Source organism: Periplaneta americana, chromosome 5 (assembly GCF_040183065.1).
Source record: "Periplaneta americana isolate PAMFEO1 chromosome 5, P.americana_PAMFEO1_priV1, whole genome shotgun sequence".
NCBI classification, from domain to species: Eukaryota; Metazoa; Arthropoda; class Insecta; order Blattodea; family Blattidae; genus Periplaneta; species Periplaneta americana.
This window is the reverse complement of record NC_091121.1, coordinates 45,009,078-45,081,166: the sequence shown is the minus strand read 5'-3', so window position 1 is coordinate 45,081,166 and position 72,089 is coordinate 45,009,078.

Sequence of the window (72,089 nt, the reverse complement as noted above, 5' to 3'; positions counted from 1 at the left end):
ACATGATTGCTGCCGTTAAATTACTTAAAGTATTTTACCCTGCCTTGCTCCATATTACTTGTCTTGCCCATGCCATGAATCGCGTAGCTGAGACGATACGGCTTGAATATCCACAAGTGAATAAGCTGGTTTCCACAATTAAAAAGGTTTTTATTAAAGCACCTACGAGGATTCAATTCTTTCGAGGGCAACTTCCCAATGTGCCACTTCCACCAGAACCTATTCATACCCGATGGGGAACATGGTTACAGGCCGTGGAATATTACAGCAAGCATTTGGAGGACATTAAGAACTTTGTTTTGAAACTGGGGGAGGATGCAGTGAGCATTACTTCAGCTAAAAAACTTCTGCAGGACCCAACAATTGCCCGGGATATTGCATTCATCAAATCACATTATGTATTTCTGGTCCCCATTATTAATGCTCTAGAGTCTTTAGGCAAACCGGTCTACACGCAACTGGGATTGATAGAAGAGGTGACAGAAAAATCAATTTGGTTCCTGGTTATGTTGGTGAAAAAGTTTCTAAAAAATTCAAATCAGTGCTTCAAAAAAACCAAGACTGACAGTTCTCCGCACAGTTGCTGACATCTTGGCTGGCAAAACACCTGAACATGAATGTGCTGTTCCCTTGCATCTAATACCAACATTTAAATATGCTCTGGTGTCATCAGTTGATGTGGAACGCTCATTTTCGGCATATAAGATGGTGTTATCTGAGAAGCGATGCAGTTTCTCAATGGAAAACTTAGAAAAGGTGTTAGTTGTTTACTCTGGCTCTAATTATGGACATGTACAATGAAATAATTTGTATGGGAAATGAAATAATGTCATTTTGTTCACCTATTTTTGTAATTTTAGAACCTATTTTGATTTGTGATAAAACCTATTTTAGGTACCTAATTTAAGATTTTTAGGACCTAAAAGTCCGAGGTCTACTCATAACTGAATGTAAGTACAATAACGAAATTCATATATCTTGGTTAAAGTAAGACCCTTTTCAATTTAAAATACAAGAATTTTTTTTTATTTAAAAATGAGAAAAAATACTAGAATTATGTGATTAGGTACAACAGAAAAATATACTTTTTTGACTTATGTGCCTTTTTCCGCCGACCAAAGGTTTGTGCTCTTGATTTTCACAAAAGTCAGCTGAGAAGTAGGGCCTATCGTTTTTTTACTTGGTTATTTAACGACGCTTTATCAACTATCAAATATTTAGCGTCGATGGAATTGGTGATAGCGAGATATTTGACGAGATGAAGCCGAGGATTCGCCATAGATTACCTGACATTTGCCTTACGGTTGGGGAAAACCTCGGAAAAACCCAACCAGGTAATCAGCCCAAGCGGGAATCGAACGCAACTCCGGATCGGCAGGCAAGCGCCTTAGCCGACATAGCTACGCCGGTGGCTCCAGAAGTATGGTTAAGATGTAAAGTTTGTGATGACATTGTATTTTAAGACAGGAGTATATTTTAACTATTTTGGCCTCATTGCTTTGTAGGGCGTTATAATCCACATTATCAAGTTGCGCTTGTATCCTGAACGTGTTATAGTGTTTCGTGAGCTATCTTCAGCATATTAATTAATATTAATATGGTCTTTGTTATTATTAGGCTTATTATTATTAATATAGCCTAGTAATAATAACATATAGCCTACTATTGTGATCGTTACTACTGTACTTCAACCAGGAGAAAGTCTCACGGGAATGAGACGCAGCGGGGTAATGCTGTGAATGAATGTTGATGTCATAAGGTCACACACGTGGGTACACGCATCTCCATTGGCTAACTCTGAAAGCACAAACGATAACACTGATACACACATATTTATACTACCCTAGTTACAAAATTAGATCACGGTTAATCTGCTGGTCTGTTAATCCCTCCATACAGGAAATAACATATGCAGGAGAGCGCATGTTTTTTAAACTGAAGCTATAACGGTAATATTATCTATCTACTTCGCTCCAATAGATGACGCAATAGTAACCACATTCCTTTCACGGTTAATCTCTGGTTTGAGAACAGTATTGTTAAATTATTATAGTTATGCTTGTGCTAAACTATTTTTGGCTAATCACCCTTGGTTAGCACATCAATAAAAATAAAAAAAACACAAATAAATAAATAAAATTAATAAACAAATGATTACATAAACAAGGAAATAAGTAGGTAAATACAGAAATTAAGTAAATAAAATAAATAAACAGATAAGTAGATAAATACACAGATAAATAGATAAATAAATAATTAAATGAATAATAATAAATAGATAAATAAATAATTAAATTTACTGAGCCTGTGGGGTAGAAATCATTGCCCTCGTCTTGTATTCGGAAGGTCCAAGTTTCAGTCCGACGGCCTGCTATCCTGACACGGGTTAGGTTAGATTAGGTCACGGTGGCTACGGGCGGGTTAGGATGACCCTTTGCACGTCGGCCATACTGAGGTGGTCTATTGTGCACCCAGAATGTATGAGATGAATGAGGATGAGGGTGTACCAATCCACCGGCCGCATGTAACTCATCCGCTTAACCAATGGAGGCCTCCTACCCTCCCCCGCTCTAAGTTCACACCGCCAAGGTGACTAAGCCAAAGCAATAGACTAAATATTTATATGTAGATACCTGTTCGGATGCTTTATTATACACGCATATATTTCCTTCTAATTGGCATGAATTTTGTTATGCTGTTTCTCGTTCAGAGGTTGAAGCTCGTAAATAGAACATTGTAAACCATCCATCAAGCCTGTTAGATGTACATTAATATTATGATATGCATTGGACGATGGTACAGGGATATCATTTTATTTTTACTTCAATTTTAATTGTATCTGAGTTTTGAATGTACTTCACTCCCACCCCTTCTACTAATGAAGTTAAACCATCCTACACACAGAACCGAGACCGCATATATGCAGTCGAAGTCGCCTTACGGTCATAGTAAACAGTACGTTCCAGTGAAGAAAGAGCATTCATTATTGAATCATATTTTCGCTCAGATGTTGGTGCGTCCGTTTGCTTACGTCTCATCCTGGTTTCCTCCACATGCTTCTGCTCGCCCCTCTGTAAAGGCTAGTGGGTGGGCTGTCTCTTAGCTCTTTTCTGAAAACATTTTGTTAGGAATTGGAAATCTAAGTAATATTATACAATTGTTTAAAATAACTTAAATAAAAGGGCCTCGTTAAGTAATTAACTGTCACGCGATTTCCTCTCTTTCTACGATCCTACGACATAACCATTTGGACGGACAGTAGATAGCTTGTCTGAGTAATTTTATCTTTTCGGATCGGGCAGAAGTGAAGATTGAATTTACAGTACGTAAGGTAATCTTTTATACAGTAGGTACAGAATTATTTCAACATGAGTTACTAGTACGAAGGACGAAATTGGAAATTGAAATGAGGTACAATAGTCTACAGTGAGATAATATGCACAAAAGTACTGAAGCCTCTATCGAAATGAACGGCCACCATTTTAAAAAATGTGTTTAAATATCCATATTATGATTATTTTTCAGTTTAAATTCACTATATTGTGTACAGTATAATATACACTGCATAATGAATACGTCCGCATGGATAGCTCAGTTCGTGACTAAAAACACTTATTGTTAATACAGTACTGTATTTTGATTAAACAAAAACCTAATGAAAATTATCAAACTCAAAATCGTGATATTTCCTAGTTTACGTAAATGGATTAACTACTTTTCTTCCCTCCTATACCTAGAAAAGTGATTTGCTTGTATTTTACGCCAGTATCGTCCGGTCGTGGGAGGGGATAGCAAACAATGTTTTCAGTTCTCAACCGTTAATCCAAAGGCATAGCTAGGTTATTATTAGAAATGTTAGTAAAAATAAAATGATGTTCCGGTATGTTCTGACTTGTATTTTGGCGATGGTCATTCATATGGGCCCATTGTGATTGCTCCAAAATTTTATATGGGGATAATGACTGACAGATTTTGATTGGAGCCATTTGTCAGGATAGGGTTCCTTCATTTGCCGTAAATCTACGACACGGAACTCCGAAGTTTAAAATTCCTTTCTAAGGAAATCATCCTAAGCACTTTTTGTCTTTAAAATCTATCAGTAAGTTAGTTATTTTATGACGCTGTATCAACATCTCAGGTTATTTAGCGTCTGAATGAGATGAAGGTGATAATGCCGGTGAAATGAGTCCGGAGTCCAGCACCGATAGTTACCCAGCATTTGCTCATATAGGGTTGAGGAAAAAACCCGGAAAAAACCTCAACCAGGCAACTTGTCCCGACCGGGATTCGAACCCGGACCACCTAGTTTCGCGGCCAGACGCGCTAACCGTTATTCCACAGGTGTGGACTTCTATCAGCCTTGCCCGCGTATGAACTCGCGATCCTCGGATTTAATGGTAAGTATGATAACCACTTTAGCGAGTACGAGAACATTGATATTAATTTTATAATAATATGATTGCGGTATTAACATTGGTTATGATTACTGTTATATTGTTTACGTAATGTGAGCTGCTTCTCTCGCTCTCGTATGGCCAGTCTCTTCCTACCATTTCTTCGTCTGTTTTTGAAGTGCACACTATTAAATGTTTGCCACGCACGTAGAGTAACATATTGAATTTGTATGCTAATTTGTCGCACATTACAACAGTCTATTACCCACGTGATTTATTCCACACGCTGGTGCCATTTGTCATGGCAGAAACATAATTCTGTATCAATAAAATTCCTCCTGCGGTTACATCAATGCAACATTTAAGGTCAGTTTACATAAACTTAGCGTGACGTAGCAGCTAGTTGAACATTGCCGTCCGACATGCATTTCAATGGAAGCCATTTACACGAAATTCATGTAACACAGGGTAGAGACTGATTAATTTTGAACTTTTGCCTTGCGGCTCAAATCGCACACTCGCATTGATCAAGTGAGACGTTAAAGTATAATATAGTATACCAGGACTAATAATGTAGTCCCGAGTCTACAAAGCAACAAGGCGGCTTATCTCAGATTGTACTATTTTATTCTGTCGTTTTTTAAATTTTTAATCGATTACTCAACGAAACCGTATCAACTGCGAGCTATTTGACTTCGATAGAACTGGTGATAGTGACACAGTATTTTCGCGATAGACTGCTACATCTAAAATTCGCATTACAGTTGAGAAAAGGGTAAAAAAAACACTGGTTTACAATGAATACGGACACGGGTTCTTAACGGAGTTGACAAAGTCGGGTTCTTAAGGGATTAGGTACAATTTTACAATTGGAAATATTCAACATTTTTTTCCTCCATTACTGTACCTTGTACAATAATGAAAATTGGTATGTGTAAAACACTGCCTTTCTGCTATACGAAAAAAAAATATATTTTTACGATTAAAAAAATTATTTATATATTTTTTTTCAAAATTCAAATTGGTGGTAGTTTACTGTGCAGTAATGAAGCATTTCCCTCATAACTCATAAACTTGTTAACTTTTTCATATTCTCTCGCTTTTATTTTATTGGTGAAACTCATGTTTACAATATCACGCTCTTTCAACTACATTCCTTAATAAATATTTTTTTTTTTTTTTTAGTTTGTGTTAGAAGAAAATATTGATATTTGACCATTTTTTAAAATGAATTTATTTTTTTATCAGACAATCTATCAAAGGTAGAGAAGTGATCTTGCATCATATTGTAGATGTGAATGCATAAATACACACAAAAAATTTCATCACAGACTGTTGGATAGTTTTTGAGTTATGTGGGAAACTCTTCATCACTGGACAGTGAACTGAATTAAAAAAATGTAAATAATTTTTTTAAATCGTAAAAATATTTATTCGTGAAGTATTATTATAGTATGTAGGTAATTCGTGAAGTATCATTATAGTATGTAGATAATTCGTGAAGTATCATTATTATAGTATGTAGGTAATTCGTGAAGTATGATACTATGTAGGTAATTCGTGAAGTATCATTATTATAGTATGTAGGTAATTCGTGAAGTATCATTATTGTAATATGTAGGTAATTCGTGAAGTATTATTATTATAGTATGTAGGTAATTCGTGAAGTATCATAGTATGTAGGTAATTCGTGAAATATCATTATTATAGTATGTAGATAATTCGGGAAGTGTCATTATTATAGTATGTAGGTAATTCGTGAAGTATCATTATAGTATGTAGATAATTCGTGAAGTATCATTATTATAGTATGTAGGTAATTCGTGAAGTATCATTATTATAGTATGTAGGTAATTCGTGAAGTATCATTATAGTATGTAGGTAATTCATGAAATATCATTATTATAGTATGTAGGTGATTCGTGAAGTATCATTATTGTAATATGTAGGTAATTCGTGAAGTATCATTATTATAGTATGTAGATAATTCGTGAAGTATCATTATTATAGTATGTAGGTAATTCGTGAAGTATCATAGTATGTAGATAATTCGTGAAGTATCATTATTATAGTATGTAGGTAATTCGTGAAGTATGATACTATGTAGGTAATTCGTGAAGTATCATTATTATAGTATGTAGGTAATTCGTGAAGTATCATTATTGTAATATGTAGGTAATTCGTGAAGTATTATTATTATAGTATGTAGGTAATTCGTGAAGTATCATAGTATGTAGGTAATTCGTGAAATATCATTATTATAGTATGTAGATAATTCGGGAAGTGTCATTATTATAGTATGTAGGTAATTCGTGAAGTATCATTATAGTATGTAGATAATTCGTGAAGTATCATTATTATAGTATGTAGGTAATTCGTGAAGTATCATTATTATAGTATGTAGGTAATTCGTGAAGTATCATTATAGTATGTAGGTAATTCGTGAAGTATCATAGTATGTAGGTAATTCGTGAAATATCATTATTATAGTATGTAGGTAATTCGTGAAGTATCATTATAGTATGTAGGTAATTCGTGAAGTATCATAGTATGTAGGTAATTCGTGAAATATCATTATTATAGTATGTAGATAATTCGGGAAGTGTCATTATTATAGTATGTAGGTAATTCGTGAAGTATCATTATAGTATGTAGATAATTCGTGAAGTATCATTATTATAGTATGTAGGTAATTCGTGAAGTATCATTATTATAGTATGTAGGTAATTCTTGAAGTATCATTATAGTATGTAGGTAATTCGTGAAGTATCATTATTGTAATATGTAGGTAATACGTGAAGTATCATTATTATAGTATGTAGGTAATTCGGAAAGTATCATTATTGTAATATGTAGGTAATTCGTGAAGTATTATTATAGTATGCAGGTAATTCGTGAAGTATCATAGTATGTAGGTGATTAGTGAAGTATCATTATAGTATGTAGGTAATTCGTGAAGTATCATTATTGTAATATGTAGGTAATACGTGAAGTATCATTATTATAGTAACTTATGTAGGTAATTCGGAAAGTATCATTATTGTAATATGTAGGTAATTCGTGAAGTATTATTATAGTATGCAGGTAATTCGTGAAGTATCATAGTATGTAGGTAATTAGTGAAGTATCATTATTATAGTATGTAGGTAATTCGTGAAGTATCATTAGTATAATATGTAGGTAATTAGTGAAGTATCATTATTATAATATGTAGGTAATTAGTGAAGTATCATTATAATAATAATAATAATAATAATAATAATAATAATAATAATAATCCGTGGCGCTACAGCCCGTGAAGGGCCTAGACCGACCAGCCGGCTGCTGGCCTCACGCCCACATGCCGAAGCAGAGGTGGACGATCATCCAACCAGAATGGAGGTATCGTGTGGTTAGCACGGTGATCCCCCCAGCCGTTATAGCTGGTATTCGCAACCGGATTTCGCTACCTATCGTAGCTCCCCAAGTGCATCACGATGCTGGGTGGGCATCGGCCCCATACACTGGCCGAAATTTCATGAGAAAATTTCTTCTCCCATGAGGATTCGAACCAGCGCGCGTTCCGTAACGCGAGTCCTAGGCAGGATGCCTTAGACCGCGACGCCACGGCGCGGGACATCATTATTATAGTATGTAGATAATTCGTGAAGTATCACAAACTCGAGACGAAAAGTCAGCCTAAAAGTAAGATGAAGGAAATCACGTATAGGCTAGATACTGGGAAAAGAAAGGATTACATTTTATTTAATAACATGGTTTCTAGGGAAACAAAACAAAAACAGTAGCAAATGTTACACTCTCACGTGCAAAAAAGAAAGAAAAAAAAAGATCATCTCTGGATGACCACAGTAGTTAGGATATAAATAACCAATATTGATGAAACTGAAGTTCAGGTCATAGTATTTGAACTAGATAGCGTGTTTGTTACTATGTTGTTACGTTGGTACATAAATTTGTTTTCTTCTCTCAGAATATGTTTGTATTGGAGCACAAGAACACGACGCATGCTGTTATGTTGCCTGTAGCAATCTATTCTACTTCTACTGTATTCCTTATCGTCTACGAGATCTGAACTTTAGTCAAGTTGATATAGTAGTAGTTAGTATTTCACTTCTATTATAGTACCGCACTTCTAATATAGAAAGAAGTTTTGATGTTATTTTCGGAATACAGCAACATTAACGTGAAAACAGCTTGATCCTCCACTGACCAAATGCAAGTAATTTTTTAGCTCTCGAAAGACTGCTGCTCTTCTCATGAAAAAGTCTTGATTCGCCACTGAATAGGTGGAAATAATTTGTAATGTTTGTTCCCGACAAACAGCAGCACTTGGCATAGAATAGTAATATATGTTACAAGAGCGGTATGTTGACGTTTTCATGGTCGAGGAAAAGATTGAAAAAGCGAAACGTAGTTGAGCTTTTTTAATTTCCGAGAACATGAAAACAAACATACCGCTCGTGTATCGTACATTATTTTGTGCGAAGATCGTTTATTACATACCTGAAAGAGGAATTTCTAATTAGTTGCAATGAAATCTCCATGTTGGTTTCTGTTTAATGACGGCAACTTCGGAAAACCTAAATATCTTTCTTCAACATTGTTGCTATAAAATGTTTTCTGTGTTTACTATACTCCAGCAGGCCGTGATATACGTCTGTCTTTTTTTCCCCCCAGTCTATAAATGCGAACTTAAAACAAACGGTAAGGTTATGTAATGATTTATTTTTCATTTTAATATTTTAACAATATTATTTATATAACATATTGCAGTAATAACATCGGTATCTGGAATCTTGTTGATTTTTTCACGGCTTCCTTAATGTTACTTGTATAAGGAATGCAATAAGTTTCGTGGAGTAGTAGAGTTTACTTAATTTTTGCAAATATTTAAAAACAATAATTAACATTGCAATTTAGGTGAAATTGCAGTGGTAAGTTTCCAATTTATAATTATTACTATGTTAAACGTCTCTAAAAATAATATGTTAAAAGCCTAAAGCAGTAAAATGAATGTCGCGCTTAAGCGCTAAGAAGAGGGAAATTGTTATGTGTGTTACGTTGGGAATACTGAATGTGGTATTTCACACTTACCGCGTATTGGTTCTGTACGGAAAACAAGCAAATACGCACGATCTCGCACAAATGTCTTTACACACTGCTGAATGATATGGAAATTAAGAAAATACAAATAGCCTTTGTTATGTAACCACAAAATTAATTAGTCGCGTATTAAACATTAATTTTATTGAAGTTTACGTCAAACGATTTATGTAAAAAAATAGCTGTACGGGTGGCAGATAAACAAGAACTTGAAGAATAATAATTATGATATTAATGGTAATTAAAAATTCTTTTGCGAACAAATGAATGTCGTTTATTAAAATTTCAGATATCATGGTAGCCACCGGAGTAGTTCGGGGGGGGGGGTATCGCGTTTGTCTGCTATTCGCTGGAGTGTGAGTCTGATTTCCACTTGCACTGATTACGTACTTGATTGCTTCCGAGATTTTTTCCAACTGTAAGACGACTGACAGGTAATTCATGTTGAGTCCTCGGCCTCATGTCGCCAAATACCATCTCGCTATCACAAAATCCATCGAACCTAATTAACTTAGTAGCTGATACAGCGTCGTTAAGTAACTAACTAAAAAGAAGATACTGCTTAAACACATTTTATCATGAATACACAAAAAATGTACGAATTTCAATATTAAAATTTACTGTATACAGGGGGTTGCATAAGTAGATATACAATAATCAATGTAGTTTTATTAAGTACAAATGAGAATTACATACCACTTGTAGCTATCGACACTCGACAATCGACATCAATTTAAGTGCTTGATCGATCCGTTATCGATTCTAATCCTCATTTGTACTTAATAAAACAATATGGTATTACTGTGTACCTACTTATGCACTACTTTGTATTATAACTTGATATCCTATGTTTTAAATAAATTTAATCTAAACGATGTTTGAAATAAGCAGTCCCCACTATAAATTTTTGTGCAACTATTCTTCAAAATTTTCAGTCCGTCCTGAACACTCAGTTTCCTTCTCTCGGAGCGAAGTGGCTGGATTTAACACTGACAGTCATCAACAACATTACCAGCACTACCAATAACTTAATCACTAACATTAATATTACTATGAACAACTTAACTTCCAACATTAATATTATTATGAACAACTTAACCTCCAACACTAATAGTACTATGAACAACTTAACTTCCAACACTAATATTACCATGAACAACTTAACCTCCAACACTAATATTACTGTGAACAACTTAACTACCAACACTAATAATACTATGAACAACTTTACCTCCAACACTAGTATTACTATGAACAACTTAACTTCCAACACTAATATTACTATGAACAACTTAACTTCTAACACTAATATTATTATGAACAACTTAACCTCCAACACTAATAGTACTATGAACAACTTAACTTCCAACACTAATATTACCATGAACAACTTAACCACCAACACTAATATTACTATGAACAACTTAATCACTAACACTAATATTATTATGAACAACTTAATCACCAACACTAATATTACTATGAACAACTTAATCACCAACACTAATATTACTATGAACAACTTATCCTCCAACACTAATATTACTATGGACAACTTAATCACCAATACTAATATTACTATGAACAGCTTAACTTCCAACACTAATATTACTTTGAAAAACTTAAAATATTACAGTGAACAACTTAACCTCCAACACTACCAACAATAAAATTAACCATCACTGTCATAAGCAGTAGCATCAATAACATAACCACCACCCTAACACCACTACCATTTTACCACAACCAACACATTAGATAAGGCACCGTGCAAGCTCCTCTGGTGGCGACTGTTGTTACTAACTGCGGGACAGCAGCGATAGAGTTGTGCTTGAAGCGTATGGATATACTTAACATCTCAGATTAAATGATTAGAAATATGGATGATCCTAAAAAGCGGAAAGGTAACGTAAATTGCTGTGTTTTTGGGTGTAGTATTGGTTATAGGAACACACCAACCGATATTGTTTTTACCCATTCCAAAAACAGAAAACTGAAGCTGAACGAAATTAATATTGTGAATCCAAGCAGTACGCAGACGAAAGTAAATAGCGCTACACTGCGCGTAATCATATTATTATTATTATTATTATATACTAATATAAAAATAGAATGTATATTGTATATTATATTATGTTTATAAATAACAATTAAGTTAATAACAACAGGAATTTATAATTTAAATTTCAATGCTGTATGTGCTATTATATTTAAAAATAAAAACACAGTACATAATTACTAAATTCTTTACATATATATTAGGCCTATGTATAATATTAGCAACAATAAAATATAATATATTTATTTTTAAATGTATTCATATCGATATTTAATTCTTGAATTAAAGTGCTGATGATTCACCCTGGGAATCAACACCCGCAACAAGAATTTGCAGTATTCATTTTATTGGGAACGAGATCAAGATACCCCCAAAAACTAGCATACCGTTCTCAGTATTTTTCCAAAAGATTACAAGAAAAAGGCTGCCCCATCTCAACTAGCTTCGGAAAGGTACGAAAGAGACGCAAAAAGAAGAAGAAAAGATGAAAAATTAAGTATTATGGAAGGTGAATGCTCAACAAGTGTTGTTTCGAAAAATGAAGTAGCTATACAGGCAGAAGTGAACCATACTTAGTGATTTTGTTTTTTCTTTCACAATTGATTTGTGTGAATTGTCTACTCAAGTGTCTGTTTCATTATATGTCGAACTGACGTCACATAAGAAATGTTATGACAAGAGTTCGGGAACAGATGATATGTGTAATGAAATGCAAGGTTTCCAAGGTTATTCTTCAGTAAGACATGAGACAGAACTACGAGACTTACCGGGAGTGACATTTGTAGTTTTGAATATATTGTTAAAATTGCTGTCAATTGAAACACAATCATACCATAAGAATAGTAAAGAAAATCGTCTACTCATATTTTCAAATTAAAATGAAACCTGGATTGTCGTATTCTTCTATAAGGGTGATGTTCGGAGTTAATCGTACAACTATGATGTGATTGTGATGTTCTGTATTTTTACCACCACTTTAATGTTGTTGACATCCACAATGGGTTTTGGCCTAGCAGAGAAAGTATTCAGGAAACAGTGCCCGCAATATTGAAAATAAAGTAGACTACCCAAAATACAGAGTAACAATACTGCAGTTAAAGCGGAACAGCCACCCATCGTGGATGAAATGGTGGCCTTCAAATCTAAATGCTACGGTGGCAGATCGAGTGACACATTCATAACAACTGATTGCAGATTATTGACTGTATTAAAAGGTGGTGATGAAGTCAGGCTCTCCCGGAATAAAAACATACCTTTCCGATAAAGGGATCATTGTTATTACTCCACCGCATGATGGCAAATTAACAGCTGAAGAAGTCGAAACTACTTACAGCGTTGCCAATGTTCGAATTCATGTTGAAAGGTGCATCAGCGAATTTAAATATATAACATTTTACACAAACTATCACTTGAACTGTTTCCGTATGTTGATCTTGTTGTTTTTTAGTCAACTGTCCGAAGATAAATCTGAACCCCACAAGTGATACCAACAAGGCACCACTTACGAGGCAACTAGGCCAGAAGATCATGGGATAGGGTGACCAGTTCCTTTTCCCCTCCATTAAACACATTGCCGATTAGCTACATATTACACTAATCAGACTTCATACGCATAGAAAAAATATTGTTCTTTCTCTGACACATCGTCAAGTGAGATGTACTGCCTGATAATTAATAGATGTAGCCTACATATCAGCTAGAACCTTAATCAGAAGTAGTATGTTGATATTGTTCATATGTGTTGTGTTTTAGCGAATTTGCAGTCGCCCATTATTCAGGAAGTGTAATTAAGAGTATTTTTAGAATTAAATCACATACGTAATTTATAGAGACATTATACACATATAAATATTACACACGTCATGACATCAAATATAAGTATATCAATGTTTTCGTAATATGACTTCCCCTTCATTCAATTGTCTGAAATCTGATTTAAATGCCAAACAACTACAATGATATTTTAGGAACTTTGTAGTTACATTTTTACACTCCTCTAGAAGTAACCTACTGGACTTTCCACTGCATCTATTAAATAATTAAAGACTCGAGAATGCTGGATTTGCGGTGAAATACCTGCCTTTGGGCAGAACACAATGAATGAATGAATCCATTCTTACTAATACTACAACTTCTTATGGGCAGAAAGCCGCATCTAATTTCTATCACACATGACTAGTGAATGACTGCGAGCCTATAGTTAATTAGGAATTGAGACACTACGCGGCGCCACCAGTACGATTTTCGAGGAGTGGATCAGGACAGCACGTTTGCACATCTCCTTTTTATGTTAGGTTAGGTTCTTTTCAAACTGAAATGACGAGTGAAGCGTAGGACAGTTAAAATTACTCTAACCTAACCTAACCTAACCTAACCTAACCTAACCTAACCTAACCTAACCTAACCTAACCTAACCTAACCTTTTTATGTTAAGTTAGGTTAGGATAGGTTAGGTTAGGTTAGAGTAATTTTAACTGTACCTTTCACTCGTCATTTCAGTTTGAAAAGAACCTAACCTAACATAAAAAGGAGATGTGCAAAGGTGCTGTCCTGATCCACTCCTGATTTTCGGACCCATGCAAGGTGCCAGAATTACCACAATTTCAACTACCACACGCCAGTAATTAATAAAAACATTAATAAGGTAAGAGTAAAATTTTTTTCACGGTCTTTATGCTATGCTGGGAGACTGACAATATGGCGAATTCAGTGAGATCTACTTATGTTGCAATCGGCAATCGAGTCCAGCACTTTCCGAGAACATTTCAGCAGAAGCTGCAAGGTTAAGGCGGGATACGACAGCTGTGTGTTGTGGGTTTCATTATTTCAAGTGTAGCGAGCATGTGAACTGGATCCTGATTGCAGCAACGTCTCCAACTATGAGTGGCAAACGCTTTTCTGCGGAGGGAATTATCAGATAGTTGAATTTCTCATAAGTGAACAAGTCGGAGATGTCTGCTGCGTTTTAATATAAGTGGCTCTGCGCAATTTTCTTTTGAAGTTGAGAGTTGTTGAGTTGTAACGGGGGAGGAGATTCATCATGTGAAACGAGGAATTTAGATAGCTTCAGGTTCGTTATGAGATTTCGCTCCACACACGGCTTTATTCCCAGTAAGTTCACTACCGTAAATAACAGTTACCTGTGCATAAATTGTTTATGGTTCAGGTTTAACGTGTATACGAAGTTGATTTTAGTTCATATCCCTTGTTGAATGTAGACAAACTGCAAACTACTACTTAGGATCAATTTTCTGTGCATTATTAATTACAATTGAACCTTAGAGTCAGTCTTTATATGACGATAGCACAATGTAGGCCATATATGGTTGCTAGGATACAAAATAATGCTAATACTAAAACTGACATGAATAAATCGTTAGTAATTTCGTTTTAAGTGAGATATTAATTACATTTACCATGGATCTAAACTGGTCTTATATATTATTTTAATGTACCGAAGTACATATGATATTTCCATGCAGATATTCTGCGTCATCATACGATGAAAGAATAATGGAACGGAGAAAAATTCTCTCCGGCGCCGGGATTTGAACCCGGGTTTTCAGCTCTACGTGCTGATGCTTTATCCACTAAGCCACACCGAATACCCACCCCGGCGCCGGACAGAATCGTCTCAGATTAAGTTCCAACTCTTGGGTTCCCTCTAGTGGCCGCCCTCTGCACTACGTCATAGATGTCTATGAACGTAGGACTGAAGTCCACACATGTGCTGAGGTGTACTCGTTATGAACCCGGGTTCAAATCCCGGCGCCGGAGAGAATTTTTCTCCGTTCCATTACTCTTTCATCGTAAACTGGTCTTTATTTCACCTTCCTTAGCAACCTAAACAATGGCTTTAATCATAGAAGTGAATTAAAAGTTTTTAATTCTCAAGTGAACTAGTTTTTTTAAATCGTCCATTGCTGTGGAGTGAATATTGGCACGTCTGATCGTGAAACGAGTAGGTCCGGGTTCAAATCCAGGTTGGGGCAAGTTACCTGGTTGAGATTTCTTCCGAGGTTTTCCCTCAACCAATCGAAACAGAATTTCTGGGTTGAACCTCGGATTCACTTCGCCATCATAAAGATGGATGGATAGATGGATGGATGGATGGATGGTGGACGGACGGACGGACGGACGAACGGACGGACAGACAGAGTAACGGAAGGACAGAGAGACAGACGGAAGACAGACAGATAGAAGAACTTTATTCATCTGAAATGTGAAGAAAATTATATTTCTATATGAAATACTTCGTGGAGTTCGTCATTTGTTTTAATTCTCCAGGTCTCGTTTTGTTCTTTAGATGATCCATATATTTTTCTTAAAATTCTCTTTCAGATATAATTAATATTTTATGTTTTCTTAATCCCGGTTACCTCAAATTTCATATCCAGAGATAAGAACTGGTCTAGGCTAATCGTTGATGTGTAAATTTTCATGATGACGTGTTTAGATGGCCTACAGAGTATTTTATTTTTTAACAATAAGATATTCGTGTAAAGCGCTTTATTTCCTAGGACAGTTCTCTACTTTATAGCTTCCTCTTTTGTGTTATTGTCATTTCGCTTGCTCAATATTACAAAGTTCTATGTCTATGTCAGAAATATTACTACATACACCCTTGTAACATTTAGCCAGCGATTTACTTACTACAGAACCGAAGTACTTAAAAGAGTCGATTTGTTTTATTTACAAGTCATTATTATGTAAGTCTTTTGAGTTGCCTTTGTTTTTAAAGGCTCCATGTATTTGTTTTTTTCCATATTTATCTGTAGACCATATTATGTTGCTTTGTCCCTCAGTTATTGGAAAATGTTTTTCAAAGCTTAGATTTGCAACCAATATAATGTCTGCATGCTCTATGCATAGCTTCAATCTGTTATAAATATTACTATTAATTCTACTTTAGTTGCTTCGACAGGGAATCAATTACAACACTAGGTTAAATAACGTAGATAACAGAGGATACTTCTGTTTTAAAGTCCAAACTTAACATTAAACTAATCGCTAAGGTCATTGTTAATTTTGGTTCTAGATAGAAAGCGCTGAAATAGACTAACATCGGTATAAAACAATGTAAATACCGATATGATGTTGCAAGAAGTCTAAAATATTACTGAAAATTTCAAATATGACACATGCAGTGAGAAAAAATTAGGCAAACTTCTGAATAGTGTGAGGAATCTTAGAAGACGCCTGTAGTTGTGTATGAAATTACAATTTTCGAACTTAACGAGGTTCTTTTAATATTAAAGAATTGAAGTGGAGTTAGCACGCTTGACTGTGAAACGAGCGGGCCCAGGTTTAAATCCTGTTTGGGACAAATTACCTTGTTGGGAAGGGCAGAGCAGGGCAGGGCAGGGCATTGCAGGGCTGGCAGGCAGATAGTAGAACTTTATTCATCCGAAATGTGAAGAAAATTGTATTTCTATATGAATTACTTCAGGAGTTCGTCATTTGTTTTAATTCTCCAGGTCTCGTTTTGTTCTTTAGATGATCCATATATTTTCCTTAAAATTCTTTTTCAGATCGAATTAATTTTTTATGTTTTCTTAATACCGGTACCTCAAATTTCATATCCAGAGGTAACAGCAGGTCTAGACTAATCGTTGATGTGTAAATTTTGATGATGACATGTTTAGATACAGAGTACTTTATTTTTTAACAATAAAAGATTCGTGTAAAGAGCTTTATTCCTAGAACAATTCTCTACTTTATAGCTTCCTTTTTTGTGTTATTTTTATTTACTTACTCTAGAACCGAAGTACTTAAAAGAATCGATTTGTTTTATTTACAAGCCATTAATATATAAGTCTTTTGAGTTGCCTTTGTTCTTAAAGATTCCATGTATTTTTTTTTTCATTTTTATCTTTAGGCCATATTGTGCTGCTTTGTCTCTCAGTTATTGGAAAATGTTTTGTGAAGCTTACTTTTTGCAATCAATATAATGTCTGCATGCTCTGTGCATAGCTTCAAACTGTTAGATATGAGTATATTACTATTAATTCTATTGTAGTTGCTTCAACAAAGAATCAATTACAGCACTAGGTTAAATAATGTAGATGACAGAGGATACTTCTGTTTTAAAGTCCAAACTTAACATTAAACTCATCGCTAAGATCATTGTTAATTTTGGTTCTAGATAGAAAGCGCTGAAATAGACTAACATCGGTATAAAACGATGTAAATACTGATATGATATTACAAGATGTCTAAAATATTACTGAAAATTTCAAATATGACACATGCAATGAGAAAAAATTAGGCAAACTTCTGAATAGTGTGAGGAATCTTAGAAGACGCCTGTAGTTGTGTAGGCCAACTTATGAAATTACAATTTTCGAACTTAACGAGGTTCTTTTAATACTAAAGAATTGAAGTGGATAACGGTTAGCACGCTTGACTCTGAAACGAGCGGGCCCGGGTTCAAATCGTGGTTGGGACAAGTTATCTCTTTGGAGTTTTTCCGGGGGTTTCCCTCAACCCATTAAGAGCAAATGCTAGGTAACTTTCAGCGTTGGACCTCAGACTCATTTCGCTGGTATTACCACCTTCATCTCATTTCTGGCCGCGAAACCAGGTGGTCCGGGTTCGAATCCCGGTCGGGGAAAGGTACCTGGTTGAGGTTTTTTCGGGGTTTTCCCTCAAACCAATACGAGCAAATGCTGGGTAACTTTCGGTGCTGGACACCGGACTCATTTCACTGGCATTATCTCATTCATTTCATTCAGACGCTAAATAACATCGATGTTGACACAGCGTCGTAAAATAACCCAATAATAAATAATTCATCTCATTCAGACGCTAGATAACCATAGCAGTTGATAAAGTGTCGTAAAATAGACATTAAGAAAAGAATTGAAGCGTTTTCTTGAACGCTCTGTATATGGTGCACTGAGAGTGATATAAGAGTGTAGCTGTTAACTTAGTTTTATTGATTAATTGCAAGTATTCAATCAGTATTTTTATGTAATTGCCCTGAAACCAAAGCACCCGGAGCCCCCGTGTTGGCCGGGGAGGGGAGAGGGACACAGACTTCGATCGCTGCAGAAATAGCCGCCTTGCATGCTGCGCTGCGTCTTCATTAGGGCAGGACCGCGGGATGGCTTCTCCCCCAGTGTCCCAGTCTGATCGGCCAGTGGTAATGTTTGAATGTTTTACTGTAATAATAATAATAATAATAATAATAATAATAATAATAATAATAATACTGATAATAACTGTACTCTTTGTAAATCAGATTTATATTTACTGAACTCAGTTTAAACAAAAATCTGGTCATCAGTTATTCATAGATTTCAAAAAGGTATATGACTCGGTTAAGAGAGAAGTTTTATATGATATTCTTATTGCATTTGGTATTCCTAAGAAACTAGTTCGATTAATAAATTAAAATATGTCTCAGTGAAACATACAGCAGAGTCCGTATAGGTCAGTTTCTGTCAGATGCGTTTCCAATTCACTGTGGGCTAAAGCAAGGAGATGCACTATCACCTTTACTTTTTAACTTTGCTCTGGAGTATGCCATTAGGAAAGTCCAGGATAACGGAGAGGGTTTGGAATTGAATGGGTTACATCTGCTTCTTGTCTATGCGAATGACGTGAATATGTTAGGAGAAAATCCGCAAACGATTAGGGAAAATATGGGAATTTTACTTGAAGCAAGTAAAGAAATAAATTTGGAAGTAAATCCCGAAAAGACGAAGTATATGATTATGTCTCGTGACGAGAATATTGTACTAAATGGAAATATAACAATTGGAAATTTATCCTTTGAAGAGGTGGAAAAATTCAAATACCTGGGAGCAACAGTAACAAACATACAGTAAATGATACTCGAGAGGAAATTATACACAGAATAAATATGGGAAATGAGTGTTATTATTCGGTTGAGAAGCTTTTATCATCCAGTCAGTTGTCTGAAAGTTAGAATTTATAAAACAGTTATATTACCGGTTGTTCTTTATGGTTTTGAAACTTGGTTTCTCACTTTGAGAGAGGTACATAGGTCAAGGGTGTTTGAGAATATGGTTCTTAGGAAAATATTTGGGGCTAAGAGGGATGAAGTTACAGGAGAATGGAGAAAGTTACACAACACAGAACTTCACGCATTGTATTCTTTACCTGACATAATTAGGAACATTAAATCCAGACGTTTGAGATGGGCAGGACATGTATGGGCGAATCTAGAAATGCATATAGAGTGTTAGTTGTGAGGCCTGAGGGAAAAAGACCTTTAGGGAGGCCGAGACATAGATGGGAAGATAATATTAAAATGGATTTGAGGAAGGTGGAATATGATGATAGAGACTGGATTAATCTAGCTCAGGATAGGGATCAATGGCGGGCTTATGTGAGGGCGGCAATGAACCTCCGGGTTCCTTAAAAGCCAGAAAGTAAGTAAGTAAGTAAGTAAATAAGTAAGTAAGTATGTAAGTAAGTAAATAAGTAAGTAAGTAAGTAAGTATCAATAGTCCTGTAGCCAGTGTAGGCTTTAAAGAGAATAACAATATTCTCAAATAATTTGTCTCGCTATTCTTTGGTAGCTGATATTTTCAAAACTAATAAACTGTAGATCTTTAAAATAATAAAAAAATGCTTTTATTTTGGTTTTTATCGCAAGAATGAAGTTTTTTTTAGAAGAAACAGACGTTTTCGCGAAAATTCGCGACAAATTTACTGTCACAATTCAGTCACTTTTATGATAACACCTCCATTTATCGCTAATAACAAACAGCCCGGCTCTTGGTTGCCTTTTTGGTATTCTAAGCGATAGGTTTATTTCCAATTGCTATTTTCCCTGACATTAGGCCTATTATTTAATTTCTTCATCATTTCTTTTATTGGAAACGCTGCGTCTATATCCTCTAAATTGGTCAATGCCTTCATGTCGGGCTTCAAATTATATGCCCTCTTCCTCATGTGTTTTTTTTTTCGGAAATTTCTGTCACATTTATTTTCAATTTTATTCCTACCGAAAATCAAGCCCTGACTGCAGTAAATTTATTTGATAATCATGTTTAGTGCGACTAACCAATCGAGACAATTCTATACCGTACCTTTTGCTTCTAAAGAGACGTATGACCTTACATGTTCTGTACATGAATTAAGTTACAGTCCAGCCAGACAACCAGTGTGGTTTGTTTGTTGCAGAGTTCAAAATTTTGCACTTAACTCTATTTGTAACTATAACATTCATATTAATTAAGCTATGTAACAGACGTTAATTGAGGCTGAGATGCCAAGTGCAGTAATACAGAGTGTTTCCGAGGTGGTGTTACAAACTTTCAGGGATTATGGCGAAGGGCACATGTATCCATTTAAGATAAGGAACCCTGATCCGGAAATGACCGAGTCGAAAGTTACAAGCAAAAATAGTTCTGTGGAAATGAAATAATTTTATTCCTCTGTACACCTTATTTATGTGTATTTATCTTTACATCTTACACATACTGTATTCATCTGACGTTGTTTACATTGTCTACTTACAGTATTCCATTCAGTGCGCTGTCTGAGGGGTGGGGGCAGGAAACTACACTAAAGCAATGCAGATAGCGTAATGTGTAACGGACATGGTCGGTCCTGATATGCACGTCTGTAGACAGCAGTGTATGTGTACAAGTTGCAGTGTCCAGTCGATCAGTCCTAGTGAAATGGAGGAGTACACGAGAGCGGAATAAGCAGACCTGATTTTCGAATACGGATGAGCCAATGGGAACAGTAGACAAGGTCACAGATTGTATCGGGGGCAAGTGCCCACGTAGGAGACATCCGGCCCATACATTTTTTCCACGACTGTTCCAAAAGTTAAGGGAAGGAGGGTACGTAGTGCCGAAATTACAATTCCATTTCCACACAACTATTTTCGCTTATAACTTTCCACTCAGTAATTTCCGGACCATGGTTCCTTATCTCAAATTGATACATGTGCCCTTCGCCATCATCCCTGAAAGTTTGAAACACCACCTCCGAAACTCTCTGTAGTTCTTGATGTTGGGGATGTGACTGGTGAAATTCGTTGCAATTAGATGTACAATGTAATTTTCTTAATAAAGGATTTGGATGACTTCGTAGAGATTGTGAAAACTGTTGATGTTATTGATTACCAATACTATACATAGATTAGATATTGAAAGTTAACGTCAAAATGACGGATCGTCAATAATTTGAACATTGGTGTTGTTGAAGCAGTTCGCATTTTGCCGAGAAGTTATAAAATACAGTTATTAATTAATTTGATATTCTCCAAGTAAAAACTGAATTATGTTTGTGGAATCGGCTGATAGTATAATGATGCAGGAACTATCTGCATATATAAACAACAAATATTTGTCTGTCTGTCCCACCCTGTTCTTCGAAAACGGTGTATCATAGAGAAATACTTTTAAAGATAAGATTTTGAGAGACTACCTAGGGAAAATTCTTGGTTTCTTTCTCAGTCAACAGTGGGCCACGGACCATCATAATCGTATAGTGTAAATGAAAAAAAAATTGTAACTCATTTTGTTTCGTTTTCGAAACAGAGCAAGATCTAGTACTGTATGACTTTAACAATAATATACTACGAGTAATACTTTACAATAGCAGGCCGTGGATAGATATACGACTTTTCTTTCAAATGTTTCCCTCATTACGCAGCTGTGTTCATTTGTTTCTTTCTAATTGTCGTGCATTAACTGATAATTTTGTGATGTTACAGTTATGACTAGTTAAGTAATCTTCTGTAATAATCGTTTCAGTGATTTGTTTGTTGAAGAGTTACATGCAGTTACATACAAGTTTCTTTATGTGTTAATATCTTCTCGAATATTCATGTTTTTATCCCTTGGAGAATCCTTTCTATTTACTGAAGTGTAATCCCAACCTTTGAGAAACTCATACTAAAAAGTGTAAGAACATTTCGGTGCTGGGAACGTGCTTAGTATTATTGAGTATTAGGTAGGCCATCTAAAAGAAATTACAGCGGAAGCATAAGTCTAAAAACACGTGACCGTGAATGAAAACGATTGTGACGAGATAACAAGGCTTTTCATCGGGAATAATAGAACAGGAACACTGAGGCTCTCGAAAATCTCGACAGAATGAACTGAGTTTATAAAAGAAATGATATTGACCTTTTGAGCTGTAGTAGGAGAATTCTCTTATATTTTGTTTTTATTTCGTAAAATTGCTTCAATACTGAATGTCATATTGTGTATTATTTTACGAATCTCGTTGATTTTCAACGGGACTGCTAATTTGTTTATAAAATACAAATATGCTAGAAATTCATCATCGGTAATAATGCTGAAATCAGCGATCTTAATAACCGGTAGTGATCGTCAGAATTTGCATGTGTTGGAGAATTTTTATTTTTATTTTATTGGGTTATTTTACGACGCTGTATCGACATCTAGGTTATTTAGCGTCTGAATGACATGAAGGTGATAACGCCAGTGAAATGAGTCCGGGGTCCAGCACCGAAAGTTACACAGCATTTGCTCGTATTGGGTTGAGGGAAAACCCCGGAAAAAACCTCAACCAGGTAACTTGCCTCGACCGGGATTCGAACCCGGGCCACCTGGTTTCGCGGCCAGACGCGCTGACCGTTACTCCACAGGTGTGGACGTGTTGGAGAAATGTCACTGTCGAATACAGAAGAAGATGATGATGATGATGATGATGATAATAATAATAATAATAATAATAATAATAATAATAGTAATAATAATCCGTGGTGCTACAGCCCATAAAGGGCCAAGTTCTACCAGCCGGCTGCTGGCCTCACGGCCACATGCCAAAGCAGAGGTGGACAATCATCCAACCAGAATGGAGGTATCGTGTGGTTAGCACGATGAGCCCTCCAGCCGTTATAGCTGGTTTGCGTAACCGGATTTCGCTACCTATCGTAGCTACCCAAATACATCACGATGCTGGGTGGACACCGGTCCCATACACTGGCCGAAATTTCATGAGAAAATTTCTTCCTCCATGAGGACTCGAACCAGCGCGCATTCCGTAACGCGAATCCGAGGCAGGATACCTTAGATCACGACGCCACGGCGCGGGACGAATACAGAAGATGGCCTGTTTAAAATGTCGTAAATTTGTCAGTAATTTCGTGGTTTCTTTCCATTTAACATATTAAATAATACTAGTCTAAAAGAATAATTATTAAGTACGAACAACGGTGTTTGTGGCTGCTTGTGGCTAAAATGCTATTTAGTTCGTGCTTTAAGGCTTTACAATAAGCTAGCCATATCAGATTGCTACCAAGTGGGTGGAGGCCTTTCCATTTGAAAGGGAATCCAACGGAAATAAACATAGCTCTGGCTGGCAGACTCAAGTTCAAGTAGATCTTCTGGAAGAAGACAGGCGTGGAACTCTCCATGGAATTTGGATATTGCACCGTCGATTGTCGATATAAGTAAAGAATACGAACTATTTGTGCTTGTTGGGTAACAGTCTTACTATGGTTGAATTGTGATAGCGAATTGCTGAAGCCAGGCTGAATCTGGGATGATATGAACGTGAAGATGAGTTCTTTTTCAATGGCACCATCATAATAGATGAAACATGGTTATGGTGGCTGACAACATCCAAGTTTGACAGTTCTTCTATATTGTGCCCCAAATTAATAATAGAAAATTTTGTGAGAGTGTATTATTACTAGTAAATGAAAATCTTTTTGATTTCTATTATTAGTAGTAATTAGTATACGAGGAATTTCAAATCATTTCCGGCAGGAATTATGTCAGAATTTTTAATTTGGCGGGAACTCGGGTAGACAGTGCAATTAAATAGATAATCCTCTTTCCTTGTACCCCACATAGTATACAATTGAGGGCTTTGCCGGAAGAAAGGCGGATAGACCTATACGCCCTTCTTCGGGAAAACGGTTTAAAATGTAGTGGATAATTATAGTAGCGAAATTTTGTTTTGATTGTACTGTACATACCTGCAGGACAGGGCTGCGTGCATGTATAACATTTTATTCAGGTGCGTTTTAAAATCTTAGATTGCATGTATCTGAATTCGCCATATTGACGTATACGCCCTTTTTCCGGCAAACCCCTCAATTTATTTACTTTATTTGTTTATTTACTCTGATGAAGTTAAGCCCATTAGACCTTCTCTACCACACCACCAGAAATGTAATACAACTACAAGAAAAAGTGTACAGTAGTGGCAAAAAAATCGGACCGACCCTTGTAGCTGATTTCAGAGCCTTGTTCACTCCAGAGCACGATAGACTGGTAACTAAGACTTTCGTAGTTCGAATCCTGCCTGGGAAGGAACCTTTTTTTGTTCCCAATACTTTTCGATTGCTGGTAAAATTCATGTTCTGGGAATAATAAGTTAATTAAATAGTAAAATATGGCTGCAATCGAAAAGTATTGGGAATAAATTTGAATAAGGAACAAAAAAAAAAGTTTCCTTCCCAGGCAGGATTCGAACCACGAAAGTCTTAGTTCCCAGTCTATTGTTATCTGGAGTGAACAAGGCTCTGAAATCAGCTACAAGGGTCGGTCCAGTTTTTTTTTTCACTACTGTACATCGTCATCATCATTCAAATTAATCTATATAATAACGTGTAATAAAATGGAAATAATGTAAAAACTGCACGTACAAGTAAAAATTCAAAATAATACAAATTAGTCTAACATATTAAAGAATGAGATAATAAGAATAGAAGGATACAGCAGATATAGATAAGTAAGAGTAACCCAGCTTCATTATAATTAATAAAAGAAGGATAGGTTGTTCTAGTATCCTGGCACAAAGACATTAGAAAGGTTTACTCTAAAATAAGGAAATTATTTATAAAATGCTAAAGATAAAAAAAAAATTAGCATGAATCTAGCAACTCCTCAGTAACGGATTTCGTGAGATAAAACATATTTTTCTAGTTTAATTTTAAACTGTGACAGTGTCCGGCAATCTCCGGCGTTACTAACTAACGAATTCCAGAGACGAGGCAATGGTACAATGTAGGAGGAAGAGCACAGGAGAAGTTCTGTGACGAGGAATAGAAATAAGAGATCGATGCTGATTTCATGAAATAATGAGGGACTGAAAGCGTGAAGACAAGTAATTTGGAGAAGAGTTACGTAAAATTTTGTGTAGAAGTGAGAGATCATCTTCGTTCCTTTAGACCAGCCATGGCGAAAATGTGACTCGCGAGCACATTGTGGCTCGCAATGATAGCTATGCATTTCTCTTGTTTCCTACCTCCCCCAACCTCCACCCTCTCACTCACTGGAGTCAAACTCCGTTCCATTTGTATTTGTCTCTGACTTGCGAGTGGCGTATCGTCGCAATGTCTCTCTCGAAACCATGTACCTTTACAGAAACGAAAGTTTCAAGTAGGATGGGAGGACACATTTTTTTTGCTGCCAATATGATGAGAATATTAAATGTATGATTTGTTCACAAGTATTACGAGGAAACGGTTGTATAACATAAAACGGCATTATACTACATGTCACTCATGAAACATTAAAAGGTTGTGTTATTATTATTATTATTATTATTATTATTATTATTATTATTATTATTATTATTATTATTAATATTAATATTAATATCCGAAGCTTCGTTCTTTCGCTTGCTCTGTTGAAGCCATCCATGTTCACTACAACTTACGTTTGTGAAAAATTATTTTCAACAATGAAAATAGTAAAAATCAAATTCAGATCACAACTGACAGACAAATATATTCGTGATCAACTACGACTGGCAGTAAGTGACAATTCCTGATTTTGAAACTCTATCGCAGAGACATTCTGAAGACAATTAATTTTAGGTTGTGATAATGTGTCCTATGTTTTCTTATTCATTTCTTTCTTCGTTACACGTACTAAACATTAGTTTGTAACCTTATACTGTATAAAATTATATTTAAGTGCTTGACGTAAGGAAAATGAAAATCCGTTAATAAGTCAGACAGTTGCTTCACTTCCCCTTCTTGTGTCCGCCTCCCTCCATAGGTGCATGTACTTGCAGGTTACACAGTGGCTCGACGCTCGATCACATTTTCTCCACGGCTGCTTTAGACGAATCCACGCGGCAGCTCAAGAGATGGTGTTACATGGTCAAATTTCCGAATATTACAGAGAAATCTCATATATACATTATGAACACGTTGTAATCTCTCATAACTCAGAACTTATACAGGGACATCATTTTATTTTTACTTCAGTTTTTATTGTACCTGAGCTTTTGAATGTACTTCACTCCCACTCCTTCTACTAGTAAACTTCCAACCGTTCACGACACAGAGCTGAGGGCGCATAAGCAGTACTGAGTTAGTGAGTATAGTACGTTCCAGAAATATATTCGCGTTTTCCAGTGCCGAAAGAGCTTTCAATATTGAATCATATTTTCGTACAGGTACTGTTGTCCGTTTGCCTACGTCGCATCCCGGTTTCCCCCACCTGCTTCTGTTCGCCCCTCTGTTAAGTCTAGTAGCTGGGCTATCTTAGCTCTTTTCTGAAAACATTAATTTCTGTTAGGAATTGGACGTCTACGTAATATTATACCCATACAATTGTTTAAAATAACTTAAATAAAAGGGCCTCGTTAAGTAATTAACTATCACGTGATTCCCCCCCTCCTCTCTACGACCCTGCGACAAAACCACTTGAACGGACAGAAGACAGAATTTATGAGTAATTATATCTGTGCGGATCGGGCAGAAGTGAAGATTGAATTTACAGTACGTAAGGTACTGTTTTATAGAGTAGGTACAGAATTATTTCAACATGAGTTACTCGTACGAAGGACGAAACTGGTAATTGGAATTAGGTACAATAGTCTATAGTGCGAAAATTTGCACAAAACAACTGAAGCCTGTATCGAAATGAACGGCCACCATTTTCAAAAATGTGTTTAAATATCCATATTATGATTATTTTTCAATTTAACTTCATTCTCTATATTGTACGCTAATGTGCTGTAACAGTACAATATACACTGCATAATGAATACGTCCGAATGGATAGCTCAATACGTGAGTAAAAACACTAAGTGTTAATACAATGCTGTATTTTGATTAAACAAAAACCTAATGAAAATTATCAAACTCAAAATTGCGATATTTCCTAGTTTACATAAATGGATGAACTATTTTTCTTCCCTCCTATACCTAGTAAAGTGATTTATATTTTACGCCGGTATCATCGAACTCCAGTCGTGGAAGGGGTAGCAAACGGTGTTTCCTGTTTCAATCGTTAATAGAAAGGTATAGCCAGGTTAATATTAAAAATGTTAGTAAAAATAAAATTATGTCCCTGTATTTGTTAACAAGGAATCACAGTAATCGAAATGGGACATCATAATTTTGTTTGAATAAGATTCTTCCTCAATGTGAGTGGTTGAAAATATTTTAGATGCTTCAAAAGGTGGAGCAGTGACAAATGTAATTGAGCAGGTTATTGCTAGCTACGGTAAAGGGTGTAATTATTAAATATTATAACTGATTAGCATGCGATTAATTTTCCATTTATGTTCCACACAGAAGCAAAAAAAAAAAAAAAAAAAAAAGTGAACAAAAGAAAGCTAAAATTTGACAATAATTTAAGTGATGTTGGAAGCTGTGAAGTAATTTTCTAAGAAATAGACAAAAGTAAAGTAATAAATAAATATGGCTGGAAGTGTTCCGAAGCAAGTTTCAAGTTTCAACTACACTGTCAATATTTGTGGGGAGGGAAGGACCGAATGGTGAGTCGGGTCAACTTAGACTTTAGAATAACCACTAGCCCATAGAAGCCTCCACGCTGCTGTCGCAGTTAAGCCCTTAATCCACTTCTGTGTCTCTTGGATCTGACGGAAAATGGAGGGACATAGAGATTCCATTTAAACAGAAAGTATTACATCTTCAAGGGACAATCAAGTTCTAGGTTAATTCAAACTCACGCAAAGTTAAAAAAGGTAATTTTTCCTTCGTTACAATATACAGAACAGCATTTGGTTGTAGTCAGCGACCAGAGCTTTATTACCTATTCAACTATTTCTGGTATCGCATTCGAGATTCATCTTCGGCGTTCCAATCATGCAGTTTGAGACGTTCGTTGGGATGCGGTATGGCAGTGTAAAGCGTTATCACAAGACACACGAAGTTTGCAGCTGAACAGATACTTCATTACTGGACGTGCAATAGCATTGGAACTGATGTATTACAAACTTCAATCCTTACACCAGAGAATAACTTGATTTTGTTATAATATCAGGACATTATGAAATTTAGAGCGATATTTTATTAATAGACTCATTTATTCATTCATTTCTTCTGCTTTAACCCACTTGACATCTCACTTTTTACCCACTCATAGGCCTAACTTCACTTCTTTAATAATTCACTTATTTACTCATTCACTAGCCTACTTAACTTTTTTACCCATGTTACTCATCCACTACTTCACATATTTACTTAGACCTAATCTTACTTTACTTCTTTACTCACTACATTTTTTTATCCACTTACAAGTTACATTCTTCATTCACTCACTACTTCACTTTTGAAGTCTTTTAATTACACACTCATTCACACACGCCATAATTCACTGACTATCTCATAGCTCACTACTTCACTTCTGTAGTTCTTTATTCGCACACAGCTTCACACACGCCATAATTGACTCAGTATCTCATTAACTCACTACTTCACTTCTTTTGTTCTTTATTCGAACACTACTTCACACACGCCATAATTCACTATCTCATTAACTCACCACTTCACTTCTGCAGTCCTTTATTCGCACACCGCTTCACACGCGCCATAATTCACTCAGCATCTTATTAACTTACCACTTCACTTCTGTAGTTCTTTATTCGAACACCACTTCACACACGCCATAATTCACTCACTATCTCATTAACTCACTACTTCACTTCTGTAGTTCTTTATTCGCACACCGCTTCACACACGCCATAATTCACTATCTCATTAACTCACTACTTCACTTCTTTAGTTCTTTATTCGCACACCGCTTCACACACGCCATAATTCACTATCTCATTAACTCACTACTTCACTTCTGTAGTTCTTTATTCGCACACCGCTTCACACACGCCATAATTCACTCACTATCTCATTAACTCATTACTTGACTTCTGTAGTTCTTTATTCGCACACCGCTTCACACACGCCATAATTCACTATCTCATTAACTCACTACTTCACTTCTGTAGTTCTTTATTCGCACACCGCTTCACACACGCCATAATTCACTATCTCATTAACTCACTACTTCACTTCTGTAGTTCTTTATTCGCACACCGCTTCACACACGCCATAATTCACTCACTATCTCATTAACTCACTACTTCACTTCAGCAGTTTTTTATTCGCTCACTCCTATCTCATTAACTCAATATTCATTTCTGCAGTCTTTTATTCGCTTACTCTTTCATATAAGCTTACAACAATTGACTCTCTGCTTCATTCACCACCTCATTAAATCTCTTTTTGTTAGTTCATCCATTTCTTTATTCAACCCCTGATTCATTTCGTCAATCAGTAATTTCTGCAGAAACTTCTTTATTCAATCTTTCACTTAACATAGTTTTTCATTCATCCATTCACACATTTATTCACTCCAGTCACACGTTCCTTTACTTAATCACTCTGTTACTGACTCATTTACTGTAGTTGGTTTTCAATTGTTTCTTTAGTTCTCTATTCATTCATTATTTCATTTATTCATTAAGTCGTTCGCTTAGCCCTCAAACTTAAATTTTTCTATTCACTCACCCAACCATTTACTCACTTAATTACTTCAGTGACTCTTGTACCCAAACATTTGTTCTTAACTTTCACTCGCTAGGTCATTGTTTTATTCAATTGCCATTTCTTGACTTTAGTCACTCTTTCACTCAATACTTCATTCACTTCTTAACTCATTCGCTGGCTCTCTTTTCGGTGTATAGTAATATTTGCAGCTTCACAATATCATGGAATGAGAAGCAAGGTCAATAATAATAACATTAATGTCAACATCCTCTTCTCGTGAAACGCACCAATTTCTGTATTGTCAGCCACTTCGAATGGCAGATCTATTAAGCGCATTTAGCCACCTCGAGTTCATCTTTATGACAGTCGGTCCTGTTTCAATATTCTGCAATAAAACTGACAAACATGACGTTTCAAGTAAGAAGGTTCTATTCACGTTGATATCAAAACTTCAATCTGAATTTATCCCTCGTCTGCTGATATCGAAGCTAGAATCCAAGCTTCGAAACCCCGTGTATTACACACATAGGGTAAACTAGGGTCTGTTGGACAGTCGGGTATGTTGGACACTCCGTAATTTAACGTGTTACCACGCCACTTGTGGGCACCACATTCTGCTAGAAGTCAATGACGGAAGTAGCCCCACTCGTGCCTACTTCTGTCATTGACTTCTAGCTGAATGTGGTGCCCACAAGTGGCGTGGTAACACGTTAAATTACGGAGTGTCCAACATACCCGACTGTCCAACAGACCCTAGTTTACCCTATTTATATTTATATTATATTATATTTATATTTATTTATGTCATCAAAAGCAAATTTATAAATTTCAGAATACATTAATGCAATTAAAATGTCCAGCAATTTATCTGCGGTTAGATCTGAGCCCGGCAGAAGTTTCAACACAACCCGTTGTCGCCATCCTGGCTGCAACGAGACGGAAACTCTTGGTCACGTGTTGGGATTCTGTCGAAAAACGGAGCTGCTGCGCAACAATCGACACCATAAGACCAGGACCGGTATAGCTGATGTCCTCAAGCGTCGTGGATGGGAAGTATACGAGGAGATCCACTGCGTTTCATCCTTAGATTCGAACAGAAGAGCAGATATTGTAGCCATCCACAGAACTCAATCTAAGGGATTAGTCCTTGATCCTATAATCCGGTTCGAGAGGGATGCCCTGCAGACACAACATGTAGATGAGGAGAAGAAATCCATTTATGAGTCCTGCATTCCTTATCTAAGTGAGAAATAGAGTAAACTAGGGTCTGTTGGACAGTCGGGCATGTTGGATACTCTGTACTTTAACGTGTTACCTCGCCACTTGTGGGCATCACATTCTCCTAGAAGTCAATGACGGAAGTAGCCCCACTCGTGGCTACTTCCGTCATTGACTTCTAGGAGAATGTGATGCCCACAAGTGGCGAGGTAACACGTTAAAGTACAGAGTGTCCAACATGCCCGACTGTCCAACAGACCCTAGTTTACCCTATAACATTCCCACTAGTCAGTGGAGTGTTTCTGGTCTTTTGTATGGTGCACGTGGCACACTCCCTAAATTCACATGTGATATTTTAAAAGCACTCTGACTCCTATTTTTTTGAAATTCAAAAAATTTTGTTGGATATTCTTAAGGATTCGATCCAAATATTACATTACCATTTATATTTTGGCCATTGATGATTGTGTTGAGTTTGCATTTCTCTGAATTTTTTTACTAAACAATTCCTGTCTTTCTAAATTATTCTGTAGTGCTTTTATTCTGGATCTTTATAGTCACCTTCATTGAGGGCAGATTATTTTCTTTAAATATATATATATATATATATATATATATATATATATATATATATATATATATATATATACTAGTCAGAAAGAAAAGCCGTCATTGTTTCGTCCCGACAATTGGGCCACTTCAGAATAAATAGAACGGAAATATACACAAACGTGTTATTCCTACCTATATCTTAAGCCATTTTTAACACGGCGATGCCCGTGTTGCGTTAATTACGGGTCGGAAACTTGGTACTACATTTTGCGAGGAATAAAAGATGTTGTTACGCGAGACAACAACCTCTTGTAATCTGTTTTAAATTTACAGCGTGGATTCAAAGAGATGCTATCCCTCCTTTGTACAAACTGGCTTTTTGGAATTTGTATCGCAGGGGATCATTATATTTCCTTTTATACATGTAAATTCAGTTTTTGTTCCGCGATTTACTGCTCAGTTTTTTCGTTCTTCTTTTGTTATTTTGTAATGCAATTTCCGCGCGCGTCTCTGAAGTAAGACAAATCGCAGCCAGAGCGGCGTCAAAAGGCAACACAAAAAATAGTCCACGACTGATTTAATTATTAGCCGCACCTACAGGCTCTGAACGCCGTATTCTTGAGTTCATTTCCTGGGGAATAGAAGTGGAATTTGTTTTTTGTGTGAGCAGTGTGACAATTAATTACCATATTTAAATTTAAAGTTTCGTGTATACTAATTTGTTTTTATTTTGTTTTCAGGTCAATGTAAGTAGATGTTTGGTGCAAACAATGAAGAGTAGTGAGACCATTGCGAAATTTAGTGATGTAACGTGGAAAGTTGGAGTGCTCAACAGCGAGCAGCGATAGTGGAATTTTATTTTTTGCACGATCGTGTTTTTTTTGTTGTATTTACAACTATTGTTGTCAAATCTTGAAAGTTAGAATTTTCACACAGAAACTTATTGCTAGAGAAATCATTCTTCATAACATAAAACCATACTGAAATAGATCCATTACAGTGCACTTATTGTTACATATTTACCATTACAGTATCATTTTGCGAATACTTTGGAATTTTTTAAAAATCATCCGTCCTCAAGTGAGGTTGACCACTGGGATAAGGAATTAACAAACATAAAAAATAAAGGAAAATGAAACGAGTAAAATAATTATTCGATTTGTACATTAAAACAAAAATTTAAGCGTTGATATATAAATGATAATGTAGACTTTGAAGACAAGCCTTCAGAATTTCCATCACAATGTTCTGAACCTCATAAAAGGGAATTTTAAAGTATTTAAGGATATTACAAGTAAATTCTGGTAAACAGCCCCTCGCTCCAAATAGTAAGCCTGTAACATCCCAGTTGTAAAGCGAAATGCCATATTTTTCAATGAGGTATGGAAGACAAGGTACATATTTAGCATATTGCTCTAAATTTTCAATGCAAAATACAATATATTGTATTTGCAATTTTAAAAATATGAACGTGCAAAAAATGTACAATACACGTTTGTGAATTGCATTACAAAATATCGGAAACTGAAAAACTCGGTCTGCTCGTTTTTCGAACTTTTCCTCGATCTTGTAAAAAGCACTTCCCAACCTTTTTTTTTTAGTTGCTTATTTAACGACGCTGTTTCAACTACCCAACCAGGTAATCAGCCCAAGCGGGGATCGAACCCGCGCCCGAGAGCAACTTCAGACCGGCATTCCCAACCTTGTATCGTAATATACTTACTGGTTTTTAAGGAACCCAGAGGTTCATTGCCGCCCTCACATAAGCCCGCCATTGGCCCCTATTCTGAGCAAGATTAATCCATTCTTTATTATCATACCCCCACCTCTCTCAAATCCATTTGAATATTATCTTCCCATCTACGTCTCGGTCTCCCCAAAGGTCTTTTTCCCTTCGGCCTCCCAATAACACCCAAATGCATTTCTGGATTCGCCCATACGTGCTACATGCCCTGCCCATCTCAAGCGTCTGGATTTAATGTTCCTAATTATGTCAGGTGAAGAATACAATGCGTGCAGTTCTGTGTTGTGTAACTTTCTCCATTCTCCTGTAACTTCATCCCTCTTAGCCTCAAATATTTTCCTAAGAACCTTATTCTCAAACACCCTTAATCTCTGTTTCTCTCTCAAAGTGAGAGTCCAAGTTTCACAACCATACAGAACAACCGGTAATATAACTGTTTTATAAATTCTAACTTTCAGATTTTTTGACAGCAGAATAGATGACAAAAACTTCTCAACCGAATAATAACAGGCATTTCCCATATTTATTCTGTGTTTAATTTCCTCCCGAGTGTCATTTATATTTGTTACTGTTGCTCCAAGATGTTTGAATTTTTTCACCTCTTCGAAGGATAAATATCCAATTTTTATGTTTCCATTTCGTACAATATTCTGGTCACGAGACATAATCATATACTTTATCTTTTCGGGATTTACTTCCAAACCTACCGCTTTACTTGCTTCAAGTAAAATGTCCGTGTTTTCAGTAATCGTTTGTGGATTTTCTCCTAACATATTCACGTCATTCGCATAGACAAGAAGCTGATGTAACCCGTTCAATTCCAAATCCTGTCTGTTATCCTGAACTTTCCTAATGGCATATTCTAGAGCAAAGTTAAAAAGTAAAGGTGATAATGCATCTCCTTGCCTTAGGCCGTAGTGAATTGGAAAAACATCAGAGAAACTGGCCTATACGGACTCTGCTGTAAGTTTCACTAAGACACATTTTAATTAATCGAACTAGTTCCTTGGGAATACAAGATTCAATAAGAATATTATATAAAACTTGTATCTTAACCGAGTAATATGCCTTTTTGAAATCTATGAATAACTGATGCACTGTACCCTTATACTCCTATTTTTTCTCCAATATCTGTCGAATACAAAAAAATCTGATCAATAATTGATCTGTTACGCCTTAAACCGCACTGATGATCCCTAATAATTTCATCTACGTACTGAGTTAATCTTCTCAAAAGAATATTGGACAAAATTTTGTACGACGTCGAATACCGGGAAGAGAAATTGGTAAAGCAATCCTATTAGTATGCCATTGAAAACTGGATGTGAAAAGCATAAGAAATTGCAATAATACAGTAATGTAACGATGTCAATTCAAATACGTATAGCGTATAGTCTTAGGTTATTCATGCCAACGAATGCTGATTATTTTCTTCTCCAGGAAGGACAGATGCGGTGCATATAGCTTTATGGTTGTACATAAGAACGACTGCGGTAGTTAAGCGAAGTAATAACGGCTTCAAGAGAGATAAAAGAACGCACAAGTTCATCCCTGAACGGAATGTTATGTTTTTATCAAGTGAGCGTGGAGGTGGTGCTTTGTATATGTTATGCAAAAACATATGCTTGTGAATATTTGTAAGGAAAACAGTATTAAGCGACATTGTGATGTGTTACATGGGCGGAAATATGAAAACGTTCTAGATGCAGATGGGTTGAAATAAGTTTACTGTTAAATTAATTGGATGCATCAATTTTACCTATTACTCAATATGGAATTAGTAAAATTTAACAGTAAAAGAGCAAATGAATAAACCATTTTAAGTTAAAATGTTTATACGCTTGGATTTGAGAAATAATCTAGTCACATTTGAAGGGTTCAGAGCCATAGTGGGCCAAGCGCCATTTATTAAAAATGGAGAAAGCAATGATTAAAATTAAGTGAATGCCATAATTTAATGGATATTGACATATCATTTAGTTTTAATGTGCATACTTTATATTACTTGCTATATGTTTCATTGAATTATGATATTCACTTAATTTTAACCCTCGCTTTCTCCGTTTTTAATGTATGGCGCTTGGCCCACTATGGCTCTGAACCCTTCATTTTCTGTTAATGGATGTAATTAATTACAGCAAGCCTTGGATGACTGAAATTATGTGTTTAAAACAAAATATATTCGAATTCAGTCAGCTGCAATAAGACATAAAAGAGAAATAAATGAAAGTGACATCATAATGAATTCATTACTATTCGTACGCAAATGGGACTGATTAATAAATGCGGGGAATATAAAGACAGAAATAGTTATTTTAACCCCGTCTGATTCTAAAGTACTTAATTGTGGCATTCATTTCCAAATTAATTTGATTCTCTTAAGCATTACAATAATTTCAAACAACTCATTGGCGTCATATTGATGTGTGAATCGTTGCGACTGTCAATTGCATTGTTGTCTCGAGATTAGGCCTCACGAAATGAGGAAGCAATTACGAAGTAATAAACGAGAAGGCTTTGTCATATTAAATTTAAAAGCGAGGAGTATAAAGACAGAAATGAAAATTAATATAAAAATTTTGTTTCAAATTCCAAACATCATTACATGCTCACAATAATGATCACGAACAGCATAAACGTTTTACGTAATTATAAAGAGTCTGTCAATTCCTAGGCACTTTTATCTTCAGATTTGACATTTCTAAGCTGAGAAAAGCTAAATGTATTTTCAGTTTCATGTAGGTATTTTAAGAACTTGCGGTCACTGTCATGGTCTAGCTGCAACGAACGAGATTTATGCTTCGAGACGTGGGTTTGCATCCCGCTTGCATTGAATACCTACCAAATTGACGGAAATTTTCTTTAGAATTCCCATCAGTTCATTCAAATCCATTCTGTCAAAAGTCTTTTCCAAGTTCACAAATACTACATACAATTCTTTATTCTTCTCTAGGTATCTTTCGCCGATTGTCCGTAGCAGTCCAGTTGCATCTCTCGTACCTTTTTCCTTCCTGAAGCCAAACTGCTCTTCTTCCAACTGTTCTTCCATCTTAGATTTTGATTCATGTTTACGATATTGATGATTGAGGCCGTGATGAATCATGATATGTAAATTTCCATTCCGACATTTGCCTTTGTGAGTGAAGGAAGTCATCAAAAACCCCAGTTAGATTGGCCGACCAAGGGGTTTGAACCCTAGACCTCCCGAATACGAACCTCAAATGTTACAGTCTGAGCCAACTCGCTCGGTCTTAGTTATTTTATGGTCGGAGAAACCATTAAACCGCGATCACAATGGCAGATCCCAGGATATGAAGCCGGATCTTCCGAATGTGAGTTCTGTGCTTTAACACTGAGCCATCTGGATCAGTTTACGTATTTTATATGATAATTCAATAATAGTACATTATGCAACGAGCCTATAATGGTAGTAATTAAGACGCAAGTATGTTTGTTTATGAAACGAGCGCAAGCGAGTTTCATAATTTTCATACGAGCGTAGGTCATGTTATGGTTATGTGAGTAGCGAACTGACCTGAATTGTGAGATGTGCGCAGACGCGAAAGTATTGATTTTTTCCGAGGCCGAATGTCATTGACCTTGCTATAACGTAGAGAATAAGATGAACATTAGTCTTGATATAACCTGGAAATTGATTTAGAATTGGAAAACGAGATGACAAATTGAATTTATTTGAATATTATTTACAATTAACGCTAATTATTATAGTAACAGAACATAACCTTCTGCGACAGTATTGGATTTCCAGCCTCCGTGACTTTTCGCTAATTGCCTTTCGATTGCATATCCGAGAATAATCGATACTTGCGGTTTTATAATGGTACAAAGGTAATTTGTCATTGGCTGAACACCTGAACTTTAATGAATAAGTGTACTTTAATGAGGTGCATTAAAGGGCTACTACCAGGTGTATAATTACTACATTCGGCATGGTCGAGCATAAAATAAATTATAAACAGTAATGGAATTTGCGGAGCTACTGTATATAGGAAGTGAATTATTGTTGTGAAACGTGTAAAACATGCAATTAGAAAGTATGTGTCATCTTGTGAGACTGTTTTTTGGCAACCCAATCCTAAGAATGGAATCTGTAAAAATATTCGAAAACATTCTTAAATCTCACCCCTCTTAAAATATTTATTTCTGTCAATTGCATAGGCCTTTCTGGAATTTGGTGAAGCTAAATTTGTGAAAATGCACGTTGTAATTAATGCAATGTCGATTTTTGGTCATTACCTCTCTCTCTCTCTCTCTCATGGACATTAACGACGTCTACAGCATTATCCATGCGCAAATTGTATTTCAAACATAATTTACGTTAATACATGTACGCCTACCTTCGTGGCATGGTGCTCAGCGGAATTGAACCCGGATCTGCAGCTGCGGTCACGTGACATCGGGATTTACATGTCACAGGGTCGGATGCTGGCATTAAAAATTGTAATGAGCACCACGCCCTGCAGGAGATTGCATGCCTGTATGGGATAGTGGCGTTGTGACACACTCGGCCAACACGCCCGGGAAGCAACCCGTTCCAGGCTGTTAGCACCAGAATTTTGGCCTGAGATTGTAGGTTTGTCGAAAAAAAAAAGAAGTAATTTTTATGCAGTGTTTGAGATTATTTTATGGTACAGTTTTTTTTATTTAAAATTAGGACATGAGGAGAAAAAGTTAATTCGAAGAAATCATTTCTTTATAATCTGCATAAGTTACATATTTTTTTTTATTTCAGCACATTTAATTTAGCATTTAACATTGAGAGAGCTTTAAAGATACAAAAGTAGGTTACATGTGGCAACATCCAACACGAGATCGCAATCGTTAAGTTTGCCCTTTTTCTGCAGCACACTAATGGATGTTCGCGTTTATACCTTCATCTTTTCTTTTTTTGTTATTGCACAACTAAAGCATTTTTTTTTTTGCTTTCTTAGTATACGGAGTGGAAAGAAAAGTTTTGTGATAATGCGAAAAATTTATTTCGAATATTTTTACGGAAATAAGCGTATTCGACATTTTTATTAACCACTTCCCTGATTAACCCGAGTTAACTCGGGTTGCTAACTTCCGTCAAAATTTATTAACCCGAGTTAACTCGCGTGAGTCCGATTTTCGCTACTAAGGATTATTATCCCGAATATATACGTTTCCATCATTTCATTAACCTTTTCCTGACTAGATGGCTACAGAAGTTAGTGATATTGCTATATATGGTGGTTGGATTTCTACGTTTGGTATACGATACCCTTTGACTATCGAATGGTGGTTATTCGTAAGATTTTCGAAAAATACACCCCGAATGTCCTATCACTCAAGGCAGGAAGGCCAGGAAAATCGCCCAACCCACTTCGGCTTACAGGCAGATTTTTTTATTTCAGTTGGTTATTTAACGACGCTGTATCAACTACTAGGTTATTTAGCGTCGTTGAGATTGATGATAGCGAGATGGTCTTACAGGTGGACATTTTCCAGAAGTTATTCCACGAACTCTGAAGAAGAACAACCCAACCAGACAGGATTCCATGTGTAGTATTGCGAGAGACTCAAGATAACAAACAAATTCGACACAAGAGCAGATACTACTGTCCGGAATGTAATGTGCCACTGTGCGTAATACCCTGCTTTCGAGTCTCTCACACGACAAGCAACATTTAACGCCTTGATAACAGCACTGATATTGTACCTCATAAATTAATCCATAAAAAAAAACATAAGTTTGTAAATAGTTCAGGAGAAAATCAAAATGGGACAACTACCAGAGCTGGAATCAAGGTGCACGAGATAACTCGGGATAATAATTCAGGTATGAATGTATGTCTATTTCATAGTGATTTTTAGGTATGTAAGAAAAGTAGTGATGTACAGTGATTCTGAAATATTAAATTACCTCTATACAAAAATAAAAAAAATATGATTCTTTTTTCCAAAAAATTGCTAAAATATATAGAAAGGGAAGAGGTTAATAGAAGATTTCAGCATTCAGTCTATGTACAGATACGGAATTAAAATTTGGAGCGAGTCTTGATGAGAATCCATCTGTATGCAGGCAATTTCGCATGACTGTCCCAAGTAGCATATATATAGCGGCTCTTGTTTATTACACATGCGCAGTGTGTTGTAAGTGAAACTTGTGCAATGAGGGAGTCCAAATTTTATTTCCGTATCTGTACAACAATTTCTCTGTCATCGACGTAGCTCAGGCGGTAGACACATTTGGTTACTGATTCGGATATGCGTTCGGGGGTCTGTTCGCATACCGCTAAGGCTGATCTGCTTTGGTGTTTTCCCATGAATTCTCCAACTGTAAGGTGGTGTTGTGGAAGAGAAGGCCTGATGGTCTTAACTACACCAGAATAAATAAATAAATAAATAAATAAATAAATAAATAAATAAATAAATAAATAAATAAATAAATAAATAAATAAATAAATAAATAAATAAATAATTAAGTGAGTAAGTAAGTAACTAAGTAAGTAAGTGAGTAAATAGTAAATGAGTGAATGAGTGAATGAATGAATAAATGAATAAATGAATAAATAAATAAATAAATAAATAAATAAATAAATTAGGTAATCACATGATGAATACTCAGTCTTATCTTGCCAAATCCCATCTCGCTTTCATCAATTCTATCGAAGCCAAATAACCTGCTTGTTGATACAGGAGGATCCTACTGAGTTGAAATAGTAATATGCGTTACAAGAGCGGTATGTTGACGTTTTCATGTTCGAGGAAAAGATTAAAAAAGCGAAACGTAGTTGAGCTTTTTTAATTTCCGAGAACATGAAAACAAACATACCGCTCGTGTATCGTACATTATTTTGTGCGAGGATCGTTTATTACATACCTGAAAGAGGAATTTCAAATTAGTTGCAATGAACTCTCCATCTTGGTTTCTGTTCAATGACGGCAATTTTGGAAAACAAAAATATCTCTCTTCAACATTGTTGCTATATAATGTTTTCTGTGTTTACTATACTCCAGCAGGCCGTGATATACGTCTGTCTTTTTTTCCCCCAGTCTATAAATGCGAACTTAAAACAAACGGTAAGGTTATGTAATGATTTATTTTTCATTTTAAGATTTTAACAATATTATTTATATAACATATTGCAGTAATAACATCGGCATCTGGAATGTTGTTGATTTTTTCACGGCTTCCTCAATGTTACTTGCATCACGAATGCAATAACTTTAGTGGAGTAGTAGAGTTTACTTAATTTTTGCAAATATTTAAAAACAATAATTAACATTGCAATTTAGGTGAAATTGCAGTGGTAAGTTTTCAATTCATAATTATTACTATGTTAAACGTCTCTAAAAATAATATGTTAAAAGCCTAAAGCAGTAAAATGAATATGTCTCTTAAGCGGTAAGAAGAGGGAAATTGTTATGTGTGTTACGTTGGGAATACTGAATGTGGTATTTCACACTTACCGCGTATTGGCTTTGTGCGGAAAACAAGCGAATACGCGTGATCTCGCACAAATGTTTTTTTTTCAACCAATTTTCAACACATTTTAAAACGCTGATTAGATAGGTTAATAGAAAGACACATACCAAATACCAAATCTGAACGTGATCTGTATACGTAGTTTTGGATTTATTGTAAACGAGTATATCAAGTTTTCTGTGTGTAAGAGTCTGTTTTAATCATACCCTATCAAGCATTTGTGCCCAGTCCTCGATTCACTCTGGAGCTTCTGTAATGACGTAAAGCCTACAACCACGTGAAGAAACTACACTTTCCAATGATGAAATGTTAAAATGTTATATTTTATTTAACGACGCTCGCAACTGCAGAGGTTATATCAGCGTCGCCGGGTGTGCCGGAATTTTGTCCCGCAGGAGTTCTTTTACATGCCAGTAATTCTACTGACATGAGCCTGTCGCATTTAAGCACACTTAAATGCCATCAATCTGGCCCGGGATCGAACCCGCAACCTTGGGCATAGAAGGCCAGCGCTGTACCAACTCGCCAACCAGGTCGACTCCAACGATGAAAGAATTATCCATATATATATTATATGTATGTATATATATAATATATATATATATATATATATAAATTTCAATTGAATATAACTTTCTATGCTATCCTTCAATTGAAGTCAAAATAAAATATTAAAATGAAACAATAAACCTATATATAATAGACTATATATAATGCACGGACCTGACCCCCCCCCCCTTGTGTGGAGTATAATAAATAAAAGCTTCATCTTATTAGTTGGGTGTACAGTAAATGATTCCATTTCTGTGTGTCCTATAAATGATCTTCTTATTGCTTCTTTCCTCCTGAGCTGAAGTCTCTTTCCTTCAGTAATTGCTTCGTTTCATCTAATGTTTAAATTATCTCTCCATATTTTCCTCACTCGACCTACATTTCTTTTCACAACTTATAATTTATCTCATGCAACTTTCACAAGTCTTTGTTCGTCTATTCTATTTATAGTTCATTCAATTACTGTTTTATTTTGTGTACTACCCATTCACTCATGTTTTCTATATTGCTTTGCCTTCTGATATTGCCCGTCTTGTCTATAATTTAACTAGATTTTTTCTGCGATCATCCTTGTGGTCTTCATTTTTACGTTTTTGGATTAGGTCATAATTTGTTTTGTTATCACTTAAATTCTTGCCTTTCTCTCTTTTCTGTGTATTAATTTTCTCCGAAGTGTCCCATTTAGGCAACCTAATATTCTACTTGCCTTTAACGCTTGTTCTCAACCTCAATATTTCCACGGATAGATAACTCACTGTCTAAATATTTATAGAACACTTCTGTTGGATAAATTTATCCATCTGTTTCATTATTAACATTATACAGATTCTGCCGAAGTTGTCATGCATTTAGTTTCTTTTCGAATAAAAATCACGTGCTATTTCTTTCCCTTTGTATTATAAATACGTAGAGCACTGGTTTACGTTAACTACGGTCCCAGGTTCAAATCGATAGTAGCTGGTATTTGTGGTAATCAAACAGAAGGTTCTTAAGGTATTTTCTCGTGGTTTTCCTGTTTCTTTCCATTATTCTACCGCCTGCATTTTAATATTCTTCAGTATCATTTTACTAACATTTACCAACATGATGCAGCTGAATGTAGTATTGTGACTAACGTACAGTTGAACGACATTGGACCTTGAGCCTAAATGACTAAAATTGACAGATGGCACCACATACCTGAGGCACTATGCCTTCAGAAAAGTGGCTATTCGGAATTCAACAACCATTCTCACAAAAGGAATGATAAGCACAATAAGCCTCAGGTTGCTGTGCAAGCCTTCGGAGCCCTACTTCATATCAAGGTAAAAAGTCGGAGTATCGGAGAGAAGCCGCAAGTTTTAGCTTGAGACAAAATGGCAGAATTTGTATCTAAATCAATAAACAGACTCCAATATACAGGGAAATTCACGAGGAAAGGTAAATAATTTAGTATACGATATCTTAGGCTATTTTGAGTGAAAAAGTTCATATGAGCAGATGGCGGAGCTAGATGCATTTTTTTGGTAAAACATCTCGCCCCAATGTGAATCAGACGTTACCATATGCTGCTGACGTGAGATGTGAGACAAGATCACGGATCGCAATGAATGACGTAACATTGGAATCTGCATTATGGGCGACGTGGATAAGTTTATTCACCTCACAAACCGGGTGATGGGGCATTACAAATGTCCAATCGCCTGCCCTTGTCTGATATAATGCCACAGATTCCGCGCATAATACAAATACACTATCACTTATCAGTTCACAGCAGTTCAGTTAGCTACTTACAGTACAGTAGTTATACAGGTACAGTTATCAGAAGTGTTAAGTTGTGTTTTTCAAGATGCCTTATAAATTTTCGACTGCAGAATACGCCGATATTATGTATGTTTATGGTTTGTGCGATGGACGTTCCTTGCGTGCCGTCGCTGAATATGAACGAAGCTTTCCGAACAGAAGAGTACCATATCGAAGAGTATTTCTTGTCTATGGGGTTGGATGAAAGACTTGGTATACCAAAGGAAGGTGAAAACGAGAGAGATGCTATTCGACCGTATTTTGGATGCTGCACGCCGCATAAAGAACAGCCACGTGCAACTCGCCCGAGCGATGAGCGCGATTCACGCCCGAGCGCAACAGTGCATTGAAGCAGAAGGAGGTACCTTTGATAATGTACAAAAACATTGACCCCGACATCTAGAATATTAAGTATGTATGCATACGTGAATATAAACTTTAAATTTGTCCTTTATCTGTCTCTAAATGCGAGTTAGTACAATGGAATCCCAGAAGTTTTTGTAAAATCAAAGAGCCATATCTCCGTAACCGTTCGAAAACGGACTTATATTTATATGAACTTTTTGTCTTATAATGACTTCAGAATTCACATGCCAAATTTTTGACCTTCTCGTGAATCACCCTGTATATAAAAACACTGTCCTACAAATTTCTCCCAAGAACATAGCTCCTAGTATCACTGACTATTCTGAAGTTTAAGAAGTTTTGACTAAGATTCATACCGTACACTGTACATGATAATCAACATTTTAAACCATGCCTTAAGGAAGGGGCATGCAGTTTTGTAGTTTGCTGCCTCGAGTCACGAATTTACCCGTTCCTGCCTTATGACAGTCCTAAGCCTGCATAGAATGGGAAGGAACATGTGGATTCCCAACCAGTACTGCTGTATTTTCGATCCGGGACCGAATTAGTACTGTTAACTTATTGACCCGGGACCGAACTAGTACTGGTTACTTCTTGCCTCCGGACCGATCTTGTATAGAGTGAATCGGGGGAAGATGACTACCGGGGGATGATGCTTATTTCTTTGTAGTTTCACATTCTTCCAAGAGAGAACGCCACGCGCATGTCTTCATGATCACTGAGACAGTTGAATGTCTGTAGAATGGAAGCTAATTCATTTTGCCACGTGTTTTTGATGTAAGAAGAAGAAAAGCAAGAAAACAGCTCTTTTCCTGCTATAAAATATTTGCAAAGGTATGTTAAAATATTAATACATTCTTGAATTCGTAATAACTGTCAAACCTTTGTAATGGATATTGTAGTAAAGATTCTAAAGTTTGTATTGTTAACAACCAACGACCTTGTTCCGCCATCTTAGGTTGCATCACAGCACTACGCATCTTACCCCGATACTTGGAGAAGATGATCACTTTTTTCGGGGTAAGATGGCAACTTGTTTTATTGCAGGGGTCGACCTGGTTGGCTAGTTGGTATAGCGCTGGCCTTCTATGCCCAAGGTTGCGGGTTCGATCCCGGGCCAGATCGATGGCATTTAAGTGTGCTTAAATGCGACAGGCTCATGTCAGTAGATTTACTGGCATGTAAAAGAACTCCTGTGAGACAACATTCCGGCACATCCGGCGACGCTGATATAACCTCTGCAGTTTCGAGCGTCGTTAAATAAAACATAACATTTAACATTATTGCAGGGAATGTGTAAACATTACGTAAGATCCTCTGATAGAAGTGAGTGGATTGAGGACAGTCTTCAACTTGCGATGGAACATGTTATAACAGAGGGTAGGAACTGTTTTAGAGCATCGCAAGCATACGGGATTCCTTACCGTACCCTTAAAAGCCGCCTAAAAAGAATGATGACAAAAAAATGTACTGAATTGAATTCATTGTGTGCAAGAAGTGATTTCACGAGTCTTGCACACGGCAATAAAATATGTGCAATGACTGTGTTGCTAAGTAGTGATAAACGAGTGAAAAAGTGTCCATGAGCTTTAGTTAAGTCAATTTTGTTATGTACATGTATCAAACCAAGTTCAGGTAAAATACATATATCAGTACATGTGTTAATTGCGTTTGCCATCTCATCCGACTATCGGGGAAAGATACCTACAGTGCAGGCAAGAAGAAAACCTGTATCTATAAACAAGGTAATTAATATTGTGGATTTATTAATTTGTCCTACAGAGTAATCTCTGTAAAGTTGACAATTAATATTTGAGGAGAAAAATTCGCTCCGGCACCGGGGATCGAACCCGGGTCCTTGGTTCTACGTACCAAGCGCTCTGACCACTGAGCTACGCCGAATTCAATCCACAGTACCGGATCGAACCTTCCTCGAACAGGCCACAAAGGGAAACACTGAAGAAGGAAGGTTCGATCTGGGGCTGTGGATTGAATTCGGCGTAGCTCAGTGGTCAGAGCGCTTGGTACGTAGAACCAAGGACCCGGGTTCGATCCCCGGCGCCGGAGCGAATTTTTCTCCTCAAATATGAAAGGTAATTAATGTTTTCTATTTTGTACCAAAATATAGTTCCAAATGTCTTTCAGACCTTGATATTTCATTATGAAATTCAAAGCTAAATGAAGAGTATCTTAAATTTTCAATCAAAGGAAAAGTAAGGCATCTTCCCCCGTTCCACTCTGTATTTTTGACCATGGGACCGAATTAGTAAACTCTGGCTGACACTAGTCAAAAGAACGACATTTCTTTACCGGAACCATAAGATAACGTATTATGTTTGAATTTAACATTACATATATGTAATATGAGCTTTAATTCCATCACTGAATAACCAGATGAGCAACCGAACGAGAATTACTAAGTAAATCATTAATCAATTAGTAAATACATTGACAAATCACTTTGAAATGTGCATCAAATATTCTTCAAACCCTGAAATATGCATCTATATTCTCTATGAACTTTTATACTCTAAAATAAAAGCTTTTGTGCGAGATCGTGCGTATTTGCTTGCTTTCCGCACAAAACCAATACGCGGTAAGTGTGAAATACCACATTCAGTATTCCCAACGTAACACACATAACAATTTCCCTATTCTTACCGCTTAAGCGTCATATTCATTTTACTGCTTTAGGCTTTTAACATATTATTTTTAAAGACGTTCAATATAATAATAATTATAAATTGGAAACTTACCACTGCAATGTCACCTAAATTGCACTGTTAATTATTGTTTTTAAATATTTGCAAAAATTAAGTAAACTCTACAACACCACACAAGTTACTGCATTTGTAATGCAAGTAACATTAAGGAAGCCGTGAAAAAATCAACAAGATTCCAGACTTATCATCAGACATCGGATTCTAGGGCAAATGCCTATTTTGTTTCTTTAGGAGAAAAGTAAAAATAATTATTAATATTTGTGTTTCATGGAAATTGAAAGGTATTCAAAGAGTTTTATAGTGCCCTAAAATGCCCTAAAACGGTTATTAGAGCCTAATTTGTTAATATTCGCCTAAAAATGCCTAACTCACTGTAATGTTTCGCATTTTACTCTTACTTTTTATAATTTATACATGCATTCACTGCGAAATTTAAGGCATTTAAAAAGTGGAAAGTTTGCTTCACACCGGCCATGAAACCATTGATAAAGGAAACAAAATGTTTTGAATCTCACGACACTCGCAATAGATTTCACCGAATTTAACATGTTTGGAGGCATAAATGCCGACAAAGAACCAACCTTAGTTTTGAAGCAGCCAACAATCACAACGTGTGCTGCTACCGATTCAGAGATATACTATACTATAAAAATGACTGTTTTCGGTCTGAAACCGATTAGCTGTACTGCCCTTCAGAGTGTCATAAAATCACAATTTTTGGAGAAAGAGTGTTTTTGAAATATTTATGAAAAGTCGTAAAACTGCGAATTAGTAGGGTAAACCGTTACAAAATATTTAAAAGAATGGCCCTCCTAGTGTTAACACTACCAGGAAATGCAACAATAAGTGAAACTTTGTATTTTCGTCCAATTGAATCTCAATAACAACGGTTCATTTGAATGCTCGTAAACAGTTGCTCTTTCCCTCACCTTATTTGTGTTGAGAAGTTTTGAGCGGTAGGACGTTTTCCTGTGAAGTTTAACGCGATAATGCCGAAAAATATAAGTGCAAAATCTACATTGATCCGGCAATGGCTAACAGAATATTCAGAATTCACTTATGATGGAAAAATAATATTCTGCAAGATTTGTAGCAAACAGGTATGTGACAATAGTTGAAATATATAAATTCTATTAATTTTAATGAGTAGGCCTATAATATTTATACATTGACTGAGCTATCCTGAGGTATAATTCTTTTTTAAGACCACTACACTTTAACCTTTTAATTTCCGATAGTTAAAGTATTTGCAGGTCATTAAAATTTTGATTGTTCGAACCCACTAACTTTGTGATAGAAATACGGCAATACAACAATTAGGATTTTATTTTAATTCAGTTTACTTTACATTTCTAGATTTCGCAAGAAAAGAAGTGCCACCTAAAGCAGCATGTGCAAGGAACGGCTCATAAGGCTAAAGCTCAGCAGAAAAATCAACTGCAACAAACTTTACTAACACAGCCTACTTCATCCAATCTCAGCAGCAATTTCTATGCTGATTTAACCAGAGCGTTTGTTGCTGCTAACATTCCCTGGAATGCAATTGAAAATCCGGTTTTAAGACAGTTTTTACAAAAATACTGCAAACAAAATATCCCATCTGAGTCGACCCTAAGAAAAAATTACTTAGACAGAATATACAATGAAACTTTAGCTTCCATTCGGGAGGATATAGGTGATTCTTACATATGGGTCTCTGTGGATGAAACCTCAGATCCTATGAATAGGTATATAGCAAATATGGTAGTAGGAAAACTTAGTCCTGATGGACCTTCGATTCCACACCTCGTATGTGTTAAGGAACTTTCGAAAGTGAATAGCCAAGCCATTGCTTATTTTGTAAATAAAGGCCTACAGTCTTTATACTCAGGTAATATAGACGATTCTAAAGTTCTGTTGTTTTGTACTGATGCTGCCTCATACATGGTTGCTGCAGCTCCACTTCTTAAAACATTTTATCCTAACCTCACGCATGTAACCTGTCTAGCACATGGCCTTCACAGGGTTTCTGAAACAATCCGGAATGAATTTCCTCTTGTCAATTCGTTTATTTCTAACTCAAAAAATGTTTTTGTAAAGCCCCATCCAGGATTTCAATATTCAGAGAGAACTTTCCAGATATCCCACTCCCACCTCAGCCGGTTGTTACACGATGGGGAATCTGGATTCAGTCAGTGGTGTATTATTCTAAGTATTTTAAAGAAGTGGTCACAGTTATTGATAAATTACCTGAAACTGATAGTGCAGCGTGTGTGAAAGCAGTGAAAGATTGTCTGAATGACTCACGAGTGAAAAACGATATTGCCTACATAACATCAAACTTTTCTTTCATACCTGCAAGCATTGAACAATTAGAACGTGAAAAACAATCTCTTTGTAGCCAAATAGCAATAGTAAAGGAAGCTCAAGTGAACATACATTCGGCTTTGGGCGAAACTGGGAAAAAAGTTAAAAATAAGGGGGACAACGTATTAAATAAGAATGTAGGATTTTCATTGTTGGAAAAAGTATCAAGAGTGATATCGGAGGAAAGTGTAAATGTTCCAGTAAGTATTGATGTTTCTATTGTACCTAATTTAAAATTTGTGCCTCTCACATCAGTTTCGGTTGAAAGAAGTTTTTCTGCTTTCAAAATGATTCTCAGTGACAAAAGGCAAAGGTTAACTGTGGAGAATTTAGAAAAAATTCTGGTGGTGTACTGTGCAGATAATTATAATAAAGTCTGAGCATGGAACTGAATTTCAATAACTTAAAATGAGTAATCTTGATATCAATAATCATTATTTCATTAGTTTCAATATATTAAATTTGTGCAGCTCTGTTTATAAATATAATATAGTATTCTTTCTTAATGTTTAAACATACTTTTTTGTGCGTATTTTAGTGTATAACTAAAAATTTCAGTGAAAGAAATAAGTATGATACCTTGATGTGCCTAAAATGCCTATTTTCATTAAAATAGAGCCTAATTTTACAAATTTTGAGCTTATTTTAGGCGCCTAAAACTGCAATTTTTAGTGCCTAAAAATCCGATATCTGCTTATCATAGACTGGAGGAAAAAAAAGACAGACGTATATCACGGCTTGCTGCAGTATAGTAAACACAGAAAACATTTTATAGGAGCAATGTTGAAGATAGATATATTTGTTTTCCAAAGTTGCCGTCATTGAACAGAAACCAAGATGGAGATTTCATTGCAACTAATTAGAAATTCCTGTTTCAGGTATGTAATAAACGATCTTCGCACAAAATAATGTACGATACACGAGCGGTATGTTTGTTTTCATGTTCTCGGAAATTAAAAAAGCTCAACTACGTTTCGCTTTTTCAATCTTTTCCTCGAACATGAAAACGTCAACATATCGCTCTTGTAACGCATATTACTATTGTGCTGAAATGTAGGTCATACTGAAAAATCAGCAAAGAATGTCCTCTCAAACAAAATACTGTATGTTTATACATAAAATTCTCATTTTTAATTATTTCTGTGAATTGCGGATTGAGTTCAACACGAGCACTCGGAGGAAACTTCAGTACCGTCTTTGGACACTATAAATAAATTTTACTTGGACTCCTCGGGAATTGAACTCGGCTCTCGAACGCGGAAAACGATGTCAGTCGTCTTGCTGAGTTTTAATGTACATTAAAGTTATCCTGCTTCATAATTAATAGCCGAACGACGTCATGCTGTGATAATGACTTTTAGTGACATGCCAGCAGCTCCATTCCCAACCGCTTCTCTCTCGTTATGGCTCTTTCTCCTCTGTTCGAGAATATGTTCTCTTTTTGTTTATGTAACGGCTTTTAACAAGAAGAGGATACCGTCGTTGATTTTATGAAACCTTCTATGTGACGTACATAACATAATTTTTCAGGAGGATGAAAAAATTAATTAAAAATCAATGGGCCTACATAAGTATATGAAGTAATTCGGTGAATATGATGGACATAATTGACATCATCGAGGATCAGTGTAGGCCTATTGATATTTAATTAATTTTTTCTTCTTCCTGAAAAATTATTTTCTGTACTGTCACGTAGGAGATTTCATAAAATCAACGACGATACTCTTTTAAGATCAGCGATTTTGATATATAGGGGAGAGTCGGGTAGTATCGGACGTCGGGTAATATCGGACAGTGAGTTTCTTTCATCTACCACACGATGATAGTACCTGATTGACATGGTTACGTTTCTGTGATGTCGCATAGAGAAACGTAACCATGCCATTCAGGTACTACCATATGGTGGTAGATGAAAGAAACGCACTGTCCGATATTACCCGATGTCCGATACTACCCGACTCTCCCCTACGGTACTTTTGCAGATGGAATTTAACAAAGTAGAACGAAATATTGAAAATCCAAATTGTATTGGATATGACTACATATTTCTGATTTATGACCAGCAAAAAATTTGGTAGCTAATTTATTTAACGCGGGACTAGAAATGATGAGCTTCTAAGTGCTACATAAACAGAAAATTAGAGTTGAGATTATGATGAAGATAAGATTTGGTGACAGAAGATGTACTAACAAGAGGTACGCACACTTTTTAACGATACTTATCCAAATCGGCCATATATTTCTCTGCCAACTGTGAGTATAATGAAAGAAAAATTGAGTGTTCGATATAAGTGAACTGAAAATCAAGAACGGAGTGGTAAAGTGTCAATTTTGAATGAATTAGAGGAGGGTAATAGGAAGTTAAGTAAGACGATAGAGATAATGAAAGTAGGTGAGGAGTATGGTGGAGGAGGATAGCTTGGATAGCGAAGTATAATATGTAGAAAATTAGTGAGATCTGAAAATGGAATGTACACGAGCAACAGACATAATAACGAACATATTTGACAATGATGTAGTATGTTTTAGTAACAAGTATTATTAGAAACAGTGTGTGTTCGATATAAGTGAACTGAAAATAAAAAACGGAGTTGTAAAAGTGTCAATTTTGAATAATATAAATTAAGTTGATAGGTTTTAAAGGTGGGAATACTGATCAATTTAAATGGGGTCGAAAGTTAAATTATAAGAGCGTCTACAAAAGGTATATCTGTAAGGAATATCCTAATTATGGCACCGGATACAAAATTGTGAGGTCCATGTTACATGGATATAAATGTTGACATCAAATATATATCACATCACATCACATCACATCACATCACATCACATCACATCACATCACGTCACGTCACGTCACGTCACGTCACGTCACGTCACGTCACGTCACGTCACGTCACGTATATCATACCATACCATACCATATCATATATCATATCATATCATATCATATCATATCATATCATATCATATCATATCATATCATATCATATCATATCATATCATATCATATCATATCATATCATATCATATATAATGAAAGAAAAATTCAGAGAACATGAACAAGTGAGACATAAAAATATCATTTTCTGTTAAAAACATTTTGCTTTATGTTGATTTCATCAATAAAACTGCTTCCATAATACAGGGACGAACAAAATATACCAATAAAATTGTTACCATTTACCATAGTAATCAAAACCATAGTGCTCCTGTACATTAAAGAACCAAAGGATGGCATTTTAAAATGTTCTCGATGACGTCATGCACAACAATAGTCTCAAAAATATTTTGTTTTCATAAAAATATATATACCTAAATGTTTGCCCAAGGGCAAGTATTTCACTGCAAACCCAGCATTCTCCAATCGTTCCAATTTTCTGCCTTCCCCTTGGTCTCCTCATATGATCCATATTTCTTAATGTAGTCTATCATCTGATATATTCTTCTCCCCCGAACTCTTCTCCCGTTCACCATTCCTTCCAGTGCATCTTTCAGCAAGTAGTTTCTTCTCAGTCAGTGACCCAACCAATTCTTTTTTCTCTTTCTGATCAGTTTCAAAATCATTCTTTCTTTACCCACTCTTTCCAACACAGCGTCATTTCTCATTCTGTCTGTCCATTTCACACGCTCCATTATTCTCCATATCCACATTTGAAATGCTTCTAGTCGCTTCTCTTCACTTCGTCTTAATGTCCATGTTTCTGCTCCCATACAATGCTACATTCCACGCAAAGCACTTTACCAATATCTTCCTTAGTACTTTTTCCAAAGTCCGAAGAAGATGCTCCTTTTTTCTATTAAAAGCTTCCTTTGCCATTGCTATCCTCCTTTTGACTTCCTGACTGCACCTCATGTTACTGCTTTTGTTACACCCCAAGTATATTTGAAGCTGTTCACGTGTTCTACTGTCTCATTTAGTATTCGCAAGTTTATCTTCTTTATTTTTCTTCCGACAATCATGGTCTTCGTCTTGTTTGCATTTAACTTCATCCCATACTGCTCACAGCTGTCATTTAGCTCCAGTAGTATATCCCTTAGTATTGTCTCCTCTTCTGCTAACAACGCCATATTATCAGAAAATCTTATGCACTTTATTCTTATTCCTCCTACTGTCACCCCTCCCGTGTTCTGAAAACAGTTCTTCACCAAATCCTCTAAATAGATGTTGAACAGAATAGGTGATAAAGGGCATCTTTGTCGTACTCCTCTCCCTATTTCACTTCCTTCAGACATTTCTTCTCCTATCCTGACTTTGACTCATTGTATCATATAAAGATTACTGAACAGCCTTCTATCTTTTCAATCCACACCATCAGTTTGTTCCAATCCACTCTGTCAAACGCCTTTTCTAGGTTCATAAATACTATATACACTTCTTTATTCTTCTTTAGGTATCTTTCAGTGATTGTTCGTAGTAGTCCAGTTGCATCCCTCGTACTTTTCCCCTTCCTGAACCCAAACTGCTCTTCGTCCAATTGTCCTTCCATCTTAGAAAACAAATGTCGATTCAGTATTTGCCAGAGAATCTTCGCCGAGTGCGATATTAGACTGATAGTCCTGAACTCCCTACATTTCTTGGTATTGGCAGCAATACTATATCCGTAAAATCTTCAGGTCATTCTCCTTTCTCATACATTTCGTTGCATAATAATAGAATTTCCTTCTTGTCTTCACCCAAGCATTTCACTAATTCAGTGGGTATTCATCAACTCCTGTTGCTTTCCCATTCTTCATTTCCCTAAGCACTAGTTCAACTTCTTTCCTTAAAATAGAAAATCCTCTTTCGTCTTCTGATGCGATTGCTTCGTCTTCTATGGCTAACTTATTTGGACGATTCCCTGTCTCATATAACTCTTCTACATATTTCATCCATGTGTTCAGTACTCCTTGTTTGTCTGTTATTTCATTTCCTATTTCATCTTCTGTCAACCGCATTGATTTTTTGTTCTTATTTGTGAAGTCCAAACATTTAATTTCGGGGTACATTAAATCATAATTTTCTTTTCTCCCTAGATTCTCTACTTCTTTACATTTTTCTTTCATTGAGTCTTCCTTGGCCTTATCAGTTTCTCTTCTTAGTTCGTTGTTTAGTTTCCTGTAGTTTCTTGTACTTTCTTCCGTATTGATGTTTTTCTATTTTCTTCTTTCCTCCATCTTCTCCAACATTTTGTCTGTGGCCCAAGGTTTCTTAATGTTCACACCTTCTCTGTATCCTATTGTTTCTTCTGCTGTTATCTGTATACAAATCTGTCCAATTCTCATTATTAGAGACCGGAAGTTTAGGCAGGCAAAAAGGCATCATAAATAGCTAAAATAGGCAGCCAAAAAGGCATTATAAATAGCTAAAATACGCAATAAAAGGCAATTAAAAAACCTTGCACTAGACCCACAATCTTGCACTTTCCACAAAGGGATTTCGGCAGCAAGAAAAGCTTTACATAAGTCGAATGCAAGTTGAGATTTTCAACTCGATGTTGCAATTGAGGCATCCAGTGAGAAAGTGATCTATGCCGAAAATTTTCAATTTTGTGTTATTGGTACTTTCATGAAGTACATAAAGTGTTCTCTTTGTGTACATAATATTATTAACTTCTGTGACATCCTTCCCAGTTTATTTTGCAAAGTTAATTTTCGTAATTTACTTAAGTCGCATTTCTAAGGCGAGAGAGTGATCTATGCCAGGCGGAAAAAGATTTGCGGAACCTGTCGTCTGCACGGAATAGCCAATTGCCGCGTCTGTTTCTGTTCGACTGTTCAGACAGGCCAATAGCCACGTCTGTTACTGGTGACGTGATAGTTGTTGATATCATGGCGGACGGTGAAAGAGAGTTAGAAGCGAGCAGCTGTGAGAAATCGAGAAAACGAGTGAGAAATGATGAAAAATGGAAAAGAAAACGGGCTAAGGTGTGTAGGAATTTAGGATTAGAATACGTTAGTGACAAAACACGTAAGATTGTTCCAGCAAAGCAGCAAGGTGTTGGGTGTAATTGCAGCGGCAGAACAGAGGCAGCTAATGTGAATTGGTGTAAATATCACGTGCTCACAGAAAATGAGAGGGATGAAATATTCTGTCAATTTTATAAAATTGGGGATTATAATGCGCAAAATGCTTTTTTATTTGGACTGATAAGTCGACAAGAGTGTAGTGGCATTTACTTGAAGAAAAGGAAGAACGAAAACTCTAGTAGACGTCACGTGTCGTTCATATACCGTGTGAAAGACTCTCATGGGCAGTTGAATAGGGTATGCAGCAAGGGGTTTTGTGATGTTTTCGAAATTTCGAAAAGACGCCTTTCCACTGCTAGAGGAGATAGGAAGGTAAATATAAGCCAATCTAATGGAAACGATTCAGAAGATGAGGAGGAAGGTTGTAACACTTCAAAAGTTTCAACCCCTGTTGATCGCAGAGGTAAGCATGGGAATTATAAACATAAAACTAGTGATAGCGATGAAAAATCAGTGATTGAGCATATTAAGAAATTTCCTCTGTATGTAAGTCATTATTACAGAAATAAATTACAGAAAAAGTATATTAAGGCTGTTAAATCTGTTGCTGAGATGTATAGACTTTACAAGGGAGAGAGAGAGAGAGGCTCTAAATCTGAATAGTGTGAGTTACGACATTTACAGAACCATATTTAATACACGGTTCAATATAGGTTTCAAAATGCCTCACACAGATACATGCAAAAGAGGAGGATATTATCCCCTTAGACATACGACTACATCAAACACAGGCAACAGTAGCATACAGTCTTCTTTCTAAGTTTCGATCTGAATGCCTAGAGGAAAATTGTGATTATTGTCTGATAACTTATGATCTTCAGAAAGCTCTGCCAACACCTAAAATACCAACAGGTTTAGTGTTCTATTTAAGACAACTCTGGGTGTATAACTTAGGTGTTCATGTTTGCAACAAAAAAACTGCCTTCATGTGTATGTGGCCCGAAAATATTGCATCTCGAGGTGCTTCTGAGATTGCATCATGCCTACTTAAGATTTTAAGTGTGCCTGAAAATACGTTAAGGAAGCGCAAGTTGCGATTTTTTTCTGACAGCTGTTCTGCACAGAACAAAAATAATATTCTCTATTTCATGTATTATGCTCTTGTGATGATGGGAATGTTTGATTGCATAGAACATTATTATCTAGTTCCTGGACACACATTTTTGCCTTCCGACCGTGATTTTGGTGTAATTGAAAAGAAAATCAGAAAAACGGATTATGTATTTACACCAGATGATTGGTTTCGTCTCGTAGAAAATTCGAGATTGAAAAATCCTTTCCAGGTTTTAAGAATGGGAACGGAAGATTTCAAAAATTTCCATAATGCAGCATCACTTATTGTAAGGAACCAAAAAAACGCGTTGGATAGAAAAATGCCACTGCGAAAAATTGCAATTCTCAGGATACAAGCTACTAAACCTGGTATCCTGCAGTACAAAACAAAATATTCCGATATCTGCCCATGGGAGGAAGTGCAAGTTTTCTACAAACCAGCTGGAAGACCTAATAAAGGTAAAAATCTGGCAATGCCATCCCAAGAAACACTGCGAAAAATATTCCTTCCATCAAATATGGAGTGTTTGTATCCTGCTGGAAGAAAAATAAGTGCTAAAAAACACAAGGATGTGATGTCTCTCCTACCTTATATACCACAGAATCACCACGCTGTGTATTACGCCCTCCAGCCAGATAATTTGACTGCAGCCGAGGAAGTCGAGGACGATCCAGACAACTAAAGGTACTGAGAATAAATGATAGATTTTTATGTTTGTTTCAGCATGAGTTCCATATCGAAGTGCAGATCAAAATATTTTAATCATAAGATACAAAATCTTCATAGTGACAGTAATGATGAAAATAGATACGAGTTAGATATTGAGCTAGAGAGGCAAGAAGGAAGGTAGACGGACAGACAGACTGATTCTTGATCTGACATGTGGTTGTGTAAGAACTAGAATATAGTAAAGCAAAAGTTAACGACATGCGACTTCTTATATTTTAAGCATATTGTAACGTTACATTATTCTCTTTCATTATAGGAGAAAGGGGCCTAAGGCAGTGGAGAAATATTGAAATGGAACACTGAAATTAATTTTTGTAGATACTCTAAAATGTCAACTTCAAGATGGAAAATAAAACAATATATGCTAACTTGAAGTTTTTTAAAGTTATTGAAATAAATACAAAACTCTAGATATCTCTGTTCCACTCAACTCTGGCATAGATCACTCTCTCACTGGATGCCTCAATTACTGTTGGAAGCAAAGAAATCTTCTTCCCATTAGCCTTGGAAAGTGCATTTTTGTGTTTGGTTGTACTGATATGTTGCGATATGAAATATTTAGCTAGCTACGACGTCACAAGGAAAACTGGAAGAAAAATAACGTTAGACTCGCACTCATTGTTGCCTTGTCAAATAAACACAAGCGATAATTAAAGCGCTTACTGTTATACATTTTTGCACGGCAGCACTTATTGTTGCAAAGAGAATATGAACTGACTGAAAGGCAATAATACACATTCGGTGAAGTGACTTTCATTGTAACGGTTATAGGAATAAATTAAAATATACCTGTAGGCAATTTTTAATAATAAATTAATAAATAATAGATAAATAATCAAATAAAAGCAAAAAAAGCATTTATTTTGTAAATTAGGCATTTATATTAAAAAAGGCAGAAAAGGGCAACATAAAACTGTGACGTTTCAATCACAAAAGTATGATTTGTACAGATTTACTTTCAAAATGAAGATAGATTTAACACATTAGATTTAACACATTCAAAAAGACATTCTGCCAAAGTGCCGGTCTCTGCTCATTATTATGTGTATGTATTTATTCACACTGCAAATGGGTATATATCCGGTGGCAGTGGTAACTAATTATACTCAATAATGACAATAATAATAAACACAACTAATAAAAACAATAATAATAATAATACTAATAATACTAATAATAATAATAATAATAATAATAATAATAATAATAATAATAAAATAATAATAACAAGGAGCATCCTAAATTAAATGAAGCATGGTCACTTAAAATAACATTTAAAGTAAATCTAATTTGTATCTTAACCCTAAGTTCGAACTAAGACCCACGAGTGTGACAGGTTCATACCTGCACAAGTACCTTTCGGCACTACACTTATTTTGCTGTCAACTCACTCACTGCACTGATTCTACCTGATTTCACTAACACTTCTAACCATTTCACTGTTCAAATACTTTGCACAGCCACTTCACTGACACCAACACACTTCACTTGCAAAATAGACTTCACTGACACTACACACTTCACTGACACAACACACTTCCTCACTGATAGAACACTTCAAATAACAAGATATCAATTACACCCTTTAAGTAGTGTGTATAATATACTACCGTCTGTTAGTGAAGTCCTTAAGCCTATTTTTAAATACATTTTTGGTTATTGGTAAAGCCTTAAGTAAGTCTGAAGGTAAAGCATTCCAGTCCCTGATAGTACGATTGAGAAAAGAAAACTTTCCAGATGTGGATTCTAATGTAGCGGCTTTCTCTTGAAAAATTTCTTGACATTTTCTTCTGTATTGTTATTATTTTATTTTATTTTATTTTATTTATTTTTTTTTTTTTTGTGGACGAATAGAATTTATCATCCCCTTAAACATTATGTGCCTGAAGATACGGGGAGCGTTTTAAATTTCAAAAGAAGGTTGGTGCGAGTGAAGTGATGTAACAGAAAATTCAAACAGCACAGGTTTTTAACTACTTCTTCTTCTTCTTCTTCATGCATTAAGCACTACTAAAGCTTGTTGCGCGCTCCAAATTATTAGTTCATTGGTCTTTCCATCGTTTTTTTTTTTTGGTCTTCCTATGTTTCGTTTTCCTCCTGGTATATAATTTAATATTTTCTTTGAGTATCTTCTCTCATCCCTTCTGTCTACGTGATCCAGCCATTTTTTTCTGTGATGGTCTATTTCTTCATTTAGGTTAGAAATCTGTAATTGATTTCTTATGTCTTCATTTCTGATTCTGTCCCTTTTAGTGACTCCCAGAACTGATCTTAAAAACCTCATTTCTGCTGCCTGTAGTCTACTTTTATCTCTACTTGTCATTGTCCAAGTTTCACTACGATATAGAGCTGCAGGAACTGCCATTGTTTTATAAAATTTTATCATCGTATCTTTCCTTACTTTATTTTTTGAAGTTCTTTTAATTGTTCCGCATATTTTTGAAAAAATTTCAACTTTATTTCCAACATCTACCTCTTTAATATATGATATTGAAGATCCTAAAAATTTAAATGTATTTACTTGTTCAATTATATTATTGTCTAATACAAGTTTACATCTTAGCGGATGAGTTCCTTGAAATGCCATAGATTTGGTTTTGTTTTTTGATGTATCAAAATTGTAATTAAGACTTATTTTATGGAGTTAAAATTAAGGTTTTTAACTTCCCCTCGAAAACTAAATCGATGTGTTTTTCCTCAAAATCGTTTCTCTTACACATCTAAAATTATTCACGGTGGGAAATTTTGAACTGAACACTTAGTATTACTAATGCGACAAAAAGCTGGCCGCGCTGCGTTTGGATGTGAGCTACACCTGGCTCGTCTATGCCCGCTCCAGGCGTGACGGACTGGCGTTGTCACTTGTCGCAAACGACCGCTCACTTACATTTTTCAACCAACTTTTAATTGTGCCGTCCAGGCCGGGTCGTGGGCCGCAGCTGCAGCAATTAATTTTTTACGGGTTCCATTAGTCGTGAAATTTCTGAAACCGCACTAGGACCCCCTCCGGGCCGGGCAGGGCCGCTGGGGGGGCATTCCACGAAAATATTGATTGGACGAATTTTGTGAGAGGTTGTGTCGGTCGGCTCACTGCAAAGCCGCTCGGCAGACTTGCAGACCCGCCTGTCAGCAGACGTCGGCGGCTTTACGCGTTCTCAGATTCTTTAAACACACTGAAGTTCTCTTTAAACACGCTCCACTGTTTCGCAGGCAGTTTTTGACATCCTCCATTTGAGGCTAGTGGTAGCTTTTCTACGTACAAATCCAGCAGAGACGTCGGCAGAGATGTGGATATTTTTATCGGTTAATTATTTAACGACGCTGTATCAACTTAGCTGTCTCTAGCTATAGGTAGGGTTGGTGATAGTGGAGTACTATTTGTATAATAATAATAATAATAATAATAATAATAATAATAATAATAATAATAATAATAATAATAATAATTATTATTATTATTTATTTATTTAATCTGGCAGAGCTAAGGCCAGTAGGCCTTCTCTTCCGCCCAGTCACACTCTAATTCTAATTGAATACAATTGGTTGCATAGTTATTACCAGGGAACGGATTTATATGGACTAAAAATATATGAAATATGTAAATATATATGTAGTTATTTTTACCAAAATATGGAATTAAATATGGATTTTTACCAAAATATGGAATTAAATATGGACTTAAAATTATAAAAAAATGACTATGTACGTTAAATATTGGTACATTTTAATCAAACTAAACAAAAAATATAATGGACGTACCTTATCTTCCAATGTAGTTTCAACAAAACACAATTTTTATTGTCTGTTACCATAACAATAGGTTACAAACATTTCTTTCAAGTGCTGAAAAGTGAATCTTCTTCTATTGTCTCTGAGGATAGATTTATACTGACTAAAAGAGCGTTCGACGTCACAAGAAGTAACTGGTACATAATTCAATTTCACAATGTCTGCTGGGGATAAGTCCAAGTTAATCTTCACTGTTGATTCACCACTCATCACAGCAACAACCTTTTGTAGTTCTTCATATCCAGGGTTTTTTGAAAGTACAGTGTCCACCTTAGCTCTTACTGCATCTGCAACTTTACCTCTACCACGATTCAGTTGTTCCACAGTACTATTTATAATTTCAAAACTTTCAGATAGTGAAAGGTGCCTATTTTGGAGACTTTTGAGCGTTTTTATGATGCATGAAAATGTATGCTGAATGTGAGCTAAGTCATTCTTCACACTTATGTCACAGGTAACTGTTTTCGCAGTATCAATTGAGACTGCATCTTCAGAGTCCAATGCAAGGAGAACATTGTTAATAGAGTCTATATGTTCGGCATAATATTCAACTGCTTCTAGCCATGTACCCCATCTAGTTAAAATTGGCTTTGGTGGCAATGGAATTTCAGGGTACATTTCTTTCAACACGTTAACTCTACTGGGAGCTTTGAGAAATACTTTTTTCACTGATGAAATCAACAAATCTACTTTAGGGAAATTGTCTCTGACCACTTCTGCCACACGATGAAATGCATGCGCCACACAAGTAAAATGAGTCAATTTAGGATATACAACAGATAATGCTTGTCCAGCTTTGACCATATAAGGGGCAGCATCGCTAATAAAGAATAACACATTATCGTACATAATACCCTTTGGCCACAGGATACCCATAGATTCGTTGAACAGTTTAACTATAGTTTTGTTATTGCACTTTTCTAGAACATCACAATGTAAAAGAATTCGTTCAGAATATTGTTCACTTAACAAACCGATAACTACATTACCAACAAGTCTACCTTCTTTGTCGGGAGTCTCATCAATGGAAACCCAAATTGAACTATCTTTAATTTCATCTCTTATCTTCTGTATTGTCTCATCGTAGATGGATGGAGCATACGTCTTCCTAAGTGTTGACTCATCCGGGATTGTATGTTGAGTATATTTTTCAAGGAATTCCCTGAAGACCTTATTCTTTAGTTTGTAGAGAGGAATATCAGCAGAGATGAGAGAACGGCACAGGTCGATGTTAAACTCAGATCTTACATTCGATGTTGTTGGTTGTGTTAAAAACAATTGTCTCTGCTTGGAATTTAGTTGTTTGTTGGCCTGATGTTTACTAGTTGTAATGTGTTGTTGCACCAGGAACTTTTGTGTAGATGATACTGCACACTGACACAAATTACAAAATAATATTTTATTGTCAGTTGATAAACCATCTTCTTTAAATTCTGAAATGTAACTTGTTAGTTTTGATTTTAAATTGACTGAATGACGTACTTTTGGCATATTTACCGTCTTTATAGTATGATTTACAAAACTGAACCTATGTGTACTCTGACTGGCATTTAACTGTTGAGCTGCACAACTGAAGTCTGTTAAAAATTTTAAATTAAATTAATACAGTTTTGTAACTTACTTTCCCATTGTTGATAGGACTGCTAATTTTCAAATAACTCTGATGTTAAAGGGATTACTGAACATGTGTTTAAATCTCTATTGTTGAAATGTATTTTTAAAAGTTAATGGAATTTTGTTTTGTTTTATTGTTAAACCTAATATAATATGGACTGTTTTATATGAAATATGGAAAATATATGGAAATTAACGAAAATATGTACTAAACTCTAAAATATGGAAAAATATGGAAAATAAAAGTAGGATTTTTCAACCCTACACATTGTGAAACATAAAGATAATGCAAAATATAAATTATATTAGCTTTATAAGTAAATATGTATTTACATATAAATCCTTTCCCTGGTTATTACTAGACTTCGTTGAATTTCCACACGCAGCATGCAATCAGGTTGCCGATGTAAGGTAGTATAGAAGAGGTGAGCGACCGCCCGGTCTCGTAGTATAAGCAGTTCATGTTAAGAGTTGTGACCGGTCCAAATAAATGGAGCAGCTACAGCTAATGTATACCTATGCAAACACTTGTTTTGCATTACTGTGGTTGGAATAGTCAAAGCTTAACATTTGTTCAGTGCAGACAAGAATTCAATCAAACATACTACAATGAGAGTGTTGCTGTTACAATTTAAAAAGTAGTGACTTTCCGGTCTTCAAATATGCACGTATTATATCTTGTGATGTTGAACGCACATTTCCCAAAATAAAAACTGCTTAAGTGACCATCGGAGGAGGTTACTTTGCAGTCGTTTAAAATGTACGTAACTCTTTACTGCAATGCACATATTCAAGCATGATGTGAGTATCTTACATTAAATTTTAAGAGTTAATATATTTCACTATAAAAGAATAGTGTATTTACATGTTTAGACATTTCTACTTCAATGATCATTCGTTATATTTCTTGAATGCAGGATACAGGTTTTATTGTAACCGCAGTATACTGCTCAGTGTTTACATCAGAGGTATACTCAATCCTTTGCACGCCCCCTTCTTATACAGTCTATACCGCGTGCGTAGTAAACCTTGCGATTCTCGTGGCAATTCCACGAAGTCTAGTTATTACATTAATATCTAGACCATAAAACAACATGAAAGTAAATAATGAAAGTTGGATAAGTAATGTTAGTGTGACAATAATAAACACTGGTAAGAAATAGTTATAATAATAATAATAATAATAATAATAATAAGAGTAGTAGTTGTAATACTAGTAGTAATAATAATAATAATAATAATAATAATAATAATAATAATAATAATGATGATGATGATGATGATGATGATGAGATAATTTAGATACTTATCTGTGATATATATAACCATTAAACAATGAGAAACCTGAAACAGGTATTATTGTTAACAAGAATTGTTAGAAAAATATTTCGTTAGTCTATTCTTCAATTGGTTTGATATCTGACAGTCCCTGACATTACTCGGTAGGGAATTCCAAAGCCGAGGAACAGCCATAGTGAAAGAAGATGAATATGAGGATGTTCGGTGGGAGGGAATGGATAATACTGAGGAGTGTTGTGATCGTGTGTCTAGGTTATGATGGGTGGATACATTTTGAAAATGAGATGCTAGATAGAAAGGAGTGGAGAAATGCAATATGTGAAAGAGAAGGGAAAGACAGTGGATTTTCCTACGATCTTCTAGACGGAGCCAGGACAACATTTCGAGGGATGGTGTTACGTGATCAGCCCGGCGAATATTGCAGACGAAACGGACGCACATATTATGAACCCGTTGTAGTCTCTGCGCCGAAGTAACGCTTAGGTCAGTAAGCAGAATATCACAGTAATCGAAGTGGGGCATCACGAGTGTTTGCACTAACATTTTTTTCATGGAAAAGGGTAGAAAATTCTTCAATCGCCTAAACGAGTGGATTAATGAGAATACTTTTTTGCAGGTTTCTGCAACTTGAATGTTCCAATTTAAACTTTTATCCATATAAATACTTAGATTCTTTACTGATTCACTGAACGGAATTTCGGTGCCGTATATTTTAATCGGGGACAAATTTTCTATGGTAAGATGAGTGCGAGGATTCGCCGTGGGATTGTCATGCAGTCAATCTAAGTGAGATTCAATCCCAGTCCCAGAATAGCATTGGAGTACAAGTCCCGCTCGTTAACCTCCTTAGCCACGCTCATAGCCAAGTGAAGTTTGTTGATGTATTTCTTCAATTATTCATTTATTCATTCATTCAATTATTTATAGTTTTCAACTCGCGAAATATTCTTATTAATTAACAACAGACAAACAACTATTTTTTTCACGTATAAAATCATCGATGGTGTAAGAACTCGTTAAATTTCAACCAGTCAGAGCCAACTGTCACCGCAATATTGTCGATTTTATATTTTCATGCATATCTTGCCGCTGATTATCACAAACCAATGTGGAGCACCATAAACTAATCATCAATACACTTAGAACCTACCGACAGGAAATCTAGCATAATTGTAAACCTCGAAACGAGATGACGCATTATGAATACAATTAATTTATTACAACAGAGTTTTAATTTCCTTTCGATAAATTAACTTGTGCTCCACTTATCGCACTAGGGTGGTAAAGTATCTCATTACGACAGTTTTATGAATGTTTGATATTACCTAATGAATTTACTTTCATGGAATCTCACTTCTATAATAATTGCACATTTAATAAAAATCCCGTATTTTAAAATTTCATTGTATTTATACTATAATGAACATTAATATTTTCATTATTCTCTTGTTCCATCCATCGACCCATCCATTATTTATTTGTTTGTTTGTTTGTCAGTTCCTATCCTTTACCATAGCAGTCGGCTATGATCAGTTCAACTGCATATCAAGAGGATCTTCCAAGAACACTGTCGAAACTCCCCTTGAACTGTCGTTTACGGATAGGTTTACGTATCTTAAAATATTAAGTGTAAAAATTTAGCAGCCATTTCCATGACAGTGATGTCACACTGCTTGTGAATTTCTGTTAGATTATAATGAGAAAGAAATTACCCAAAAGGGCCCAATATTTTAATCTAGATAATGATTATAGTAATTGGTATGATTTTTAATGCCTATTTCTGTTTATCGATGAGATGGATTATTTTCAAGATTATTATGGAAAGGGAGCAGAACTGCATTTCAGTGAGGATAGATCTGAGAACTTCAGTTCTAATGAGTAACTGTGTCTTCTTTTTAACAGCAAAAGTCTGAGTTAATTAAACAGCTCTGAAATTTTAACCAGTTTCAGAAGCTTACTCAACATCCATTTTATGGTACTCTCTACTCCGGATGTATTTTCTCAGCATAAGCCTCTCCGACAGATTAGCACTACAGCGCGGACTTACTTCACTGACTCGGATTCAATCCCCGTTGTTGACGAAAGGCGCATGAGTTGGACAAGATCGGAGAGTGATTATTTTTCTCGGGTCCTTACATATCTCCCAAATTACAAATTTAATTCCATTAGCACTATCCATTTCACTTGAGTTCACTTCATGAAAGTATTATAGAGTAATGCATGTTACCAAATGGGGGATCTATCCAGATCTGGAACGCTCAGAACCATGGACTTTCCTCGGAGAATGATTAGTATATTTAGCGACTGTTAGGCCGACTCGACTAAGATCACTGGCGTTGGTGTACAACACAAGGAGATAATTGTTGTTCCCGGGGTAAAATACCAACCTCATATTAACTTTCTATAGACTTACACATGTATGGTGCACGTATCTGTTTCGTGTCTATGCCAAAGCACAACTAAATAACATAGTTTTTTTTAATTACACTATGCAACCCCTCCATTGATCATAATTAGGCCCCGGATTTTTATGTAATATGAAAGTGCGAAATATGTATATAAAAATGTAGTAAATATGGGGGAAATATGTGATTAAATATGTAGTATTAATAAAATATGTAATTTAAAATCAGTATTTATTAATGCATTAAATTCCCAAAAATGTCGCCACAATTTAACTGTCAGTTGAAGTGGGAGGTTATAGCCTGGAAAGTGACTTGCCATTTCCACCTCATTGTATAGTTTGCAAATATAACTTGTCTCTGCCACTTTATGATTTTTTTTCTTGTGCCTTAAGATTTCATAGAAAAATATTTTTCTGTAACACACATAATGGTATTTTGATTCACCGACACCCGACCCAAACTCCTCGATAATAGCGTACTTTACGCTAGTGAACAGTGACACCCTTCTCGTAATTGCACATTTGTGCGCAATCCTCATATTATTATTAATAGCCTACTTTCAATTTGTAACATTAGTTAAATGACCGGCGCACCTGACCATCCCAGATTCTGAGAAAGCATTAGGGCAAATGTATGGAGTTGAGGCACTCCGAACTACCATGTTTTACAGATAAAGAGTTGGAATCCCTAGTTTTATGTTTGTTTTTTATTTATAAAATAATTATTCTCTTAAGTATGTTTGTTTTTTATTTATAAAATAATTATTCTCTTAAGTCAGCTTTAGAAATTGAAGTATTTTCTATAGTTGTGAACAAAACATAACGACGTCAGTTCCGAGCCCTCCCTATTTACCAGCATCGTGTACTATAGTGAGAACAAAAGCTGGTCCTCCAATCGGAGTAATGGGGACAGGGACGTTAAGACATATGTCCAAGTATATATGAAAAAAAAATCAATAACTTACCCTGAAAAATAAAAAGAATTTAATAAAAAAATTTAAAACTCAATAATTGCCTAGATATGTATAAAAATGTTACATTCTTTACATAATATGTCAAATATATAATATTACTAAGAATATGTAAAAATATATAAAATGAAACTCAACTATAACCATATCAGAACCACAAATCGCCGACATTTTTCATTTTCAGTAGTCTACAAGTAAAGGGATGCAATATGTAATTACATAAGAATCCGGTCTCTAATCATAATAAACGCTTCCAAGTACAGTAGAGCGTCTCGTTTAGGCACAGTGAAAACGTAAACAAAGTGCAGGTAACGTGTGGGAGAGGACGAGCCGTACGATAAACACGAGGGATGCACAAGGTTTTAGTTACAGCGTTTATAATGGAGCATTAATTGAAATAATTATATTTTCCATAAACACACAAAACAAAAGAACGCAGATTGCTTAACGTTATTAATGTAAATACATATTTACTTATAAAGCTAATATAATTTATATTTTGCATTATCTTTATGTTTCACAATGTGTAGGGTTGAAAAATCCTACTTTTATTTTCCATATTTTTCCATATTTTAGAGTTTAGTACATATTTTCGTTAATTTCCATATATTTTCCATATTTCATATAAAACAGTCCATATTATATTAGGTTTAACAATAAAACAAAACAAAATTCCATTAACTTTTAAAAATACATTTCAACAATAGAGATTTAAACACATGTTCAGTAATCCCTTTAACATCAGAGTTATTTGAAAATTAGCAGTCCTATCAACAATGGGAAAGTAAGTTACAAAACTGTATTAATTTAATTTAAAATTTTTAACAGACTTCAGTTGTGCAGCTCAACAGTTAAATGCCAGTCAGAGTACACATAGGTTCAGTTTTGTAAATCATACTATAAAGACGGTAAATATGCCAAAAGTACGTCATTCAGTCAATTTAAAATCAAAACTAACAAGTTACATTTCAGAATTTAAAGAAGATGGTTTATCAACTGACAATAAAATATTATTTTGTAATTTGTGTCAGTGTGCAGTATCATCTACACAAAAGTTCCTGGTGCAACAACACATTACAACTAGTAAACATCAGGCCAACAAACAACTAAATTCCAAGCAGAGACAATTGTTTTTAACACAACCAACAACATCGAATGTAAGATCTGAGTTTAACATCGACCTGTGCCGTTCTCTCATCTCTGCTGATATTCCTCTCTACAAACTAAAGAATAAGGTCTTCAGGGAATTCCTTGAAAAATATACTCAACATACAATCCCGGATGAGTCAACACTTAGGAAGACGTATGCTCCATCCATCTACGATGAGACAATACAGAAGATAAGAGATGAAATTAAAGATAGTTCAATTTGGGTTTCCATTGATGAGACTCCCGACAAAGAAGGTAGACTTGTTGGTAATGTAGTTATCGGTTTGTTAAGTGAACAATATTCTGAACGAATTCTTTTACATTGTGATGTTCTAGAAAAGTGCAATAACAAAACTATAGTTAAACTGTTCAACGAAGCTATGGGTATCCTGTGGCCAAAGGGTATTATGTACGATAATGTGTTATTCTTTATTAGCGATGCTGCCCCTTATATGGTCAAAGCTGGACAAGCATTATCTGTTGTATATCCTAAATTGAATCATTTTACTTGTGTGGCGCATGCATTTCATCGTGTGGCAGAAGTGGTCAGAGACAATTTCCCTAAAGTAGATTTGTTGATTTCATCAGTGAAAAAAGTATTTCTCAAAGCTCCCAGTAGAGTTAACGTGTTGAAAGAAATGTACCCTGAAATTCCATTGCCACCAAAGCCAATTTTAACTAGATGGGGTACATGGCTAGAAGCAGTTGAATATTATGCCGAACATATAGACTCTATTAACAATGTTCTCCTTGCATTGGACTCTGAAGATGCAGTCTCAATTGATACTGCGAAAACAGTTACCTGTGACATAAGTGTGAAGAATGACTTAGCTCACATTCAGCATACATTTTCATGCATCATAAAAACGCTCAAAAGTCTCCAAAATAGGCACCTTTCACTATCTGAAAGTTTTGAAATTATAAATAGTACTGTGGAACAACTGAATCGTGGTAGAGGTAAAGTTGCAGATGCAGTAAGAGCTAAGGTGGACACTGTACTTTCAAAAAACCCTGGATATGAAGAACTACAAAAGGTTGTTGCTGTGATGAGTGGTGAATCAACAGTGAAGATTAACTTGGACTTATCCCCAGCAGACATTGTGAAATTGAATTATGTACCAGTTACTTCTTGTGACGTCGAACGCTCTTTTAGTCAGTATAAATCTATCCTCAGAGACAATAGAAGAAGATTCACTTTTCAGCACTTGAAAGAAATGTTTGTAACCTATTGTTATGGTAACAGACAATAAAAATTGTGTTTTGTTGAAACTACATTGGAAGATAAGGTACGTCCATTATATTTTTTGTTTAGTTTGATTAAAATGTACCAATATTTAACGTACATAGTCATTTTTTTATAATTTTAAGTCCATATTTAATTCCATATTTTGGTAAAAATCCATATTTAATTCCATATTTTGGTAAAAATAACTACATATATATTTACATATTTCATATATTTTTAGTCCATATAAATCCGTTCCCTGGTTATTATATACACATTTTAACAAACGAGCAATAAAATTGTAACGTTGAAATAATTCAATATAACAAATCAAATTTTGCTAATTACAGTGTCTATCAGTCTTATTCGTACAGGTGAAAATGTGTAACAACTTTGGTGATAAAAGACACATGAAATGAAAGTATTATATTTCTCTTTGAAAATTCTGTTCAGTAGCATTATAAATACAAATAAATGAAGAAGTAAATTCCATATATACCATAAACACGTAAATAAACGAAATTTAACAAAATATATAATTTCTCTACCTGTCATTTGTATTCGTACAGTTAGTAACAAAATTAAATAACTATACAGAAATAACATAAACAATTACTTTCTAATACCTAGTTGCATATCCTCTGGCTTTGATCACTGCCTGACACCTTCTCTGAATGGAATTTACCAACGTTTTACATTGCTGCGGAGTGAAATTTCCCCATTCTTCCAGCACAACAGTTTTGAGGTGTTCTTTGGACGAAATTGTATTTTTATGTATATTTTCCTTAAGTTTGGACCACAAATGCTTGATGGGATTCAGATCGGGCGATTGAGGAGGAGTATGGAGTTGTTTCGGGACGTTCCACATCAACCAGTGTTTGTTCATTTCGGTCGTATGTTTGCTGTCGTTGTCTTGTTGGAAAATGTAGACAGACGGCAAATCCATTTTATTGCACTTTCCTTGACATTATTTTTCAAGATGTTGTTATAGATACATTGTCCATAATTCCATCAGTTAAGTCGATGTTACTCACGCCTTTCGAAGACTTATAGCACCAAATCATTATGACGCCACCTTCATGTTTCACAGTGGGAAGATTGTTATCCACTTTATCGGCCTCATTCTTCTGTCTCCACAATCTATGGGCACCATCGGATCCGAAAAGATTAATCTTGTTCTCATCACTGTCCCAAAATTCTTGCTCTTAATTTACATGAACTTTAGGAAATTTAATTCTTAAAGCTCGATTTTTTTCTACTTACAAAGGGCGTTTTTCTTATCCTTCTACCATGAAATCTATATTTATATAGGACACGTCGCACCGATGTTTCACTAACAGTCTTCCTTCTGGTTTTTGTCATGAGAGAACGTCGTTTCGGCACACTTAACCGTGGATTTGATTTTATCTGTCTTACTTTAAACCTTTTTTCCCCTCTCATTTAGTATTTTTTCTTTTGGTTTTCTCTTCTGATTTGCAGTAAATCCACGGTATTTGAATTTATTAACCGCGTATTGTATCGTGGAATGACTTTTGTTTACTATATTGCCTATTTTCCGTAAAGAATAACCTTCAAGAGCCAGTCTAACTATCGTCTTCTTTAACTCGGCACTGAGTTCCTTCGACTTGCCCATTTTGAACTGAACTGACTGCTGAAGCAAAACAAACCCTAGAGCACGCGGTAATGCACACTCGCTGTTATCATTAAGGCACAGCACCCCCGAATAAGTCAAAATTACTCAAGTGTACGAATATAAATGACATACAGTTTTACTTTAAAAGTAATGTATTTATTAATATTTTTGTTAATTAGAGCTTAAAATAAAAACTGGTTGTAAATTAACGTTCTAAGAAATGGTTTTAAAGCATGGTACACTACTATTAGTATATGAGTATAATTATTTTGTACATAATGTTGTCTTGTTAGTTTAAATTAGATATGTACGAATAAGGATGATAGACACTGTATAAGATGTCGCTTTCAAGCAGCATTTTAACGGTCATGAATTTCATTCTTTGTGACTAACATAATATCACCTTCTTCTGTGGCCGAATTAACGAAACTACAGTATATTGGTCTGAAGTGACAACACTATTTCCTAAACATAATCAACTCTTTTCAAAGTTCAGTTTATTCAGATATGACATGAAACTAATAAAATTAGAGGAAAATGTTTGGTGACATTGGAAGTTTTAGTGACAAGAAATGTTTAATAATAATCGTGATGAGAAAGGGCTTATCTTTTCATCTTGTCTGTCACAATTGTTACTACAATCAACGTCAGGGATCGAACCCAAATACGCGGAATAACCACGAGCTCTAACATTGAGCTACTGGAAGGGTTAAATTCATTATTTATATCAAAGCTGAATGGCCATTTCAATTGCAGGATTCTTCATCTGCGTACCTCTTTCTGCTGCAGGGAGAGTCAGTCTGCTCTTGCATTGAGGCATTAAAGTTTATTACAACGACAGCCCGTCGAGAGTTCTGAATTAAAATGAATAATAACCCTGAGGGAACCATTTTTGGGAACATACGACGTACTCTTTATTATTCTCCAGGAGTCAAATTGGTTGTGTCGGTACAGCGACAAGCTACGGACTGGAACTTGCGTAACACAGGAAAAAAAAGTGTTACGAAGTGACACACATACTTCCTCATTATGCTTTCTACGCATTTCGTAGGAATTTGATTTCTTTATCGTGCCATCAATGAAACTATTGTTTATATTGATTAAGCACAGTTGCTGAAAGACATTCTTAAATTGAATATTTTATAATAAATCCATATAAGAAATGGGACTTTCATTTACTGGATTGCA